Source organism: Plecotus auritus (assembly GCF_963455305.1).
Source record: "Plecotus auritus genome assembly, chromosome: 3".
Taxonomy (NCBI): Eukaryota; Metazoa; Chordata; class Mammalia; order Chiroptera; family Vespertilionidae; genus Plecotus; species Plecotus auritus.
Window position 1 is genome coordinate 163,261,784 of NC_137772.1, and position 60,948 is coordinate 163,322,731.

At 38.4% G+C, this 60,948-nt stretch overlaps 1 protein-coding gene across 1 annotated transcript; it reads right to left on the reverse strand.

The window, feature by feature from the left end:
• Nucleotides 1-13,079: 13,079 nt before the first annotated feature.
• TBK1 (TANK binding kinase 1) lies at nucleotides 13,080-60,256 on the reverse strand. Its single transcript, XM_080662479.1, has 21 exons — nucleotides 60,131-60,256; nucleotides 57,393-57,511; nucleotides 52,264-52,404; nucleotides 48,811-48,940; nucleotides 44,867-45,048; nucleotides 43,117-43,277; nucleotides 39,534-39,644; nucleotides 34,527-34,706; nucleotides 31,095-31,291; nucleotides 29,577-29,635; nucleotides 29,071-29,162; nucleotides 26,630-26,728; nucleotides 25,777-25,855; nucleotides 19,138-19,259; nucleotides 18,964-19,040; nucleotides 17,197-17,236; nucleotides 16,615-16,716; nucleotides 16,391-16,487; nucleotides 15,684-15,790; nucleotides 15,382-15,453; nucleotides 13,080-14,370 (listed from the first exon to the last, which is right to left on the reverse strand). Exons 2-21 carry the CDS (start codon nucleotides 57,477-57,479, stop codon nucleotides 14,319-14,321), a joined length of 2,187 nt encoding a protein of 728 aa, XP_080518605.1. The 5' UTR covers nucleotides 57,480-57,511; nucleotides 60,131-60,256; the 3' UTR covers nucleotides 13,080-14,318.
• Between the last annotated feature and the right edge of the window lie 692 nt (nucleotides 60,257-60,948).

Below are 60,948 nucleotides of genomic sequence, written 5' to 3' on the forward strand. Positions count from 1 at the left end.
AGGATATGGAGAAAAAGGAACCCTTTTGCACTGCTGATGGGAATGCAGACTGGTGCAGCCACTGTGAAGAACAGTATGGAGTTTCCTCAAAAAACTAAAATGGAACTCCCATTTGACCCAGTGATCCCACTTCTAGGAATATATCGCAAGAAACTAGAAACACCAATAAGAAAGGATATATGCACCCCCATGTTCATAGCGGCACAATTCACCATAGCTAAGATTTGGAAACAGCCTAAGTGCCCATCAGTAGATGAGTGGATTAAAAAACTGGTACATCTACACAATGGAATACTAGGCTGCTATAAAAAAGAAGGAATTCTTACCATTTGCAACAGCATGGATGGAACTGGAAAGCATTATGCTAAGCGAAATAAGCCAGTCAGAGAAAGATAAATATCACATGAATCTCACTCATTTGTGGAATATAATAAACAACATAAACTGATGAACAAAAACAGATCCAGAGACAGAGAAGCATTGATCAGACCATCAAACCTCAGAGGGAAGGTAGGGGAGGGTGGGGGTAAGGAGGAGAGATCAACCAAATGACTTGTGTGTATGCATATAAACCTAACCAATGGACACAGACAACAGGGGATGAGGGCATGAGGGGTCGGGGAGAAATGGGGGATAAGGACACATATGTAATACCTTAATCCAGGGGTCCTCAAACTTTTTAAACAGGGGGCCAGTTCACTGTCCCTCAGACCGTTGGAGGGCCGGACTATAGTTTAAAAAAAAAAACTATGAACAAATTCCTATGTGCACTGTGGACCCGGGACGAGTTGGCTGCTAAGCAGGACAGGCAGCAGCACCCGGCGGGCCGGATAAATGTCCTTGGCGGGCCGCATGTGGCCCACGGGCCGTAGTTTGAGGACCCCTGCATGAATAAAGAAAAAAAAAAAGAAAAGCTAAGTAACTTGTCCAAAGGCTGAGCTTTCGAGTGGTGAAGGGGATCAGAACGTGGCCCATGTGATGCTAAAGCTGTGCCCTTAGCTGCGTCACCGCAGGGACCTGTCTGCAGCATTACCCAGTCACCAGGAGTCACAGCAGCCAAGGGAGCTCCGGGCTCCGCCTCGCAGCCGCACCTGCCCTGTGTACTGTTATCCAGCGCCCACTCAAGGGCTTCGGGATGAAAGGAGGTGAACCTACACTTTCAATGTGCTCTCCTATTAATGCTAAAGGGGGGCTTCCTTTGTAGCCAATTTAATATATAAGGGTTATTTCAGTTTCCTAACATCAGGCTAACAAAGAAATGTTTCCTTTTCAGTACATTTCAATGTGCCTTTTTTAAAAATATTTTTTTTTATTGATTTCAGAGAGGAAGGGAGAGGAAGAGAGAGGTAGAAACATCAGAGAGGGAACCATCGATTGGCTGCCTCCTGCACATTGGACCAAGCCCGCAACCCAGGCATGTGCCCCTGCCCAGAATCAAACCTGGGACCCTTCGGCCCGCAGGCCGAAACTCTATCCACTGAGCCAAACCGGCCAGGGCTCAATGTGCCTTTTAAGAACACTGTAACCGGAGGTTGATGGGGAGGCAAACCTGAATTCTGCTTTTTCTGGCTTTTCCCACAATGCCCTGTGTGACCTCGGAAAATCCACTTAACCTCTCTGAGTCTGTTCCCTGAACTGATGTTGGATTAAATCAGTGTTTACCGATGGTGGTAAACATACTATGGTGGTCCTTAAAATGAATGTTTTAGTTTTTCAGGACTTAGACACTAATTTTAATGTGTAAAAAATATAATAGTACATCCAAGCAATTATTTCCAAGGTATCACTTCTTAGGATGACACTGAGTTAAAAGGGCAAGTTATTTAGGAAAAAATGCTAAGTAAATACTAGTAGGAGATTATGCAAGTATGGCAACAACAGTGGGGAGGGCTGTCAATGGCTGACACTTGGCAAATGAGAGCTCCCATTCACTGGACCCTCATATGTGCCAGGAACCTTGTGTTCATGTGGGTTAACTTATTTAATGCTGAATCCTAAGCAATAGGTCCTGTCATTATCATCTTTTTAAAAGAATTATTTATTCATTTTTGAGAGAGAGAGAGAGATTTTGTCCCACTATGTATATGCCCCGACTGGGGATCGAATGCACAACCTTGGTGTATCAGGATGATGCTCTAACCAACTGAGCTACCAGGCCAGGAACTGTCATTGTCATCTTTATTTTGTAGAAGAGAACACCAGGGCACAGAGAGGTTAAGTTCCTTTCTCACGGTTACCTACCGACATGTGGCGGATGGAGCCAGGATCTGACCTCACGCCATGTTCCTAGGCCTTGTGCTCGCTGGCAACCTTGGCGGAGTGAACTCCTGAGTCACCGAGACCCAAAGCCAGGATTCTGTAATTCAGCAGGTCTCAGACGGAGGACAGCATGAGCATCACCTGAGAGCTTGTTAAAACTGCAGACTCACAGCCCTCCTCCAGAAGTCCTGGTCCTTAGATTGGAGGGTGCAGGAATGCAGTTTTCACAATCTCCAGGTAGCTCCAAAGCAGGTGGCCCTACGGTCTCATGTGAGAAGTGGCTGTAATCCCAGGAGTGATTAGAATCATGAGCGGCTGCTGGGAGATGAACTCACTGCAGACTTCTTCCCTTGTTCGATGGCTTGTCACTCCCCTCTGAGGCCTTTGCAGCCTGTGGGACAGGAGTAAGGAGCTGACGTCACATCTCCTTCAACGGTTCCTCTTCCAGGCATCGCAGTGGCAGTGAGGCATCGAAGGATCTTTTCTCAAGTCTGTTCTGACAGCAGATCTCTATGTTCCTGATCTCCCCACAGTAATAAAAAAAACTCCAAAGCAGAGAATGGCAGGAAAGTAGAGGAAATGCAGGGTAGAGCCAAACCAATTCGTATGCACAATCTCACCCACGCTCACCACTGCCACCTGCCAGCTCATTCCCCCTTTCGCAGCCAGGGCTCATATGACACAAGGGGGCTGAGTATGTGGGGCCTGAAAAGGCTGAAGAAGTGAGAGAACTGGTATCATTCTTCAAAGAGGCAGTGAGGACAGGAGATGTGTTCTCCCCAGGCATGGTTTTGCTAGTCAGACCTGCTAAAAAGTGAGAGGGGGAAAGAGGGAAAAAAGGGTGAGGATGCTTTCAGAGGACCCTCACTTTCCGAGGATTCTTCCTTCTGGTTTTATTTCCCTCAAGCCCACAGTCTAGAAAGTAGATAAGAAATGTACACAAATAACTTCAATTTAAAGTACAGATGGCAACAAGCACCACAAGAAAAGTACAAATCTTTGCCAATAGGCATGGAGCAAATTGGATGAGCCCTGATGCCCACCAGTTGGTGAAAGAGGATGAGCTGGAACAAGAGCTCTTCTGCTTGCCACAGTCCCCACCATTTACTGTTTTCCTTGCCCTTGACCCCTTTTGTTCATTTAAGTCCTGCCTGGATTCTTACTGACATCTGAGGGTGCCTAGCAGCATAATGGGGGTGCTGATGTAGCTACGCAGAGGATGCGGTGCAGGAAGTGGGTGGAGATGAGATTGGCCATGCAGGCTGGATTGGCGTGGGCCTTGAACCACTGACTTTTAAGGTGAGTTTGCATTTTAAAAGTCAGTGGTTCTCACTGGAGTGTGGGCACTGTCTTGACAGCCTATACCTTGACATCACTGAGTGTGATAAGGGCTGTTCTGGGAGGGTGTTGTGTATGGGAATGGCGTGGAAGTGGAACAGCAGCTGAGAACCAAAGCTGTAAACAACAGGGAGCCACAAAACAGTGATGGCTTGGGAAGGGCATGAGCACACTTGTATTTAGAAACATCACTCTGGGGGAAGCTGGGAACATGAAGGAAGGAAGGATGATTGAATGTAAGAACAGCCAGCAAGTGACAAGTGTAGTCTGGGTGGGACTTGGGACCCGCCTCCCACCCCCAGCTTCCCCAGTTCTCCCTGAATTGGTCACCTGATCAGCTCAGCTGCTGGGTGAAGACCACTTGTTAAAAACATTTGTCCTTGTTGCCCTTTGTTTTTTCCTTCTTCAGCCACCTGAGTCCCCGCCTTTGGTCTTAGCCTATAGGTGGCCCTGGCTCATATGCAAACTTGGGAGCTGGTCTCAGCAGAGAGCTCTTGCTGGAGGCTGGCAGACGTGTGAGTCAGAGCAAGCTTTTTGTAACCTCGGGGCGGGGGGTGGGGGGGGGTGGGGTGGGGAGCAGCTTGCAATGTCTGTACAAGAAAGGCCATTATTTCAAACAAATGGACAGAAAAATTTTCAGAGAAAGAATAGGTCAGAGGTTTGAAAAATGTGGGCATCTTCCTTTGCCCTGGAATGAATCAGTACTCCCCCCACACCTGTCCACCCTCCACAGCCCACCCCCTTTCCTGACCCCCCGGATTTGGGAATGTAGCTGGTCTAGAAGCAATACTCTGTTTCTGGATTCCCAGAGGGGCTCAGCAGCCCAAAGCAGCGGGAGGGGAATGGAAGTGAGGCTAGCCTTTCCCATCTCCCTTCCCTCGGGAAGCAGGGTGCCAGGATTAGTTTCCTAAGTTTAGTTGCATCTAAAACCCCTTCTGTATCCCCAACCTCTTTAGCTGAAACCAAATAGGTGGATGGCTGTGGAAATCACAGCCAAGAGAATAATTGTGGAAATGGAAATTGAGGTGACTCATAGTCTCCTGATTTCTTGGGTCCCCATTCTTAGTATACAACTTTTACAGTCACTTTCTCTTGGTGAAAAATCTAAGAAAGCAGCCCAGCTGGTGTGGCTCAGTGATTGAGCGTCAACCTATGAACCAGGAGGTTGGGGTTTGATTCCCGGTCAGGGCACATGCCCAGGTTGCAGGCTTGCTCCCCAGTGGGGGGTATGCAGGAGGCAGCTGATCAATGATTCTCTCTAATCACTGATGTTTCTATCTCTCTCTCCCTCTCCCTTCCTCTCTCTGAAATCAATAAAAACTTCTTTCTTTTAAAAAGAAAACACCCTAAAAAAGCAGATCATCCAAACCATCTCATAGGGACCAGTGACAAGAGACTTGATTAAGTGCTGTGTGCATGAATGTTTTTACTCTTTGATATGCACACTGGGCTGGATGGGAGTAGGAAGAAGGGTAGAATGGAAGATTAAAAAATTCTAACCCTATATTTCAACAGTAGCACTTGGCACATCCTATCACAGGCCTACCATTGTGCTGGGCCTCGTTCCCTGGCAATTTCTTCCCATGTCCCCAGCAGGAGGAGCTGAGAACAATAGACTTGACATCTGGAGAACAGAACTTCTGTTTTTATTTTATACGCTCTGAAAAAAAGAGAAAAGAATCATGCTGAGCCTGGACAAGATCCATCCTGTAACACAGACTTTTTGGTATTTTCAAAGGTGTTCTACTTTGACAGAACTTTCCAGATCTGTCTGGAAAACCATGTCATGGGAAACATAATGCATTTGCAAAGGCATTTGCTTTCATGCCTCCTGGTGTTCCAAAAATGTTTGCCGTTTCTAAAGAATTTATAAGTGGCTATTTGTTGTTGTTAATCTTTACCCAAGGATATTTGTCCCACTGATTTTTAGAGAGAGGAAGAAAGAGAGGAAGTGGGGGAGGGGGGGAGAGAGAGAGAGAGAAACATTGATGTGAGAGAGACATCAATCGGTTGCCTCCCTCATGGGCCCCGATCTGGGTGGGGGATCGAACTTGCAACCCAGGCTTGTGCTCTTGATTGGGCATTGAACCTGAGACTCCCACTGAGCCATCCTGGCCAGGGCTATAAGTAGCTTTTTGCCTGACATTCTATTGAGGCTGCAGTGGTCGGAGCTGCTCTTGGCGTGTAGATGCGCTCCCCAGAACAAGAAGAATGATGCTGGAAAGTCGGCCAAGAAAGACAAAGACCTCATGAACAAAACTGGGGCAAGGCCAAAAAGAAGACATGGTCCAAAGACAACGTTCGGGACAAGCTCAATAACCTAATCCTGTTTGACAAAGCAACATACAACAAACTCTGTAAGGAAGTTCCCAACTATAAGCTTAGAGTCCAGCTGTTGTCTCTGAGACTGAAGCCTTGGGGGTCCTTGGCCAGCGCAGCCCTCAGGACCTCCTTAGAACAGGACTTACCCAACTAGTTTCAAAGCACAGAGCTCGAGTACTTTACGCCAGAAACACCGAGACTGGGGATGCCCAGCTGCTGGAGAACAGGTTCCAACAGCTGTACATTTTGAAAAATAAAACTTTATCAAGTAAAAAAAGAATGTGTAAGTGTGGAAGTAAAAATCGGAAGCTTCACAAGTTGATCTTTGTGGACTTGCACAGACTCCCCCTCTCTTCTAGGAACGTATCAACCAGCAAGTAGAAGGGCTATGCTCCCACTATTTGGGGGAAGAGACCTAAGAGAGTTCTGAAGGTCGGGGGCAGCTCAAACTCAGGCAGAGCAGAAACTCAAATTCACTTCCCCTGACTGAGCCCCCTTCAGCTGCAGGACCTGGGCAAGTTATTAAGCCTTTTTGATCCTCTGAGCCTGACTCTCTTGGATTCCTTCTTTGGTTAAAAGAAAGAGGGATGGGAATGATAACACTTGCAGTGTTGCGGTATAGGGTGCAGACAATGAATGGTAATGAGCATGATGAAACTTTGGAAAACAACAGCATAGACACATGGAGGGAGAAAAATATTACCTGCGATGCTCTCTCTTCCTTTGTGCATGTTTTATGATCCGCATGTAATTTTTCCGTATCAGATGATCAGGTTAGGGCTTTCAAAATTAACTTTGTTTAATTTTGGCCTAGGCAGATTTACCTATTTTCAGTATTTTTGTCTGATTAGTACACCTCCCTGACATGGAGGACATTCTCAAGGGGGGATGTGGGCCGGAGGGGAGGGGAAGAAAGAATGGAAATGCCACAATCTGTTGGGATCTAGTCTCAGCCTCTCAGGAGGAATGTCAGGCCTCTTCCTTTTTCCCCCATTGACCTCTTCCTGCCCACTCCTGCCTCCCAGCACATGCCCTCGCTCCCCTACTGTCTGTGTCCATTGGTTATGTTTATATGCATGCATACAAGTCCTTTGGTTGATCACTCCCCACCCCCCTCGCCCGCCCCCGCCCACCCCCGCCCTCGCTCCCAACCTCCTCTTCTTTCCCTCTGAGGTTTGATGGTCTGTTTGATGCTTCTATGTCTCTGGATCTACTTTTGTTCATCAATTTATGTTATTATATTCCACAAATGAGATCATGTGATATCTATCTTTCTCCAACTGGCTTATTTCGCTTTAACATAATGTTCTCCAGGTCCATCCATGCTGTTGCAAATGGTAAGAGTTCTTTCTGAGCTCATGAACTTTTAAAAAAGTATCGATTCTTACCACAATAGTGTGGTAAGAACATTTAACATGAGATCCTCTTAACAGATTTTAAGTGTACATACAGTACAGTTACCTATAGGGACAATGTTGTACAGTAGATAATCTAGAATTTATTCACCTTGCATAAATGAAGTTTCATACCCATTGATCCTGGCAACTACCACTCTCTTCTTTGCTTCTATGAGTTTGGCTATTTTAGATAGCCCACAGAAGTGGAGTCATACAGTATGTGTCCTTTTGTGACTATTATTTCACTTAGCATGATATCCTCAAGGCTCATCATATTGCAGGATTTCCTGCTTTTTGAAGGCTGAATAATATTCTACATTTTAAAAAATATCCACTCATCTGTTGATAGACACTTAGGTTGTTTCCACATCTTGATTATTGTGAATATGAAAGTGCTGATCTCTCTTTGAGATTCTGATTTCAATTCTTTTGGACAAATACCCAGAAGTAGAATTACTGGGTCCTATTGCTGGATCAGTTAATTTTTTTTGAGGTACCTTCATACTGTTTTCCATAGTGACTGCACCATTTTGAATTCTCACCAAAAGGGTACATGGGCTCCAATTTCTCCCCTCCCTCACCAACACTTGTCTTTTGTCTTTTTTTGTAACAGCCATCCTGACAGGTGTGATGTGATACCTCATTTTGGTTTTGATTTGCATTTCCCTGCTAATCAGGGATGTTGAGTATCTTTTCATGTACCTGTTAGCCATTTGTATGTCTTCTTTGGAGAAAAATCTGTTCAAGTCCTTTGCTCATTTTAAAAACAAGCTATTCAGGTTTTTTTGGGTTTTTTTTTTTGCTATTGAGTTATAAGAGTTCCTTATCTATTTTGAAAATTAGTCCCTTATCAGATATATGGTTTGTGAGCATTTTCTCCCACTCCATAGCCTTTTTACTCTACTGATGATTTTCTTTGCTGTGCAGAAGCTTTTTAGTTTGATGTAGTCCCACTTGTCTATTTTTGCTTTTGAGGCTGAACTCAGCCATTTAAAGTCCCTCTTCCTGAGATTTAATGTGGACTCTCCTGAGGCTATACCAACACCTCCATTTTCAATCAGTCATGTTGGTTTCCTTTTTTTTTTTTTTTTTCCAAGGTTCTCTTTTCAGTAATGACTTCAATATTTTTACCTCGCACAAACAGTAACAGAAATCCAGGGAACAGAAGCACTTCAATCACATTTAACATATAATATCCAGGCTCCCAGTCTGGGAACCTATAGCCTTTTTTTGCTTAAAAGGATAAAAAATTAGCAGCACCTTTTTCTTTTTTTCTTTTAAAAAAGCAGCTTTCTTGAACACACCATTATGACTAGAAATAGACACTAAAATATATTCAGTACTTATTGTGTCAGATTCTGATCTAAATGCATTATTTCTATCAGCTCATGTAATCCTTATGAATAATCCCACAGGGGAGGTACTATTACCCCCATTTCAGAGGGAGACTGAGGAACCTGACCAAGTCCCACACAGAAGGCAGTGGGGCTGGGATTGGGAACTAGGCCATTGGATCCAGCCTGTGCTTTGCGCCATAATGCTGCTCTCATCTTAAAGCTCTTCAGAGCATTATCTATATAAATATATACATATTTAGATTAACTTCCTTTCAGTGTAGTTTACATACAATAAAATGCATGTATTTTCAGTTGGATTAGTTATCACACACACACACACACACACACACACATACACACCCATGTAACCACCATCTCAATGAAAACAACACATTTCCATTAACCCTCATGGACTTCAGCCAGTCCTCCTCACCTCTTGCAGGGTAACCACTGGTATTCTAGCTCGTGTTTTCTGACCATTCTGAGAGTTTGGTTGTCTTATAAGCCATGATGAGAAGGAATAAGAGAAAATGTTTTTAAAAATAAACCGCCATGTGCAATTGGTGATTAGCAATGATTTGGAAAAAGGAGTGAAAAGCTGGGCTGTGAAAGCAATGGCCTTGCCATCGAAATTACATGACCAGGATGATTTCTGAGAACCCGTAAGTGCTTTGGAGTCAGTTACACATACAACAATGCTCATCCTGACATGTAGAAGCCTAAAATTCAGGGCTTATAGCTAAACATGGTCTCTCTCTCTCTCTCTCTCTCTCTCTCTCCCTTTATATATATATATATATACATACACACACATACATACATACACACACATATATATACATATGTATATGTGTATATATATATATGCACTTGGTATATATGCTCCTTAACTAGGATTAATATAAATTATCTGATATGACAATTAACGCCAGTCCTATTTCGGTAGATGAATAATACGGTGGCAAGCTATTTGACTTCAAGAAACGTTCCTCCTGCCCTGGCCGGTTTGGCTCAGTGGATAAAGCGTCTGCCTGCGGACTCAAGGGTCCTGGGTTCAATTCCGGTCAAGGGCATGTACCTTGGTTGTGGACTCTTTCTAACTCTCTCTCCCGCTCCCTTCCTCTCTGTAAAAAGTCAATAAAAGATATTTTAAAAAAACGTTCCTTTTTGTTCTCTTCAACAACCATACAGCTACTGTATGTTATTGTATCTTTGTGTCATGACGTTGACCAAGCTGGAGGGGTTCTTTAAGATCAAGTCCAATCCCCATGTCTTACAGATGAGAAAACTCGTCAGGGGGTTCAGTGACTTGCTCAGTCACACAACTCTTGACAGCAGAAACAAGGTCCCTTGCTGAAGTCCCGTGCTCTTTCCACTGGACCACAAGGCTCTCAAGCTCTGGATTTTTCATGGATAGCTGAGGCTAAAACCCTGACTCAATTAAAAGAGTCCAGAGATGAGGAAACGAAGGAGAAATGACGGTGAGCTAAAGTGTGTTAAGTCACATGGTGATAAAGCTCTTTGGGAGCCTTCACTTTAGTAAAACATCGATCATTGGTCTTGCCTTGAGATCATTTGTTTTCAAGTGGGTTGACTGGGATAGAGGTTCTTAGGGAAACCTTGGTTTATTTCTGTAGTGACCAACAGATGACTATAGGTTATTGATGAGTGACCGAGTTCAATGCTGAATAGATGACCTGTGTGAGCTGTCTTTTGTACTAGCAAGTAGCCACAATCCACCAATCAATGCAGAAGACTGGAGCAAGCATCCCCAGGAATAGGCAGACTTCTAAGAATCAACTCAATTTTCTAACTCATCTGGCTTTCTTCATAAATCAATTCCTAAGACAGATAGGTACTAACTTCCCACTATACAAAACACTGTTAAACATTGGAGAATAAAAGGGGGAATATGATTTTATAAGGTATATATTTCAATAATTTCATTAGATTGGGGTAATAGCTCAACAAAAGACTATTTCATCAGATTATAAGTAAAAAGATTGGTGGAAATAGGCTATTAATCTCTAAACTAATGAGAATACTAGCAAGCTTTGTTTTAGAAAAATAAATGACCAAACTTTATAGGTACAGATTATCCACTGACGAGGGCTACCTGTAAAGTATACAGGGAGTGTTTATATGTTCACCGTCTCTGATATCTACACACTATAGCACTATGATATGGTTAAAAAAAGAAAAGCACTGGACCAGTAATTAGATGATTTAAAGTAAAGTTCTGTTTTTTTCCCATGTAATTGTGTTAGAAGGTTAAAAGGTTTAACCTTTTACAGACAGTTTACTCATCTTTAAAGTGAAAGGATTGGCCCTGACCTGTTTGGCTCAGTGGATAGAGCGTTGGCCTGCAGACTGAAAGGTCCGAGGTTCGATTCTGGTCAAGGGCATGTACCTTGGTTGTGGGCACATCCCCAGTAGGGGGTGTGCAGGAGGCAGCTGATCGATGTTTCTCTCTCATCAATGTTTCTAACTCTCTATCCCTCTCCTTTCCTCTCTGTAAAAAATCAATAAAATTAAAAAAATTTTTTTTAAAGTGAAAGGATTGAAAATGATTTTTCTAAATTCTCTTGGAGCGCTAACATCCCAAATTATGCTATTCTATATCTGAGGGATGATGTATATAAAGAGGGACTCCCCATATTTTGGTAGTAAAAAAGAGTGAAAGAAAATATTAATTCCAGGAAAACTAGATAACTGAAATGTACTAGGTCTTACATTTAATACATTTGTTAGATACCTCCCTTGGTGATTAGAGATCAGTCATTTCAGTGTTAATTAAAGGAGAATCGGCTGCTGGATCACCTATCACATCATCAGATTATGATTGATAATCTCTAACAAGGGGTAAATGCTAAGCACTTACGTAAGATGCAGAGCTACATGGGTGTCAAAGAAACATAATTATAATTTTAATTCAGTTGCAAGATGAAACATTATGAAGTAAAAGAACTTGCTTACCTTAGTTTAGGTCATTTGTCCAACACTTCTCCCACCTGCAGAGAACAAAGGTGAAAGCTGGACTCTGTAGAAGGTGCTTTAGACACTGAGTTGGGAGAGTTCGTTACTCCCTATAATTCCTTCTCCACTTACCCTTTCACATTCCAGTAAGGCAAGACTGGATAGAAAATGCAGAGCTTTATGCAGCAGCATATTTAAGGTACTTTAAAATCTCACATCAATCCCTGACTAAAATATGCTACATAGTCTGGCCTGTGTGGCTCCGTGGTTGAGCATCGACCTATGAACCAGGAGGTCATGGTTAGATTTCTGATCAGGGCACATGCCCAGGTTGTAGGCTTGATCTCCAGTAGGGCACCTGCAGGAGGCAGCCGATCAATGATTCTCTGTCATCATTGATATTCTATCTCTCTGTCCCTCTCCCTTCCTCTGAAATCAATAAAAATATGTTTTAAAAATAAAATATGCTACATAAATTGACCTGAACAAAAGAAATATAAGGTCCATTGACCTTTCTAGTTTTCTAGGAAAAGGAAGGGGAACTCAATGTGATTAACTTACTCTTTTTTGTTTATTCTGAGGTATTTTAATTCCACAAGCAAATTAAGGTTCATTGAAAATAAGGGCTTTTTTTTTTTAAAGCTAAACATTTCCATCTCTCTGTAGAAAACTTCTCTGAAGCAAGAGTCCCCAGGAATAGGCAGAAAATTGGATTTTAGAAATAGCCATGGCTTTTAATATAACCTCACCTTCAAACTGCTTTATTTTCTCTCAATTTTCCCTCAGACAACTATTCATCAATTACCTCAAACAGGAAGGGTATTTACTGTTCTACCACAGCAGGAAGGTTTTCTTCTTGCCCAGTAATAAGCCCCGCCAATAGAAGCACCACAGCTCAGCCAATGAGAAGCTGTCATCACCATGACCTCATTACTATCCTCACATAACCTTCATTTTTCTTTTACTGATGACTCCTTGCCCCACCCCCTTTCTATAAAAACTTTTCATTTTGTGTAATTCCTCAGAGTATCTCTCTGTTTGCTAGATGAGATGCTGCCCAATTCGTGAATTAATAAGCAAGTAAGGTATTAGTTGAATTTTGATTTTTTAACCTGGGGAATAAGAAGTAAGTATTAATCAATACTAATGTGGAATAGAACTGTTCTTACCAATCAATTTATGAAAATATAATCCTTACCGCAAGGGTTTATTGATTTTTTTTTCTAGAGGCACTGAAATAAAAACTAAAACTGTGAATACATTAACTGATCACATAATCTAAGCAAAATTTTATCTAATTTTCAGTGATACGATCATTTAAATTATGCAATTAGAGGCATACATGTTAGATGGTCAAACTGAAAGTTAAAATCAAGAGGGATTAAACACCCCTTCACTCCACTCTCAGAAAGGGGTATATTTGACAGGGGATAATTGTGTTCATATAAGTAAAGTCACTCAACCCAGGCATTTATTTCTATAATGTTCTTATATGACATTTAAAATTCCTTACCACAATAATAATCAATTTGAAATTTCAAATAAAATCCTAATCCACTTTCAGTTGTCCAATGTTCATGGCAGTCAGATTTACTCTATAGGCTTAGGACATGACATCTTTATCACGAACATACAGATTGTATGTAATCACACTTCAATAATCTGATATATTGGAAACGAAAACCACATAAAGCTTCGTTGGACAAAATCATTTCTTGCTGAGCATAATCCTTTAGTTTAAAACTCTGGGTAGATTTTTCAGAGAATGTCACCTTAGGATTTGTGCAGCATAAATTTATGAAAGAACTACACTGGAGTCAGTGGGTTTAGAAGAGAAACAAAACCATCCCTACATCCAATAGTCTGAGACTAATTTACCATCACTACCCATAATATTTCTTTAAAAATACTATTTTTTGTTTCTCAAACTGTTATACACAAAAAATACAAATTCTTTACATTAAAACTGAGAAATTTATTGATTTTTTTCATGAAGTAGTAAGCAGAATTAAAGAAGAAATATACAGCTTAAAAGAGTTGAAATGATCCTAAAATATTTACGACAATTTTAAATTCATGGCCTAAATAAAAATGAATAGCTTTTAATAATTTAATTGCTTAAAAATTTTGCTCAATAATTTATCTGAAAGTAAAAAGATATGAGGATAACGAGGATCTGGGCACCTTGTAAAATAAAATAATGCCACTTTATCCTTCTCAAAAAAAATTGTGATCCTTGTGAAAACAGTGGTTCGGTTCTGCTCCCCACCATAGAAGCCACCTCTCCATTCTACCACTTATAAAAGTGTCATCAGTCTTCTGATTTGTAAGGATGCCAATTTTGGTTCCATTTAAAAATGTTCCAGTAGGCAGTCAGAGATATCTGATCCAGCCTTACACAGAAGAGTAGATGATCAATATCTCAACACAGCTGTCATGGCTTTCTTCTAGTGCTCATTGAGGTCAAATGCCCTCATATAATTATAAATGTTAAAAGATAAAATTACATCTTAACAGCAGCCAAAAATTTATATATATTTTTTTATGTATTTACAATATTATACATATTTACATGACCACATCAAATGCTGAATTGTAGAAACAAGAGACCACTTATAGAAGCATTCGTTTAATGCCTCAGCATTATTTTCTTGTGCAAACTGAAACTTTTCTCAAACTTCTTAGGAAGCTAAAGACAGTCAACATTGCGAAGGCCACCATCCATGGTTAAAGAGCCAAATCTAAAAACAGAAGAAAAAAGGCATCATCAAAAGATTCATTTATTTGGCCCCTAACATTTTAAAGCAGACTACAGAATACTTTTCAGGGGAATAAAGAGTTTGAGCAACTGTGAACTGCTCTATTTCTTACTGAAACACAGTGGTATTATTATAAATATGTGAAAAACACAATTCAGTGGCTTGGGAAGAACTTTTTAAGAGAAAACAGAGTGAGGTAATCCAGAAAGCATTAGGAAGAATTTCTTTTTGGTGTGGTGGGATTCATAAGCAAAGATGTGGAGTTGAGAGTAAGTGTGACATACTAAAGGGACAGTAAGGAATGGAACCAAAATAAAGATAAAAAGCATCTCTGCTAAATAAGCATCAGACTGCTGTTTTGGTATATGTGCTGCCAAAGCAAGCACAGATTGTCATTTTGGGGACTAGTGAAAAATATAGTTGGATGAGTAGGCTGGGAGTGGACTATTATATTCTTTGAACTCAAATATGAATTTAGATTTGACCTTTTAGATAACAGGAGTTTAGACATTTTCACCCAACTCCTCAAAAAACTGCATTTACAGGGAGATTTGCAGTTACCCAGTACCAATCATGGTGCTGGCATCTTATAAGCAACTCTGATTCCAAAATTGAAAATTATAATTCTAATGAGAAAATGTTATAAAAAGTAATATGCAAAAAATAATTTCTAATTCCAAAATTGAAAATAATTCTAATCAGAAAACAGTATGTAAAAATAATTACCACAAACTGATTCAAATAAGCAAATAAATAATTCTATTAACCAGTGCTTCTAGAAAATGGAATCAATCATAGTTGACATGGTTTTATCTAAACAATCCCAAACAAATTAAAAGGCATGAAGTCACCAAACATAAGGGTCCTGATTTTATATCGCTTTCCCACTGCCTAATCTATCAATATAGGAAGACAGAGAGATACAGGTATAGACACGTATGTACTTGACTGCATATAAAATCACAGGGCAGAATGATACCTATATTAGCTCACCTTTCTAAAATATGGTTATTTTCAGCAAGTTCTTTAACCACCCCTTCCATTTCTTCTTTTAATTTCTTCATACTATACATACAAAATAAAGATAAATAAGCATCTCTGCCCAAAAAAGTATGCAAATATTTTAGAATTGTATTTATATTATGTTTTAGTTCTATAGCTTAAACCAGTCACTAGATAATATTTACAAACATATTCACAACAAATATAAAAAATTTCAGTATAGAAGATCAAGATCACAAATGAAAACAAAAACAAATGGAAATATCATAGTTATCAAATAATAAATTTCTTACCCAAGAGTCATTTCTACTAATGTGTTAGAACATGGATAAATTGGAGCCATGGTATGTTTGATTCCACTGGAGGCTGCAAACATTTTCTGAGGCAAAGTTTCTTGTAACTAAAACATAAAAAAATCCCACATCAATCACAGAACAAAATACTTACTACAGATCTTAGATCAAATATTACAGGCTTTAATAAGCCATTTATAGTTTTACATTTTAATTACAAAAGCATCGGTGATATAATACTTAAATTAATACTCTTTTTAAAAATCTTTTGTTATGGATGATAAAATAATAGTCTACCAGATGTTTTCAACTGTAAAACATCTAAGTTCTTAAAACTTGGCTCAAAATATATACCACAGACCTAGCTCAGTGGGTTAGTTGGTTGGAGTGTCATCCCGTAAACCAAAAGGTGGCGGGTTCAATCCCTGATCAGGGTGCCTTATTGGAGGCAAACGATCAATGTTTCTCTCTCATGTTGAAGCTTCTCTCTCTCTCTCTCTAAAGATCAATAAAAACATATCCTCATGAGAGGATTAAAAAATATATATCTCTATATCCCACAAACAGGCAAGTAGAGCTGATCCATGCATATTATGTGCTATTTCTCCCTTCTCATTCATAATAAAATGTAAACAAAAAAGAATTTACTTCCATTTTGTCTAGTAGGAAAAATGTACTTTTCCCCCTAAATACTTTGATAGCTGTACCTCATTAGTATAGTCTTGATACTTTGATATTTCTTCTTCAATATCTAAACACTGATTAGTTAGGGATAACAACTGCTTCTTAAGATGAAGCATCTTTCTGAAAACCAAAAAGAATCAATTAATAAGCAATCTAATGAAATATTATTCCTACTTAAAATATACAATATACATTAAAATGTGTATTATACAATCAACCACTCATTGCCCCCAAATAGTTTACCTACCTCATCCATTCTTCTGACTTATCCAAAAATGTCTCGTACTTTTTAACACATTCATCTGTGAAGTGGGTCATTGCTTTTGTTGCATGGTAATACAGTTTTTGCCTAGAATTTAGAAATAATCAGAGGCTTAAGCCAATATCACTGTTTCTATTTCCAATATTTAAAAATTTTCCAATATGTAAAATTTGTTTCCTGAAAGTTTTGACTTTAGAATATTTACGAAGGCCAAATGTTTCTAACAGACATTATAGCAGCAAGAGGAGGAGAATGAGAAGGGAGAATGGTAAAAAAATATTTATTCAATTAAGGTTAAGAAGGTAGTTAAGTCTGTACTCGCCTATGTTCTCCATTATCTGCCCTTATGCAATAGAAGCACTTGAGGCAGGAGAAACCTGCCCCTTTCTCCCACCTCAGTATCCTCTCAATCTGGAGCTAGATAAATGAGCCTCAAATATGTGCACACAGTAATAATTGTGTAGAGCCAAGATTAAAACATATTTTAAATTGTAATTAATTTAAACTTTAAGAAGAATTACATTAATAACATAAAAAATAATTATTAAACATAATCTGGACACTTACTTATCAAATTTGTGGATCTGTTCTTCATTATAAGCTAATCCTAAAAGTAAAAAAATATATTACTTTTGTAAATGTACAATCATAAAATCACACACAGTATTTTTTTCTTTGAGATTACTTTAAAAAATCTAAGAGTTTAAAGCAGGTGTCACTAGCTTGTGACCCATGAGTTAGATACAGGCCACAAGTGCTTTCATTTGGTCTGTAAGGTGTTAACATTAAAAAGAAATATTAGCTGCCAACATTTAAAAACAGGATATTTCAAATAAAACCCGTTTTCCTAGCTCTTTTTGAGACATAGAGAGATTGGGCAATAAATCAGGTGAATTTAAATAGTGACTCTCCCCTTTGGATGGGCGTGTCTCCTCTCCAGTTCTCCTCAGTCTCCACTGGCCAATTTTATTCCTGCTATGTGCCAGCCTCTAGAGCAGGGGTGGGCAAACTTTTTGACTCAAGGGCCACAATGGGTTCTTTTTTTTCTTTTAAAATATATTTTATTGATTTTTTACAGAGAGGAAGGGAGAGGGATAGAGAGTTAGAAACATCGATGGGAGAGAAACATCGATCAGCTGCCTCCTGCACACCTCCCACTGGGGATGTGCCCGCAACCAAGGTACATGCCCTTGACCGGAATCGAACCCGGGACCCCTCAGTCTGCAGGTCGACGCTCTATCTACTGAGCCAAACCAGTTAGGGCCACAATGGGTTCTTAAACTGGACCGGAGGGCCGGAACAAAAGCATGGATAGAGTGTTTGTGTGAACTAATATAAATTCAAAGTAAACATCATTACATAAAAGGGTACGGTCTTTTTTTTTTTTATTTCAATAGTTTTATTCATTTCAAACATTTTAACAAGAAGAATGTAAACACTAATTATTATAATTTGAAACTTCAAAAAATGGAGGAATCATAGCACAATAACATACCTTATATTGAAGATGGCAAAAGCAAAATAAAATTGCCTAACAAAGGAAAGGTACAAAAGCCTTTCAAATTAAACTTAAATATAATAAAATAATTTAAAACTAAAACAAATAGAAAAGAACAAAATGTGTAAACAGTAAATGAAACATTTTCTTTAGTGCAACTTCCAAATTATGCCCGGGACATAGATGTAGATGGCAATGTAGACTGGGTTGAAAGGTTTTTGGTCTTTAAAACATCAACTTCAGTGGGAACAGTGTTGTTGGTCTCCTTTTTAGCTAATGCTCTGATACTGTGCTCTCCAGGGGCGTGTCTCCCTACATCACCACGATAAGGTGTCTACGCATTCCCAGGGTGATGTCGGGGGACGCGTCCGCGGGCATTATAAGGAGCCTCTGGAAGATTGAGAGGTTGTTCCTTCTACTGAATGGGCGGATATAAATCCGCCCACTCAGAAGAAGGAGCTGCGGCCGTGTTTCCCGACGTTGCCATGTTAACACTGCTGCTGGTGAAGGAGCGGAGGGGAGAGCAAGAGAAACCTCCGCTCTTTTGGCTCCGTGGGCCAGATAGAACAGCTGAATGGGCCGGATCTGGCCCGCGGGCCATAGTTTGCCCACGGCTGCTCTAGAGGTTGTGGAGTTCATGACCCCTGGTTTGAAATATCCAAAAGGTTGGTTTTAAAATTCATTTTAGTACATTTAATTTCTGACAAAATCAAATCTCTGAAAAATAACTTAAGCAGCCACCCTTATAAATATACTAAATTTGTTCTTCACTATAAGCTGAATTACAACTAGTAGGGCTGATTTTATTAGATTAACAAATGGCAAATTTTACTTACTACGTTCTGCTTTGTCTTTTTTGAATTGATAGTAAATCTCTGTGATCCAATTTAACAGGACTTGTAGCTTTTCTACACTATTTAAGGAAGAAAAACCCAAATAAATTAACTGATTCGATGTGAAAAAGTACATTATTAATAAGAGAGGAAACTACCAATAAAGTTATAACCTACTGTCTATCTTTTGGATGAGTGCCTTCTTGATGGGCCCATGTATCTGACAGCAATCCACCTGGAGATAACTTGCTTTCGATATCCTGAAGATTGGTTTCTATTGTTCCCCGAGAACTGGAAAGCTAAATAAAATCAATGGGTTCAGATCCAGAGTACCAAAAAAATCAGAAATGATAATCACAGTGCCAATGGAGTCTAAAGTCTTACTCATATTTCTTTATGGATTATTTAAACTCAAAGTCAGAATATACAAATACATTTAATCATTCAATTAAGCTTGTTTCTTTATCTGTAAAATATGGTTAATACTCTATCCCATAATTAAGCCCCAAGGATAAAATGTAGGTAGCCAAGACTGTGCCCTATATGTTCAGATGCCAAAAAATATATAATTCCTATTAAAACAGAAAATGAAAAGAAATCTCATTTAAGATCCTGTTCATTTTAAGCTTAGTATTTATCATTTACCTACCACAGAACTAAGCATTTGTAAAACTTTTAAAGAAAGGATAAAGGCCAGACTTAAAGAATAAACATATCTAACTACTAAGGATTCTGATACATACTACTACTTTTCAAATAAAGTTTTCATTGGTGGTTTACACTGCCACTAGCAACAATCATGCCCTTTCTACTGCACTCTTGTCAGCACTGGACCAGCAGCCTCAGCTCACATAGGAACATGCTACAAATGCACACTTTGGGGCCCCACCTGTTGAACCAAAAACTCCGATCAAGCCTGACTAATTTGAAAGACAAAAATAGTACCTTACTGTTATATATACATTTTGCTGTTATTATTGTAAACACCTTTTTCCAAGAGTTTCATTAGGTCTACTGATCTTTAAAATCATTTCTAAATGTTCTTTGTCTTTTAACTGCAGATTTAATGTTTTCCTAATCAATTTAAAAAACCTTTATCATATTTTCTCAATTTGCTTTTTAACATTTTTTTAACATATAGAAATCTTAAGTTTTATGGTCAAATATATGTCTTGCTTTCCATGCTTTATGTCTTCTTTAACATTAATGTTAAGAATATGTTAAGTATACTAGTATGCTTTAAGTACCTTATACTTCCAAAATATGGAAAGTAGTTTATGGATAAAGTTATTTCTTTTTACAGCATTACCCAGAAGTGTGAAAATGACAAGCAACCTAAAAAAACCAACACTAGGGAGATAATAATAACAATAATAAATCCATTGGCTATAATATTATGTCTAAAAATAATAAATTAATTGGCTACAATATTATGTTTATAAAAAGATAGTTTTACAAAAAAACACACAAAAACAAAACAACTGGAAAATGCTTTTTAATAGTATTATACAAAAAATAAAAATAACAATTATCTGCTCACAGGGTAATGATCATTTAATAATATATAAAAAGAGAGAGCTAAAATAGTGCTTGTCAAACTTTAGCAGCATCCAAATCTTCTGGAGGGCTTGTTAAAACATGGATTGCTGGCGCTTCCAGTTAAGATGGTGGCATAGGTAAATGTGGTACGATTTCTCTTACAACCACATAAAAATACAACTAAACTATAGAATGCCTCAAATATGGCTGAATGGAAGTCCTACAACTATGGAATTAAAGATGTCAAATGGAGACTGGTAGGAGGGGCGGAGACATGGAACAAGCTGGCTCCACACCCACGTGGGGACAGATAAAAATCAGGAGGGAAATCTCAGATGCAGAGGTCCGCCTTGATGAGCGAGGGGTCCCAGCCCCACACCAGGCCCCCAGTCCAGGATTCCAGTGCCAGGAAGAGAAGTCTCATAACTTCTGGCTGTAAAATCCAGGGGGGATTGTGGCTGAGTGAGATGGAGGGCTACTGGAGTCACAGATGTCCCTTTTAAAGGGCCCATGCATGGACTTACCTGGACTCACACCCTCTGAGCTCCAGCGCTGGGACAGTAGCTCCAAAGGCACCAGGGACATAGGAGGAGAAACTGAATTGTCTGGCATCAGGACAAGAACTGGAGAAGTAGATTTCTCCCAGACAAAAGTGTTGGCAGAGGCCATTGTTCCTTTCCTAAGCCTTCCCCCAACAGAGCCAGCAGGCAGACGCATCTGAGTCTCCATTAACCTGGCTAACACTGTTCACCCCACCCTGGAGATTCCCTGAGATGCCCGACCTAGCTTGCAGGTTCACCCAAGCCACCAGTGGCTTTTCCATACAAACAGCCTGTTTTGGCTCATGCTTCAGACTTTCCTAAAATCTCTCATACAAGCAGCATCTGGCCTTGTGTTCCCTGTACCTCGTGCTATGTGGCCTCAGGGCTGGCACTAGCAGTAGCCAGCCTTGGTCCACAGCTTGGCCTCTCCTGTGTACCTCCAAGCCCAGCACAAGTAGAAGCCATTTTCAGATTGCTTTGTAACTCATGCTGGGTGGCTCTGGGCAAAACACAAGCCATAGCTGACTTGGGCCTGAACCTCCTGGGAGGCCCCAGAGCCAGCAGACCATGTTGAAGAATCACCCAACCACCTCCAAAATCAACAGACTCAGTGGGCACAAGAACCCTGATGAAGTAAGCCCTCCTCCATGGGGTGGACGATCCTTCATAGTGGTTACAGCCAGTCCTTGTAGTTGATCGGCCTAGGAGTAAATCCCTCCCATTGATGTACCAACAGCAATCAAGGTTCAACTACAACAGGAGGGTGTACACAGAAAACAGTGGGGAAGAGGGGTACACTTAGAGTTCCCAGCTTGGGTGAACAGGGAGGCTGTGCCTCTGGATCCTACAGAATACCTACTACATAGGACACTCTACCAAGTCCATGAGACTTAGCAGCTCTATCTAATACAGTAGGTTCTCGGGTTACGTCGGAGATCCGTTCCTACAGCGCAACGTAACGCGATTTTCGCCGTAAGTCGGAACCCACCTACATAAGCACCTACATCATTCACATGGAGCACATACACAGCAGTAATGAAGTGAAACCATAAAACAAATTTAAAAGAAAGATAACAATTCCTGATCTTTACTTGTGGTAAATAAATAATAAAAACCCTAAAGCACATACAGTATGTACATTCGTTGAAATGATGGAACTTTTTTTTTTATTATAAATAAATGGGAGATGGCAACGTAACCACAAAATGACGTATGTCGAGTCCGACATAACCTGAGGACTGCCAGTACATAAAAACAAACACAGAGAGGCTGCCAAAATGAGGAGACAAAGAAATATGTCTAAATGAAGGAATACAACAAAACCCTGGAAAAGGAACTAAACTAAATGGAGATAAGCAATCTACTAGATGCAAAACTCAAAACACTGGTTGTAAGGATGCTCAATGAATTTAGGAAGAATTTCAACAAAAAGACACAGGAAACATAAAAATGTAACTGGAAAACATAAAAAAATAACTAGTCAGAAATAAAGAATACATTTTAGGGAATCAACAGTGGAGTAGATCCAACAAGAGATTTGGAAGATAAAAAAGTACAATCAGCCCTAACTGGTTTGGCTCAGTGGATAGAGCGTCGGCCTGCAGACTGAAGGGTCCTGGGTTCGATTCCGGTCAAGGGCATGTACCTTGGTTGCGGGCACATTCCCAGTAGGGGACGTGCAGGAGGCAGCTGATCAATGTTTCTCTCTCATCGATGTTTTTAACTCTCTCTCCCTCTCCCTTCCTCTCTGCAAAAAATCAATAAAATATTTTTTTTTTTTTAAAAAAAAAAGCACAATCAGCACAGCAAATAGAAAAAAGAATTGGAAAAAAAAAACAAGGATAGTATAAGGAGCCTCCAAGACAACTTCAAGTGTACTCGCATTCTCATCATGGGAGAACCAAAAGGAGAAGAAAGAGAGCAAGGAATTGAAAACCCATGTAGCCCAAGCTGGTTTGGCTCAGTGGATAGAGCGTTGACCTATAGACTGAAAGGTCCTGGGTTCAATTCTGGTCAGGGACATATATCTGGGTTGCAGGCTTGAACCCCTGTGCGGGGTGTGCAGGAGGCAGCCGATCAATGGTTCTCTCTCATCATTGATGTTTCTATTTCTCTCTCCCTCTATCTTCCTCTCTGAAATCAATAATAAAAAATATATTAAAAAAAGAAAAAAAGAAAACTTCCCTAACCTGGTGAAGGAAATAGACATATAGGTCCAGGAAGTACAGAGAGTCCCAAACAAGATGAACCCAGAGGCCCACACCAAGGCACATCATAATTAAAACGCAAAAAGTTAAAAACAAGGAGAGAATTTTAAAATAGTAAGAGAAAAGCAGTTAGTTACTTACAAGAGAGCTTCCATAAGACTGTCAGCTGATTTCTCAACAGAAACTTTGTAGGTCAGAAGGGACTGGTAAAGATTTTAAAATTGATGAAAAGCAAGGACCTACAACCAAGATTATTATACCCAGCAAAGCTTTCATTTAAAATTGAAGAACATATAAAGGACTTCCAAGATAAGAAAAAGGTAAAGGAGTTCATTGCTACCAAACCAGTATTACATGAAATGTTAAAGGATCTTCTTTAAGAAGCAGATGGGGGGAAATATATAAATATGAACAATAAAATAGCAATAAATACATATCTATCAACAAATGACTCTAAAAAAACAAAAAAGCAGAACAGAAACAGATTTATAGATATGGTGAGCATCGAAGGGGGTTGCCAGATCAAAGCAGGGGTTAGAGGTTGGATGAAAAAGGTGATGGGATTTAGAAGTACAAATTGGTAGTTACAGAACAGTTACAGGGATGTAAAGTACAGCATAGGGAGTAGAGTCAATAATATCGTAGTAACTATATATGGTATCAGTTGGGCACAAAATACATTGGAAAGATTACTTAGTAAGTTATATAATGTCTAATCACTGGGTTGTACACTTAAAACTAATATAATATTATATGTCAACTGTAATTAAAAAATAAAGAAGTATTTAAAGAAAAACTCCAACAACTCAAATACTGGATTTCTGGGCCCTACCATCAGTTTCTGATTCAATAGGTGGGGCCCCAAAATATACATTTCTAACAAGTTCCTATGTGAGGCTGGGGCTGTTGGTCCAGGACCTACTCTGAGAACCACTGCTGCAGGACACTAAACAGAACTTTTAATAATCATTTTTGGGTGGGGAACATATATGTTATCATTTCTACATATACATTTTATTTAAAAATTTTGTTTTCCAGTAGGAAAAAATTTTAAGATCTCCATTAGAAGATCTAAAACAAATAAGTTATGAGAAAAAACAATTCAACATAGTGACAAGTAACTGGCCTGAAGTTAAAGCCCTAATTTCATAAGACTCAGTGACCTTAAGCTATTAATCATCCATGCTCCAATTCTCATAGGAAATCTAAATCTTCACAAAAACGTCATACAAGTGAGAAACACTTGGGCTCCCTAAAAGAAAACATACAACTTCAATTCAAAGTGCTCAAATGATGCCTGCACTAGAAATAAGTATCCATTAGGACTATGAGCTAGTAAATAAAGTTCTAAGACAAAAGCAGAAAAAGAACAAAAAACACAATATAACTGCCTATATTAAAAAACAAGCAAATATTGGGGAAGACAATTTGTTTCTTGACTTTTATTTGCTTTATTCTATATCATTTAAAAAAACTTTTTTGACCATGACATTCACTTTATTTTAACTCTGTATCACTTAAATGTGTATATATATAACTGAACTGAGTTTCCTGGAACAGTAATTTCCTTATCATATGTGATGCATGCTAACACTTTCTATTCCATTCCATTTAAAAACATACTTAACTGACTGCAACACACTTAACGTTACAACCTACTAGTTGTTCATGACTCATATTTTCAAAATCACTGTCCTAGATATAAAACTGAAGGAAAAAAACAAACAAACTAAAAATCAGCCTAAGCTGGAAAAGAGAAAAGGGGTACTGTATCAAGTTCTTTTTCCTTTTTAACATCCATTTCATGAAAGAATACTTCAAATGCTAAAAGTCTGCAGGAGTATAGCATTTTTATTTATCTCATTTAACTGGCACAACAGGATAAGAAACTGCTTATTTTAAAGAAAAAGAAAATAAGGAAGCAAAGAATTAAAGGCCTTGCTTAAGTCAGCAGGCAGGAATAGCTAGGTAAATAGGGGCAATCCTGGGATTAGTAATCAGTTCTTTTACAACACATTGTAATAAGAGATCAAGAAACTACCTGAAATGCTACTGTATTTTTCAGTAGAAGAGAGACTTTTGTCCTAATTTCTTTAGGCATAGAAATGATTCCCTGCCTTTAGGAACTTAAATCTTTCTTTCCTTACTTTTTATTTTAGAAAAAAATCTGATATTTTCCTAACTTGCATGTAATTCTAAGCAAGTTTAAGCACTCTGTTTGTTAAATTACATTTATGAGCTTGCTTTAACTGCCATAGCAGCAACATAAGAACATTATCAATTTTAAAGAGAGACAGGAAGAAAGGGAGAGAGAAATGGGCTTAAAGCAAAGCAGGCATTTGGAAACACCGTAAAGAATTGCATGGCAGAAAGGGTATTTAAATATTATAAATAGTTCCTAAAAATAGGAAAAGAATACTTTAGGTATCCTTTAGGTACATCATCTCTCTGGCAAAGTTTAGATCTATTCTTACCAGCAAAGAAATTGATTATGAGCCTATGACTGTTTCCATTTTGTAAATACTTACTCTCAACAATTTGGTGTGTATGTCTGAAATTTCATCTAAGTCTGTTGCTTCTAGGTTGGTTTTCAACAACTTTTCATATCTGTGTGAAAACCAAGTATGGAAAAATTAAATGAGTATAATGAATATACAGATTTAATCTAAAAAGATTTTTTATAAATTACATTTGAGTTCTTATTATCATCATAATTTAAGAATAAAATTCTGAATACAAAGTCTACTAAGCAATAGATTTCAAGAAAACTTGATGTCTTGGTAAAGAAGAAATTTTATATACTTCTACTTATAAATTTGCAAGTTAAGAGATAAAATATAAGATAACTTAATTTCATATAGTCTTATGCCAAAATTAATAGTGGTCAGTAGTAAATTCTGATTTCACTAATTATATTTCCTATGCAGTACAAATAGTATAGCTTAGGAAGAGGACAATTTAAAATATTCTGTTTCAAAAGACATTCTCAGGGATAAGTTTAGCAAAGTAAACCCCAAATTCTAAAAATACTACAAACAGTTCTAGAATACCTCTTCCTATTTCCTTTGTTGATTACAGGTTTTTTATTTTCCTATTCAGAGCATCTGCTTTGCAAGGTATAACATGAGATGTTTCTGGCTCAGGTTACCTTTTCCCTAACAAAGGGAATGAGAAATGCTAACAGAGATGGTGTTCATTTCTTACTGAGACAACTGGATATTTTTCTGCCATTGTGAGGTAGAAACTTAAACTAAGGTTGTGCCTTAATACAAACATTTGCATAGCATGCAATATGTGTCAAGGATAATTAAACAAATTAAATAGAAATGTAACAATATTTAACATTTTAACAACTATTAGTTAAGGAAATAACCTACTCACACTTTCATACTTTGAATGCTTCTGAGGCAGAATTCCAATGTGATCACAACTTCTGTCTTTTTGTGGACAGTTTCATTATAATCATCTTTAACTAATTCTCTAAAAAAAATATTTTCATTAGTATATCTAAGGAATTATTTGTTTTCTCTTGCCTACCACTAATTACACTGCTGTTCTTCTGTTCAAATTTCTTAAGTCTTGATATATTATGAGAGCCAATTCACTTTTTAATATTAAAAGCATTTCTGTGACTCTTATACATATCTAGGGCATAAACCATTACTACATATTAGGTTAACAATTTAGAAATCCGAAGCATTAATAGATTAAAAATAAAAACTAATCTACAATAAAAAGAAATAAGCTGAAGCATTACATTTTATACTACCAGAATTTTTACTACTCATAGTAGACTGCTGTTCGATTTCTATTTTAAATCAAGATAACCTCTCAAGAAGCAACATGACATCCTATCTAATAAAAGGGTAATATGCAAATTAACCATCACTCCGTCACAAAGATGGCGGCGCCCATAGCCACAAGATGGCAGCACCCAGTCCCCTCAGCCTCACTGGAGTCCCCCAGTCCTGGGGGGTGGAGGGGCTGCCGCTGAGATGCCCCGGCCACGGAGGGTCTCTAGGGACAGGGGGGCTGGCCCACAGCCTCCGCGGCAGAGCGCAGGCACGGAAAGGAGACGGCGGGCCTGTCTCCCATGGAAACAGCGGGGCTCCCTCCCGGCGCCCACGCTCGCTTCCGCCTCCCATGGAAGCTGCCTGGCTCCTGGCTCCCATAGAAGCAGCGCGGCTCCCGGAGGTGCACTGCGGTTCCCAGCCTACTGCACGCGACATCGCGTGATGGGCTACTAGTAGTAAATAATATAATTGAAGGGCGTTTGGTTTACATCAAGGGTCAACAAACTAAGACCTGACGCTTGTTTTTGCTAAGAATAGTATTTACATGTTTAAAGGTTATAAAAACAAAATAAAAACAAAGAGACCTTACTAACTGGAAAAGAAGTTTACCAACAGTGGTCTACATTAAAAACTATTTTCTCATGATTTAATAAACTAAAATCTCAAAAGTGAAAGGAATAAAAGCTGCAGGGAGCAGTGATTAGGGTAGGTAACAACAGCAAGAGAAATGAGAGCTGTTAGGAACAATACTGTGAAGACAAATGGAGTCAACACTTAGATTTCTCCAGAAACTATTTAGTAAAATCAAAGAGGCTTCTTAATGAAAAGAGAAAAACACAGGCTTATGAACACATAAAAAAATATTATAAGCATACATTTTGGATTAAACATAAAGTAAAAGGGGAAAAAAGAGCCCTTTTTCTCCTTAGAAGCAGCAGCAGAACAAGAACAATGACATGCTTCATACATGTTTTTGCAAGAAGGGAAGGCTAGGTATGAGGTGGGCACACAGAAGCTGTTACAAGCATTTAAGCTGAAGAACACTAGGAGCCCAGAGAACATGAGGCCATTACTGTGGGTGTATAAAATTCAAAAACTTCAAATGATGTTGTATAGAACTAGTTATGATTCTTAAAAGACACCATTTATTCCCCATTTCTATCAGAAGCAAAGATGATATCTACAAATCATGAAAAGTTAAAAAAGGTCATTTTCAAAACATTTCCTAGCATCACTTTTAGGGACAACATACTGAACTAGATGATCAATATTCTGACCCAGAATAATTATATTAAGTGACTTAGTAAAAAACAAAAATTAGCTTTTAAATTGCTTGTCAAGGTGAGTGTGTGCTCATAGCGTATGCTTTCATTTATAAAATGTCTAGAACAGGTAAATCTACAACAACAGAAAGTATACTAGTGGTTGCCTAGGGCTAGGAGGTTATAACAAAAGTGGGGAGTGAATGGGTGCAGGTTTCTTTTTGGGGTGATAAAAATTAGGGGTGATGATTGCACAACTCTGAATGTGTAAAAACAATCACTGAATTGCACATTTTAAAAAATGGGTACATTTTATAGCATGTGAATTATATTTCAATAACGCTGGTGTTTTTTTTTAAAGCTGAGTGTATACTTTACTTAGGAAAAAGGCAGGAAATAGAGGGAGATTCTGAGGACAAAAACCCTGGAAAGTATAGGTTGTACTGGATTACGACGATGACTAAGCCTTCCAAGACAATAAAATGACAGCCAAGTTAAGGTCCTCAGAAAAGAAATTCATTTGCCATCACATCGTAAATGTGGTATAAGTTTTCAAACTCAGATATTAATGTCCTGTCTCACATGGTTATTATAAAAATCAAATGAATAAAATAGCTGCTAAGTGTTTCATAAACTAAATGTGAAACAAAATATTATAATAAAATCAAGCAGCTGACCCAACCTAGTCTGAAGAGATGGGGTGGTTACCAGTTATTTAGTGAGGTCTATGTGAAGATCAATTTTTAAATTTCCACTTGTTACTTACATCAACCATCGTATCCCCTTTCGCATCAATTCCTGATAAAGCAGCAAGGTACCGGCAATTCTACAGGCATAACACACAACTCCTGTAATTGCCTAAAGAAGAAATGCAAAATGTTATTATTTGGTGCTAACTATGGTACAGGGTAAGGAAACCTTTTACATAAAAATTTTCAAACATATATTTTTATCAGGTTAATTAAAAACACAATTGAATACCAATTTCTAAAAGCTAAGGATAGATATAACTGCAATGAACATTTCATCCTTAATGTTATGATAATATTAAACATGCACTGCCTCCATGGAGAAAGTTTTCTGTGAATTAAAAAAAAGACTATAAAGTCAAAAAGAAAGAACACAAAATAATTTGCAATGGATAACAATTTAAGTGAATGATTTCCTAAATCAAATAGGCATATATAAAGACACAATACATTTTATTGCTTCCACTATTGATAAGATAATTTGAACTCAGATGTTTATATAGTAATTTAATTAAATACTAACCTTAGCCATGCTAGCATCTCCATCTAAGTCATAACGTGGATGTACTTTAGGGAGGGAAACTGAAACATTAAGTAAAACAGTTAAAATCAGAAATAGGGAATTTTGAGTAAATTATTGTATCCTTTATATAGTAACCTCTAACTTCAACATTAAAATTAAATTAAATTAAATTAAATTAAACAAATTAAATTAAACATAGTGACAAACTATAATGTTCTTTCCCTGGTTAAAAAATAACAACAGCCTGGCTGGTGTGGCTCAATGGTTGAGTATCCTCCCATGAACCAAGTGGTGGCAGGTTCAATTCCAAGTCAGGGCACAAGTCCAGGTTTTGGGCTCGATCCCCAGTAGGGGGCATGCAAGAGGCAGCAGATCAATGTCTCCCTCTCTCTCTCCCTCCCTCTCTATCCCTAAAAAAAATAAAAATCATAAAAACATTTAAAAGAACAACAACAACACTTGAAACAATGCTGCTCATCCTGTAACAAATTACCTACAATATTTCTAAGGAATTTCATTTTTTTCTTAAATATATTCCAACACAACAAGCTCAATGCCTCTAAGTTGAAATAAAATCCCAAAATCCAAATAGAAATGTAAAAATCTGGATAGTTTATTTTTTTTTTCAACAGTTAATAATTTAAAAGACTCCAAAATGCAGATCTAATTTTTCTTAGACGCTAAAGCCTGGCAAAATGTCCCATTCACACTGGGCACAAGAAATATTTGCTGAAATTTATGGTACAAAAGGTTATTTTGAATATGAGTAAAATACTGAAAGCAGAAAGCTACAGTGAAACTATGACCAATTATTTTACCACTTTATGAAACAAAATATTTAATATCAAATTGTATTACCTACAAGGCTTTTAAATTTTACTAATTTTGTTCAACTAATTTACAAAATTTTAATGTTTATGAAAGGTCTACAATAATGTCATAATCAATCAACTTTATGAAGATAATCATTTTTACAGGTTTTTTTGTTTGTTTTGTTAATCCTAACCTGAGGATATTTTTCCATTGATTTTTCTTTTTTTTCAGAGAGAGTGGAAGGGAAGAGGGGGAGAAAGAGAGAGGGAGAAACATCTATGTGAGACACTTCAACTGGTTGCCTCCTACATAAGCTCTGACTGGGGTGGGGGATGAACCTGTTACCCAGGTAGGTGCCCTTGAACAGGAATCAAACCTGCGACCTTCTGGTGTGAAGGCTGATGCTCTAACCCAGTGGTCGGCAAACTGTGGCTCGCGAGCCACCTGCAGCTCTTTGGCCCCTTGAGTGTGGCTCTTCCACAAAATACCACAGCCTGGGCGAGTCCATTTTGAAGAAGTGGCGTTAGAAGAAGTTTAAGTTTTAAAAATTTGGCTCTCAAAAGAAATTTCAATTGTTGTACGGTTGATATTTGGCTCTGTTGACTAATGAGTTTGCCGACCACTGCTCTAACCACTGAGCAACCAGTCAGGGCCAGTGTTGGGTTTTTTTAATGGCTAGTAAGAACAAGAAAAATCCCAACTTACTTTTTTCATATATCAATCCTATGGTACTCAGAGGTTCCCGGCTTATTACAAAGATAGGATTTTCCTCAGTAGTTTTAGGGAAATGCTGTACTAGTCTTCCAGGTTCTAGAACTAAGCGGCGTCCTTCATATATAAGTTCTTGATTTGCAGAAATAATTTTGGTTTGTTTATACACCAGTTCATGAAATACAGTAGCACTGTGTGAGAAAAATCCAAAAAGACAACATAACTGAGATAAAAAGAGAGGTGAAGTCTTTTTTAAAAAGACTGAGTACATCCATTTCTAGTGGTACTTCAGATCAGGACCAGTCCACAGAAACCCTGATTTGTTGATGTGAACACTACAAAGTCTGTTAAACTAACCATTTCATCTAAACTGTCTACACAGCAATTCTAAAATATTTCTGTTTGCATAAATATACTGGGTATGCACAATACACAGGGTTCTTAATATTGAATAATAAGGAGCCAACATAGCAGAGTTTAAGAGCAATGGCTCTGAAATCAGACGGAGTTCGAATTCCAGTTATTCCATTTATTTGCTGAGTTACTTTCAGTTACTTCTCTGTGCTCGGTTTCCTCATGTGTAAAATGGGAATAATAGGACCCACTTCACAAATTTGTTGTGAGGACTAATATATAAAGAACTGAGAATAGTATTTACAACATCACTACATAATATTTAACTCAATTAATAAAACCAGGTATTTTCAAAATTTTTTGGGAAAAAGCTAGATTCTCCCAAAACAGATTCATGAAATCAAAGAAACGTTTCAGCAGCAATGTCATGATTTGTCTCCCCCACACGCCTTTGCTAAGATTTGGCTCAGGCTTGGGTGAGTGTGTGTGTGTGTGTATGAACATTTTTATTGATTTCAGAGAGGAAGGGAGAGGGAGAGAGAGATAGAAACATCAATGATGAGAGAGAATCATTGATCTGCTGCCTCCACACACCCCACATTGGGGATCAAGCCCACAACTCCAGGCAGGTGCCCTGATCAGAAATCGAACTATGATCTCCTGGTTCATAGGTCAACGCTCAACCACTGAGCCACGCTGACTGGGCTTGGTTGAGCTTTTTAGATGCTCAAATAGATTTTTAAAATGAAATAGTGGCCAACACCTAACTATAATACTTTATTCAGGCTATTAAGTACCAAAACAAAGGTGCATATTATACTTTAATCTAATGTTATATTAATATTATTTAATATGCTTATATTAGACATAGATATTAATATCTAAAATATTTTATCTAATTAATGTTATTTCTTAATAAATTACCAGTAAAAGTCTCTTTTTGAGTTTTATGAGACATTAAAACTGCTATTTGAGTCTCATCAAAACAAAAACCAAGGCATATAAAATGGGTGCAATTTTTTCCCCTTCACTTAAAAAATTATATGGAGATCACTGGTGATTTATATGTAGTTGTAGGAAATAATAGAGAGAGATGCTACATATATGCCCTTCACCCAGTTTCTACCAATGGTAACATCTTGCATAAAATATAGTACAATACAACCAGGATATCGATACTGTTGATGCTGATCCAACTATCTTACTCAGATTTCCCCAGTGTTACATGCAAGTGTGTGTGCATTTACTTATGTGCAGTTTTATCACACAGATTTTTTTATGACATGGTAAAACAAATTATTTCTCCAGCACCCAATAAAGGTTTTGTGCCACATATACAAACAATAACTACACTAACTATATTTAAGACATGTGTTTTAATATTTTTTATATGACAGGACAATACTTTAATGAAACCTGGCCTATTTATTGGTAGGTGCTATTTATGGTTATGGGATTATATAATTTGAGAGAAGACATAGAAACAAAAATATTCTTGTAAAACTTGCAGTTTAAGACCAAGTTAATTTACTATAAATCTTAGAAAATGAGTCCTTTTATTCCAAAAGGAATTTAATAAGCACTTAAATGTTATTCTCTAAGTGGGAAGTGGGTGCCTCTGGTGAAGCTGAGGTATCTTTTCTATTTTTTCTCCTAATTTATGAAGATCCTATATAATAAAAGAGTAATATGCAAATTAACCATCACTCCGCTACAGCCACCAGCCACGCCCACCAGCCAATCAGGAGCGAATATGCACATAAACCCAACCAAGATGGCAATGGCCACAGAGAGCAGGAGGGAGGCTTGGGTTTCCCCAGCAAAGGAGGAAGCCAAGCTTTCTGCCTGCCCTTGCCAGCCTAGGCCTCCACTCAAGGTTACAAAGTTTCAATGATAGAAGATACATAAACCCAAGCAGAAATGGCAGCGGCCACGGAGCTGGAAAGAGCAGGAGGCTAGGGTTGCCCACGGTGATGGAGGAAGCCAAGCTTCTGCAGCCCTGGCCGGCCCAGGCCTCTGCTTAAGACTACAAAGTTTCAATTATAGAAGATACATAAATCCCAACAGAAATGGCTGCCGCCTCAACTGGGAGCAAGCAGAAGGCTTGGCTCTGCTCCAGGCTACAAAGTTTCAATTGTAGAAGATACATAAATCCCAGATACCAGGGTCTCCGCTTAAGTTGCAAAGGGGGCATGGCCGGCCTGCAAACCACCACAGGCCCCTCGCCCAGGCTGCCCCACACCCCAAGGGAACCCCCACCCTGATCTGGGACACCCTTCAGGGCAAACCAGCTGGCCCCCACCCATGCACCAGGCTTCTATCCTATCTAATAAAAGAGTAATATGCAGATTGACCATCACTCCAACACACAAGATGGCTGCCCCCATGTGGTCAAAGATCCTGCCCCCAGGTGGACACAAGATGGCCACCACAAGATGGCCAGCAAGGGAGGGTAGTTGGGAGGGACCAGGTCTGCAAGGGAGGGCAGTTGTGGGCGATCAAGCCAGCAGGGGAGGGTAGTTAGGGGTGACCAAGCCGGCAGAGGAGGGAAGTTGGGGGCGACCAGGCCTGCAGGGAAAGGCAGTTGGGAGGGACCCAGGCCTGCAGGGGAGAACAGTTGGGGGTGACCAGGCCTGCAGGAGAGAGCAGTTGGGGGGGACCAGGCCTGCAGGGGAGGGCAGTTAGGGGTGACCAGGCCTGCAGGGGAAGGCAGTTAGGGGCAATAAGGCTGGCAGGGGAGCAGTTAGGCATCAATCAGGCTGGCAGGGGAGTGGTTAGGGGGTGATCAGGCTGGCAGGCAGAAGCGGTTAGGGCAATCAGGAAGGCAGGCAGGCGAGCAGTTGGGAGGCAGCATTCCTGGATTGTGATAGGGATGTCTGACTGCTCATTTAGGCCTGATCCTGGGATCGGGCCTAAACGGGCAGTAGGACATCCCTCGAGGGGTCCCAGATTGGAGAGGGTGCAGGCTGGGCTGAGGGAACCCCTCCCCCGTGCACGAATTTCATGCACTGGGCCTCTAGTTATTATATAACAACATTATCATCTAGGAAGAAAACATAAAGCGATACTTACGTATTATAGCTATGAATATAAATCTTATGAGCTGTCATTTGTTGTAGTGAGAAAACATGAATTATCATCCGGTGAAGTATATCACTAGTTTCTGCAAAAAACTGGTCAAAACCCCAACACTTTTCCTGATCAGCCTCAAGGATGTTTGCCAGGACAGGGGTAAGTAGAACTTGAAGACCCCTAAAATAGCATTAAAAAAAATTTGAAGAATGAATATGTATTTTATCTAGGTACAAAATCGTAATATTTACTATCAAATCAAAGGAATTGTTATTAGACTAGATCAAAGTTTTAAAAAATTTGCCAACTTTTCAAAAAGCTAGGTAACCTTAGTTTAATACTCATCAATGAATCAGGGATTATGGTATTTTTATGTTAATTTATCTTTTACTGGTTATTTTCTTTGATTCTCTCATTCCCAAGTTTCCTCACTTTTCCAAACACATTCTAACATTGTATATACAAAACCATCCAGGTGAAATCAATTGATTTGAATGAGGTGATCATGAGGATAATTGTTTAATTTCAGGGTTTTAAATGTCCTTTGTTTTTTATTGATTTTTTTTTTTTTTAAGAGAGGAAGGGAAAGGGATAGAAACATCCATGAGAAACATCAACATGGATTGGCTGCCTCCTGCACACCCCCTGGTGGGGATCAAGCCTGAAACCCGGGCATGTGCCCTGATGGGGAATCAAACTAGTGACCTCTTGGTCAACCACTGAGTCATACTGGCCTGGCTGGCATTCTTTATTTCTTAATGTCCTATTAATACGGCACTGCAATATATAATTTTTAAGGCTGAATTTATATGCCTTTTATAGTATACTTCTGTGAATGAAAAAGGGGCTATGCAATAAAGCTGACAGGCTCAGTGGGGGCACATGGCAGGCCTGGCAGGCTTAGGGACCAAGAGAAATAACCACACAGGATGGCCTGACCACAAATTTCTAACTGGGAAAATCATAGCGGGTAGTCACGTCCCAGGCCTATAGCTTCCATAGCAAAGGTTAACTTTACCTTAAGTGAACTTTGTTTATTGTTCTTATGCATCTAGGATAACATACCTTTGAAATGTCAGAGTAATTTTGTTTTCCTACTCTTGAAGCCACTAAGGCACCAGAGAACCAGACCCCCTCATTGTTATTTTGTTCCCTGCATACCATCTCCACATGCTGTAAATGTTAACTATTAAATATCCTGTACCCATAAGTGTAAAGGAAGTATGTTTCTCCATTTTGTCTTTTATCCAGTCCTAGAGATTTCTCTGCTATGCTTTCTCCCACTTCCTTAATCTCTCACCAATGGATTTCATGCACCTTCCTGAGGTCTTCCCCTTTGATTCCAGTGTATAAAATAAGCTGGAAAGCTGCCATTCTCCAGAGCATCTGAGATCCTGCTCCTCAGCATATGTGATCAGTTTGGCTCAAATTAGTTTCTTACATTGACACTTATTTAGGCAGTAAAATTACTATAATCATCTAGCAATCAATTAGTGCCAATTCAATTACAAATAACTTCTGACTAATAACTTAAAGTGTATTTTTTAAAATGAACAGAAGGACGTTACTCTTTCTCTGAATTATAAAATATGCTTAAACAGATTCTCAATTATGGAATTTCAAATAGTCTTAAAAATATATTCTTGACTATGTAACAGGCCTTGTCTGTGAACTATTTTCAAAATATGTAGTGAACATTTAAAATTTTTGCCTAACAGATATGTATATTCCCTCCTTTTGTAAGAGAATCTACACCTCTCTATTCTCTAACTCTATTCCCTGTGCATAGATGGGTATAAAAGCCAGGTTTGGCCTTAGCTGGTTAGGCTCAGTGGATAGAGTATCGGCCTGCGGACTGAAGGGTCCCAGGTTCCATTCCAGTCAAGGGCACATGCCCGGGTTGCAGGCTCGATCCCCAGTAGGGGGCGTGCAGGAGGCAGCCAATCAATGATTCTCTCTCATCATTGATGTTTCTATTTCTCCCTCTCCCCTCCTCTTTGGGAAAAAAAAAAAAAAAAAAAAAGCCAGGTTGGGTTATGATTAGTTGGAGGTGGTTAGGTGGTAGAATATAAGTTAGTTAAATGTGAATCAACGCCAAAAATCTTTGCTAAAACTACTGGTAAAGAAAATCTTTTTTCCCCACCGAGTTTTCAAAGCTGTGAGAATGTGAGTCTGGGAATGTGAGCAGTCTTCCTGTGGCTCTCAGGAAAGAGCCTACTGAAGGGAAGGAGAAAGCAGATAAAAGCAGATCTGAGCGATTTGAAGGGACCAAGTCTTTTTTTTAAAATATTTTTTTATTGATTTTTTACAGAGAGGGAGAGGGATAGAGAGAAACACTGATGAGAGAGAAACATCGATCAGCTGCCTTCTGCACACCCCCCACTGGGGAGGTACCCGCAACCAAGGTACATGCCCCTGACCGGAATCGAACCTGGGACCCTTCAGTCCACAGGCCGACACTCTATCCACTGAGCCAAACCGGTTAGGCAAAGGGACCAAGTCTTGATAGAGCCTGAGTCTGAGGATTTAGCTGAGCTTTGAGTCACATATACATGTGAACCTTTAATTACAAAGTCAATCTATTTTCTTTCCACTTAAACCAGTTGAATTAGGTTTTTCTCACTTGCTATTCAATCTTGACTAATAAATATAAGAAAGAGGATGGTTATCTTTTTTTTAAAAGGAATGCTTATTTTATTCTATTTTAGTTCATCCTCACCTGAGAATATTTTTTTCCATTGATTTTTATAGAGAGTGGAAGGGTAGTAGGGAGGGAGGGAGAAAAGAAACATTGATGTGAGACATATCCATTGGTTGTCTCCTGCATGTACCCCCAGGGGGTGGAGGGTGGGGGAGGCTGTGTATGGGGAATCGAGCCTGCAACCGAGGCATATCCCCTTGATTGGAATCGAACCCTAATTCTTCAGTCCACAGGCTGATGCTCTAATCACTGAGCAAATCAGCTAGGGCAGGATGGTTATCTATTTTTGCAGTCATTACATTTTTGGTAGTCATTTTCATTGCTAATTAGTAATACTTAATATCCTTACTATTAAAAGAAAAAAGATTATCTGACTGGTGTGGCTCAATGGTTGAGCCTTGACCCATGAACCAAGAGGTCACTGTTTCAATTACGTCAGGGCATATATCCAAGTGGTGGGGTTCAGTAGGGGGCATGCAGGAGGCAGCCGATCAATGTTTCTATCTATTCCTCTCTTTCTAAAAAAATCAATAAAAATATATTTAAAGAAAAAAAAAAGCCCTAGCCAGTTTGACTCAGTGAATAGAACGTCAGCCCGTGGACTGAAGGGTTGTGGGTTCGATTCCAGTCAAAGGCATGTACCTCAGTTGCAGGCTGGATACCCGGCCCAGTCTGGGTGCATGCGGGAGGCAACCAATCGATGTGTCCCCCTCTACATCTCCCCTTCCCTTTCACTTTCTCTAAAAAATCAATGGAAAATATCCTCAGGTGAGGATTAATCAAAAAAAAGATCATATGCTTTCCGGTACCTAAGCAATTTTTATTAAAGAATGTGTAACTTGGTGCTGAAGACTGATTTGATAGATAAGTCCTGTTATCCTCCTAAAATATGCAATCCATAGTGTAGATTGTCAAATTATTGATTCTGGGTTTCAGCAATACAATTATTACACAGAAAATATTCATTTCCTGACTACTTTAAATTTTATGTTTTGCCTGAGATTACCAAAATGAGTATTTTATAAATCAAAATTTAACACAAGTCATTATATAAATATTAAATTTCTTCTCTCCAATAAAATGAATTTCTCTTAGTAATTCTAGTTGCATGATATAATTTTATTTTAGAAACTTAAAAACAATGCAAAAATAAAACTGTCAAAACAGCGGTTTTCAGAAATGATTTTGGCAATGAAACCGTTGGTTTAAATGAGTTTTCACAGAAATCAAAGCTGTGAGAATGTGAGTCTGGGTATGTGAGCAGCCTTCCTGTGGCTCTCAGGAAAGAGCCTGCTGGAGGGAAGGAGAAAGCAGATAAAAGCAGATCTGAGCAAATTGAAGGGATCATAAATGAGAGGTAATATTTTATTAGCTTATGCTATATAAATATACATATACATATTTATATGTTAAAAGTAATACAAAAAGAACCCACAAATTATAATAGGTCAGTAAATCATGTGTGTGTTCACTTGTGGAATATACAATTAACACACTCAGGAAAAATGGCAGTTAATTCACTAATCACAAATTCTACATATTGATGAGTGTCTTGGCTTTATTTCCAGAGTAAAACCTAAAATTATTTACTCTCTACTTTTTTGTTGTTGTTAATTCTTACCTGAAGATATTTTTTCCATTCATTTTTAGAGAGAATGGAAGAGAGGAGGAGACACACAGAGAGAAACATTGATGCGAGAGAGACACATTGATTGACATGCTCTTACCACTGACCCAAACCGGCCAGGGCATCTACTTTTAATTTATTTTACTTTAAATCTTTCTTTGTGGTAAAAGAATTCATATCTGAGAATATCTATATTTTTAGTTCTGCTGCTAAATTAAACCCATATGAACATTTGAAATGATGGAAGTTGAAAACTATTACTTCTCACCTTTTGAGTAATACAAATACTCTTCAAAAATGGGGATATATTAAACTTCTTGAGTGCCTGTTTTTTTAGAATTCTAGTTATACTATCTATATACCACTATTTGTGATCTGCCAATATGGAAATCAGTACAAAAGACACCAAGGTCCTAACCTGGTTTCCCACATTGCACAGAATTCCAAGCAATCTAAAAAATGTATGTCCTATGTCCTCACATAGGTCTGGCAAAATTATTTATACATTATACTAGTAATTAATTTTTATATCACCACAAAGACAAAAATCACAAATCAAAGCATATGCTTTAATAACATCTAATAAAACAAACAACAACGATAAGCTACACTCAAGTATTTGTGATTTTAGTTAATTAATATTCCAAACACCAAATTGCAAAAGAGGAGATATACTCACCGAGAAAGACTACAAGAAATAGGCATGTCTCCACTCCAGTCAATTGGTCCATTTTCTGCTTTCTGTACTCCAGATATTGCACCAGAAGGCTTTCCAGTAATTATTTTATACCTAGGGAGGAATAAAAGCAGAATAAAATAAGCAGTTCATTATTGCATAGCCATAGCCTATAAATGGGCTTTGCAATAGTATTTCCCTCAGGTGCACCTATAATGAGCTACTAGATGAAATTTTGTGATTGAGTTCACAGGATCCATAAAACAATCAAAATACTTTAAATCTGACTGACTGAAGTAGAATAGTGGTTGTATGATTATTTTATATATGCCATAACTAATTTTCATTTGGGATCTCAGAATGCCATGTAACAATATCTTGATGTTCACAACAAAAATATTAATTTTTCTATCTGAAAAAATCGAGCAAACACAAAAGTTATGTTACAGAATGTTTCTAGATCACCCAAAACACAGTCAATTGGACTATGAAATTCCTGCAGAACAAAGAACAGCATTCTGTAAAAAAAAAGATATACATAGCACAGTACCCAAAAGATTCTTTGCACAGATAGGAATATGTATGTATACAAAATTACAAGTGAAATTTAATTTTTTTATGTCTTTTTAAAAAATATATTTTTATTGATTTTAGAGAGAGGAAGGGGAAAGGATAGAGAGATAGAAATACTGATGAGAGAGAATATTGATTGGTTGCCTCCTGCACATCCCTCACTAGAGATCAAGCCCCACTGGCCGGGCTAAAAGTCAAATTTAATTTGATTCTTGATGAAGGTGATAAAAATAAAGTTGAACTGAAGAAAGAGCTGGATGTCCCAGGTTGTAGGTTTGATCTCCGGTCAGGGTGCATACAGGAGGCAACAGATCCATGTTTCTCTCTCTCTCAAATCAATAAAAAACATTTTTATTTATTTATTTTTTTAAGTAGAGCCAGCACAACTAATTTGGACTGCTTGCTGCTTCCTTAGCAGATGCAGTCAGGATTTCTGCCGTAAGAGATTTTTCAGGAAAGAAGGAAATGAATGTGAAAAATAAGTTGCATTCACATAAGAATGATCTGACTGTGGACAAATAAGTAGAGATATGTGAGATTAATGCAAGAAAAGAGAAGGAAATACAATGAATGGTAGAATTCTTAAGGGAATGCTTACAAATTCTTGAAAAAGCTTAATGAATTTTGGTAAGCTCCATAAACACATTTATAACATGTAAATGAGATACAAAGGGACCAATACTACTATAATGTGACATAGATGCATCATTCACTAGCAGAGTCATTATTACTACTTCAAGTACCTCTGAACGCTTATTAGCATGAGTGTTGCTAAAAAGTTGAAATACTTTACAAATAAAGAAATAAATTCTTCTAACAGTGTATCTGTCCACATGGTAGTCAAACAAAATCATCAGGTATTCCCAATTACTTATGAGTTTTACTTTTTCTTTATTAGGGAGTGCCACACCACAGTTTTATTTAATCCATTTTGGGGGCAGCAAGAAATGTTGATATTTCTTTAAAACCTATCTCTGACAATAAAAGCATGATTAACTGTTAGGCACAATTTATGTTTAATGATAAAACACAAATGGACTCTTAGCCTTCATTAATGAAGAGATTTTTATTTAAAAAGGGCACTGCTATAATGCAGGCTCAAGATGATGCTATACCAAAGTCATCAGGATAGCAATAGATGTCTTCTTCCTACAAATATGCATGTTGTCTTTACTGGAAACATTCAGATACCCAGGTTTTAGCAAAAGTCATTGTATCAGCTGAATTGGTTTTACTTCCTAAGTCAACCAAAGGAAAAATGTTTTTCCCTCAAATTTTTCAGATGAGATTAAGTAAAAGACTATATTTTTACGTTGTAATTATGAAGTCATGTTTGCTTATAAAAGACAGCATCAGTCCTAGCTGGTTTGGCTCAGTGGATAGAGCGTCGGCCTGCAGACTAAAGGGTCCCAGGTTCGATTCCATTCAAGGGCACATGTCCTGATTGCAGGCTTTATCCCCAGTAGGGGGTGTGCAGGAGGCAGCGGCAGACAATCTATGATTCTCATCATTGATGTTTTATCACTCTCTCCCTCTTCCTTCCTCTCTGAAATCAATAAAAACATATATTTAAAAAGAAGAAAAAAAGAGACAGCACCAAATATTTAGTGGTCTGCCCAGCGGTGTGGCACAGTGGTTGAGCGACGACTTATGAACCAGGAGGTCACAATTCAATTTCAGGTTGGGGCACATGCCCGCCCGAGTTGTGGCTTGATTCCCCATGGGGGGCATGCAGAAGGCGGCCGATCAATGATTCTCTCTTATCACTGATGTTTCTATCTCTCTCTCCCTCTCTGAAATCAATAAAAAATATATACATTAAAAAAAAAATGTTAAGAGCTAAAGAATGGTTTGGCACATTAGGCTGTCAGTGAATTACTGTCCCAAATCATTTGCTAAATTAAACAGTGTTCATAACCTCAGTTTTATATGTGTGAATGGTTTGACTGTTTCTCATGAAGCAAGGTCATTTACTAATTTATTTTAAAATAAAAAGATGTGTAGCTAATGTATGAAAAAAATTTATAATAGGTAGATTTCACATCTAGAAATCTATCTTTCTTTCCCCCACTATTTGGTTTACAAGAATTATTTTATACACACTAATGATTTCCTAATAATTATGGCAGTACATAAATGTAAATCCTACATAATAAAGAGGTAATATGCACATTGACCATCACTTCAACACACAAGATGGCCACCCCCATGCGGACACAAGATGGTCAGCAGGGGAGGGCAGTTGGGAGGGACCAGGCCTGAAAGGGAGGGCAGTTGGGGGGAACCAGGGCTGCAGGGGAGGGCAGTTAGGGGCAATCGGGTCAGCAGGGGAGCAGTTAGGTGTTGATCAGGCTGGCAGGCAGGCGAGCGGTTGGGAGCCAGCAGTCCTGGATTGTGAGAGGGATGTCCGACTGCCCATTTAGGCCCGATTCCGGTGGGTCCCACATTGGAGAGGGTGCTGGCTGGGCTGAGGGAAACACACACACACCCCGTGCACGAATTTCGTGCACTGAGCCTCTTGTGTACTAATAAAATGTATGATATCTTTGGACTGAAACTGCAACACTAGAAAAAAAATTAATGTTACATTAATATTTTTGAAATGGAAAAAGAAATCAAATCAGTTCAGGGTAGGAATTATATTTCTTTTAGATCTGATAATGATTTGAGTACTCCACAGATTACTATTTTTTTCGGTTATATGAAGGAAAAACCCTAATAAGTGCATAAAAAGAAATACACAATGTACTGAAAGAAAATCCAAAAAGCAGTATATTTTTAATGATGGACTGGATATCATTTATAGTCTATTTTATATAATATATTTAAAGACAATATGAAAAATTATGCCTATAAACTTTGTTAAGGCTGCAAATAGCTTACTAGTAAAGTCCAGAAATGATGGCTAAATCAATTTTCATTAGCATACACACCTCTAATATTTGATTACATAAAATAATATAAAGATACATTTAAAAAATTATTTTTACATTTAGATGGAGAAATCACTTACATCACCTCCTTATTCCTACGTGGCCCTTCAAATGGCCTAAATGGCAGTGACCCAGTAGCTGCATGGTAAAAAGTTACCCCGATGCTCCAAAGATCAACTGTTGCTCCATATTTCTTCTGATGATCTTTCCTTAGCACTGCCCTCTCATACATATCAGGATGCTTAAAAAAAAGAAAAAAAGAAAAAACTAACTTGTGTTCTATGGTAATACATTACACAAAAAATAGGTATTCAATAATGCTTAGAAATTTTACTATATTTTCCTAATAATTTCTCTCTGAAAAGACTGTTTCAAGTCTTCCTCTCCTCAAACTTCCAACACCACCTCATTTGACCCTCAATTTTCATGACCTCATTGCATACGTCAACGAGGAAATGGAAGTAATCAGAGGACCAACTTTCCTTTATACCTTTTACCAAATACCAACCTACCTGAATCTGTGCCTATACTCTACATCTAATTTCCAGTTACAATGGAACTGCTCTTATCAAAAGCTAACTTTTTCATCTGCACTGTGGAGCCATCATGGTTAGACTTTATTCTTATTCTTTTTTTTTTAAAGGAATGTAAGCCCTAGCCAGGTTGGCTCGGTGGATAGAGCATCAGCCTGTGGACTGAAGGTCCTGGGTTCGATTCTGGTCAGTAGGGGGCATGCAGGAGGCAGGCGATCAATAGTTCTCTCTCATCATTGATGTTTCTATCTCTCTCTCCCTCTCCCTTCCTCTCTGAAATCAATAAAAATATATTTTTAAAAATAAAAAGCTAATAATGTCTACACTTAAAATATTAAATTCCTTTTTAAAAAATATATTTTTATTGATTTCAGAGAGCAAGGGAGAGGGAGAGATAGAAACATCAAAGATGAGAGAGAATCATTGATCGGCTGCTTCCTGCACACCCCACACTGGGGATAGAGCCTGCAACCCAGGCATGTACCCTTGACCGGAATAGAACCGGGGACTCTATCCACTGAGCCAAACTGGCTAGGGCCGCAGACTTTATTCTTGTTACAAAATTACAACAGCAGAATCCAACTGGAAAAAAGTCACAGATTCTAAGGCTTTTGAGAGAAAACTCAGAGCCATGAAAAATTAGTGATAGCTACATATTATAAATTTCTTGATTATGTGTTAAATGTACTTACTTTTAATATTTTCTTAAAAGAACAAAAAAGACTATTTTCTTAAGTGTTCAAATGGTTACCAACTCCACACAAACACACCTATATAAACAGAGCTTTTCTAGCTTTCTACACTTTCAAATTAGATATTTTCAAAGGCATTTCATTTTTTTGTGCATATGTTTCTAACAATGGTCCTCTCTGTCTTTCAATAACTAGTTTCCCCGAATAGATTATTCTGCTTCAGAATTATAATGAATTTTGCTCTACAGGGAATATGATTATAACAAGCTTGTACTATATTAGCTATTCTGATCCAAAAAAAGGGAGCCTTTATCACCTAGATGCCTCTGGAGTGAACAGATAGCTTTTACTAAAAATCCATAGCATTAGTAAAATTAAACAATTTAAGAGTGTTATAAAACTTGTAAGAATTTTTAACCGAAAAATGACAGCACCCTTAGAAATAAATCTCTAATTTCTTCATTACACACCATATTCATCAGATTAGAAAATTTTAATCTTTGTCCTAAAAGTTACAAAATACATTGTATATTAATTGGTTGACTACCCGTATTCACAATATATTCAGCTTCTTTAAATAACATTGTTAGTAATGTATGACTTACCAAATATTCTTCTGTGCCATACAAAGAAACAAACTGCTCATCATCTTCTAATTCTCTAGCTGCACCAAAATCGGTGAGTTTGTATACAGATTGCCCGTCTTCCCCTATAACACGCATGATATTTCCTGGCTTGATATCACGGTGGACTATGCCGTTTTCTCGAAGATGATTCATTCCACCCACTTCAACAATAAATATGAAACAAAGGTAATAATAATAATGTAGTTGTCTATGTGCATATCTGTGCATGTCAAATTCATCAATATAATTCATTCATATTCACTCAATGTAAGTTTTTCTGTAAGTCAGCTCCATGTCATTTTAGTCAAAGAATAGGTGGTAGTAGTATTTTGCATCTCATGTTTGAGTCATAAAAGGCTTCAGAATGATAAGGATCAGTTTCAGAAAGAGTCCAGTCTCCCTTTAGTACCATCAGAAAAATGGAAAAAAATGATCTTAAGCATATGACTTCCCGAATTACTTTTGGTTATATATCTGGGCAATCTGCCTAAACTTTAGAATAAAGATTCCCTGTACTGCAGAAGAAACCATCAACAAAACAAAAGCACAGCCAACAGAATGGGAGAAGATATTTGCAAACAATACCTCCAATAAGAGGCTAAAATCCAAAATATATAAAGAACTCACACAACTCAACAACCGAAAAACAATCTGATTAAAAAATGGGCAGAAGGCCCTGGCTGGGTTACTCACTTGGTTGGAGCATCAGCCCATACATCCAAAGGGTTGCAGGTTTGATTCCTGATCAGGGCACATACCTAGGTTTCGGGTTTGATCCCCAGTCTGGGAATATATAGGAGGCAACCGATGAATGTTTCTCTCTCCCTCCCTTCCTCTCTCTTTGAAATCAATAAAAACATATCCTCGGGTGAGGAACTGAAAAAAGGGCAGAGGCCTAAACAGATAGTTTTCCCAAAAAGACACATAGCTGGCCAACAGATATATGAAAAGATGCTCAACTTCACTACCTATAAGGGAAATGAAAATCAAAACCACGATGAGATGCCACCTCACACCTTTAGAATGGCTACCATCAATAAGGCAAGAAATAACAAGTATTGGAAAGGATGTGGAGAAAAGAGAATCCTCCCACACTGCTCATGGGAATGTAAAATAGTATAGCCACTATGAAAACAGTACAAAGCGTCCAAAAAAAATTAAGAGTAGAGCTACCATATGACCCAGCAATCCATCTAAGTATCTACCCCCAAATATTGAAAACACTTATTTCATAAATATATATGTATCTCTATGTTTATTACAGCATTATTGCACATAGTTAAGACATGGAAACAACCTATGTGTCCCTCTATGGATGATTAAATAAAGCAGTTATAAATATATGAAATGGATTATTACCCAGCCATAAAACAATGATGAAATACTGCCATTTATGACAACATGGGTGGATCTTGAGAGTACCATGATAAGTGAAATAAGTCAGGTGGAAAAGGACAAGAGCCATATGATTTTATGCATATGTGGGATATAAAACAGAAAGCAGTGAACAAATAAAACAAACTCATAGACACAGCTAATAGAAGGGTGGTTTCCAAAGGGAAAGGAAGGTAAGGGAGGATGAAGAGGGCAAAGAGGGTCAAATATATGGTGATGAAAGGAGACTAGACTGGGTGGTGAGCATATAGCAATATACAATGATGTACTACAGAATTGTATACCCAAAACTTACTTATTTTTAAAATTTTTTCTTATATTTTATTTCTACCTGAAACTTATTTAATGGTATTAGCCAGCTATTCCAATAAATTAAAACAAAAAGAATAAAGATTCCCAAAAAAGATCAATTTTCACTACAGTTTCACATATCTTTACCTTAGAGAAATAATTCCACAAAAAAGTAAATTGGACTCACTACATAAAATAGTAAAAAAGTATTAGAAAGAGACTCAAGATGTCATACTTGTAGCCATAAAAATATATTTCTCATACACTTTTCTAAGAAGGTCATATTCCTTTTTTTGGTAAGGATAAAGGTGGCTATATTGCTGAAATTAAGCTGTTTTGGCTGACAAGCAGTGTCACTGAGTGATAGTTTGAAATATTTGACAGCAGATAGATAATGTCCAAATATAACATGAACATAAATTTGGGGTATCATTTAATTATGAAAACTCAGGGCCACCAGTATACTTAGGAAGGCATCAATCATCTATAACTTCTACTTGATTAAACAGGCTGTAGTATATATTAATTGTTTCTCTCTTATTTTATCCTCATCTAAATGGTTGTCTCCACGCTGTGTTCAGTGTCAAGTTCAAGAATTCCCACTAGCCCTGGCCGGTGTGGCTCAGTTGGTTGGAGCATCGTTTTGTACACCAAAAGGTGGGGGGTCTGATTCCCGCTCAAGGAACATATCGAGGTTGTGGGTTCAATCCCTGGTCAGGGTTCGTGAGGGAGGCAACCGATCGATGTTTCTCTCTCTCCCTCTCTCCCTCCTTTTAAAATCAATTAAAAGAAAAAAAAATCCCCACTAACTTTATGCTTTTTTTTTTTTAATCACTGAGCTTTTCCCACTCAAATATTGATTCATTTCTTTCCAAGATATTACTCCTTATGGTTGTCATATTTTTTTAATAATAGCTTTATTGAGATGAAATTCACATATCATAAAATTCATCCTTTTTATACAATTCAGTGGCTTTTAATATAGCCACAGCCACAGAGTGTGTAACCATCACCATTAATTTCAGAACATTTTCATTATGCCAAAAAGAGACGCCAAAACCATTAGTCACTCCTCAACTATGCCCTCCCTTCGAAACCGCTGGCAACCACTAATCTGCTTTCTGTTTCTATGGATTTGCCTATTCTGGATAGTTCATAGAAATAAAATCATATAAATATTGTGGCCTGCTGTGTCTGGCTTCTTTCACTTAGCATAACTTTTCAAGGTGCATCTTATTAAAACATGTATCACTATTGCATTTCTTTCTTTTTTTAAATGATTTCAGAGAGAATAAGGGGGAAGGAGGAAGTGAGAGAGGGAGGGAGGGAGGAAGAGAGACAAACAGACAAATGGCTGCCTCCCGCACATGCCCTGACTGGGAATCAAACACACAACCTTTTGGTGTATGGGACGATGCTTCAAACAAATGAGCCACACTGGGCAGGGCTGCATTTCTTTTTATAAACAAATAATATTCCATTGTATGGATATACCACATTTTGTTTATCTATTTATCAAATGGCTGTTTCCATTTTTTGGGTATTATGAATACTGGTGAACAAGTTTTTGTGTGGATATGTTTTTAATTCTTTTAGGTAAATACCTAGCAATGGAATTGTAAAGTCATATAGTAATTCTATGTTCAACCTTTTGAGAAACTGCTGGACTGTTTTTCCAAGTGGCTGTGCCATTTTACAACCCCACCAGCAGTATATAAAGGTCCCAATTTCTGCACATCTTCACCACCACCTGTTTTGTGGTCTTTTTGATTTTAGCCATCTTAGTGGATATGAAGTGGTAATTTGGGGGGATTTTGATTTTCATTTCCCTAATGACAAAGATCCTGAGCATCTTTTTATGTGCTTGTTTGCTTTTTGTATATCATCTTTGGAAAAATGTCCATCAAATCCTTTGCCCATTTTTAAATTGGATTATTTGACTTTTTTATTGTTGAGTTGTCAGGATAAAAATTCCTTATCAGATAAAAGATTTGCAAATATTTGCTCTCATTCTATGGATTGGCTTTTCACTTACTTGATGTTGTCATTTGAAACACTAAAGTTTTTTATATTGATAAAGTCCTATTCATCTATTTTTTTTTCTTTTTGTATCGTACTTTTGGTGTCATATCTAAGACAGCATGGCATAAAAGTCCATGGTTTTTAATGCAAAAAAATTTATGTCATCAAATTATATATATAAATATACATAAAATCATATAAATAAAAAAACATACCCACATCTCGCAAAACAATTAAAAATTCAGACTCTGGCAGTCCATAGGCATTAGATGGCTCTTCTAAAACAGTGTATAAACTCCCGCATGGACAAAATTCCATAATAAGTACTTTATGTCTTGTTGTTGTCTGCAAAAAATAAATCACTGATTGAAACTCAATATAAAAACTGTTTTTACTATATGACAGTACTTAATCTGATTTTATGTAAGTGTGGGATTTGCTACAATGAAGGCACTTTGAATTGCTTTACCTAGAATTTGTTAAATATTTGTTGACTGTACACATATAAGAATTAACATAAATTCCTATTAAAATTGAATTTGTTTTTGAAGATAATCAAGCCACAGTGAAAGCTGGCTAAATCTGAATTAGAGAATCATTGCTCTGATGTTAGAATGGTTCTTTTAAAGTTATCTTTAATTTTATACATAATAGTACATGTAGGACATTAGCTCTTTTAACAAATCTCTTAAAACACTTGAAGTTTTTCTCATGAAGAAAACTTTTACTTCAAAGAATGAATTTCTAGCCTTAAAAACAAACAAGTGGCAGAATAGCTGATCAGTCCCTCTTGCAGCAAACCTCTAATCTGCTCATTTTCATCTGAGCTGCTGATTTGTTTTAAACCTTGATTCTAATGTATCATTGATTATAAGATACATCAATTTAATAACAGCTGTGTAGAGAAAAATACATATTATCTAATTACATATACACATTGATTATAAGATATATGCTATTTCAGAAACTTGAAAATGAGAGGCTTAAAATCCAGTATTTATTTTCAATTTTTAAGTTCTTTCTTTCTTTTATAATTTTTCTACATAGCTCCAAAATACTTTTATAAAACATTTTAAATTTCTCTACTATTGAGGTTATAAGAGAAAATTTTTTATTTTTGAATAATTTTTTATTTTTCAATTACTGTTTGCATACAGTATTATATTAGTTTCAGGTGTACAATTCAATTAGACATTTATATAAGTTACAAAGTGATCCCCCTGATAAATCTTGTACCCATCTGACACTATACATAATTATTACAATACTAGTAGCCCTGAGCATGAATCTGTGTGCCAGTAGGTCGCTGCTGTCCTCCTGTAGCTCTCAGCCCGATGCCCCGCTCTCCTGTAGCTCCCTCCCTTACCCCCCTTATAGCTTGCTGCCCTGCCCCCTCCTGTAGCTCTTGGCTGCCTGCTGGTAGTTCGCTGCCCTACCTCCTGCAGATCCGTGATCTGGTGGTTATGCAGTTGGTTGTTATGCCTCGGTGGCATAATGGATAATTAGCATATTCCTCTCTTATTATATAGGATTATTGACTATATTCCCTATCCTGTACTTTACATCCCTGTGACTACTGTGTAACTACCGATTTGTACTTCTTAATCCCTTCACCTTTTTCAGCCATTCCCCCAACCCCACTTCTTATCTGGCAACAATCAAAATGTTCTCTGTATCAAGAGAGAAATAAAATATTTTAAAAAATTTGTTTTTAAATAATAAACTATGTTGATTGTTGAAAAATTGAAAAATATCTGTAATTCTATAACCCAGAGATAATTATGTTAATATTTTATGCATTTTCTATGTCTTTTATCTATGCATCAAATCATATTACAGATACCTAACACTATTTATATATCATACTGTATATATCAAGATCATACTGTATATGTATTTTAGTCCTGATTTTCTAACATAACAATACACATAAGCAAGTTCCCAGGTGATTAAAGCTTTGGTAAATATCTTTTTTCTTCATTATTGCTTAATTGCTGTGTAGTAAAGAATTAACCAAAAGAGGTTTGGCCTTTGTCCTTGGCTACTCACTAGGCCTCTGGAATGTCCTGTCTGCTATTAGTTGTCTTTGTTTCTCTGGGCGCTTTGGCCATATGACAACCTAACAATGTGATTTACGGTGGGGGTTTTAGGTCATGCATATCCTTTCCAACTTCCAGAGGAAATAGAGACTGAAGTATTAGTATGAACCTTTGGGAAGGCCTGGAGAGTAAAGGTCAGCCATGCAGAGAGAATGTGATTGAGCTCCAACTAAAATTTTGAATACCAAAGGCTCAGGTGAGCTTCCAAGGTTGGCAATATTCTGTGCATCCTGTCAACCTAATGTGTTCCTGAGGACAAGGAAGAGTCACATTGAAGCCCTCCCATATTCCACCCTATGGATTCCTTGCTTTGGCTAGGTCTAATTTGTATTCTTTTGCTACAATAAAACTCTAATTGTAAGTATAGAGCTTTTCTGAGTTCTGTGTCATTCAACACTAACAAATTATCAAATCCGAGGACAGCCATGGGAAGCCCCGAATTTGTAGCCAGCTGGTCTGAAGTGAAGGTAGTCCTGGGGGCGCCTGAACATGAAGCTTGTGTCTGAATGAGCATAGTCCTGTGGGCACTGTTCTCACAGACTGTGCAGCTTGCCAAACTCTTGGTAGCTGGTGTCATAAGTCTTGAACAGATTTGGAAGTCTGGAAGGTTATGTTCTCAACCTTGAGTGTAGCTAACTCCAAGTAACTATCCATCACACATTCTAACCTATTGAACCTTTTTTTATTATAACTGGGGCAGCAAGGAACATCTTTGTGCATAAAACTATAATTTAATTTTTAATTACTTTTTAAGAATGACAAAAAATAAAATGATTATTATAAGAAGTGTAAACCTCTAAATTGTTTTTCAAAAGGTGTAATTTATTGACTACCCATGTTTACAGGGATTAAAATAGATTTCTATTTCTATTATTCCTAGATAATTATCCTAATAACATCCTTATTTTCACTGTTTCCCCCTAAAATCAATTCTATCTTTTATAAATGGACTTCACATATTAATCCCTGGATTCTTAAGATTTTTATTCCTTTACAAAGCCACCTTTCTACTGTTTGACTTTCTCTTTGCTCCCTTTATAATTATGTCAATTTAACTTAGTTTCTTTCTTTTTTTTCTTTTAGTAATATGGTAACAATATTCTATACTCTTTTACTTTTTATACTACTTTTTCTGATTCCATGATACTTCATTTCCATTGTTACAGCTAATCAAGACTCTTTCTTTTTCAATTTTTATATTTATTTTTTAAATTAATATTTTGAATCCTCACCTGAGGAAGGGTGAGAGAGAAACATGGGTGTGAGAGAGAAACATCAATTGGTTGCCTTCTGTACGTGCCCCAATGGGGATTGAACCCGCAACCAGGTATGTGCCCTGACCGGGAATCGAACCAGCAACCTTTCGGTACATGGGACGATGCTCAACCAACTGAGCCACTTCGGCCGGGCTATTCAAGAATCTTTGAGAATAGAATATTGAATTATATAAACTCTAATTTGCACATTTAAAAAACACAAACATGTCTATAAAACATTGCTAGGCTATTTCTTCTAAATTATAATAACTATAATAAACATGAGAAGATTAACTAAAACTTGAATACTTACCTCCTCTTCAATAGCAAATAATTTGACAATATTTTTGTGATTGAGTTTTTTTAACACTTCAAATTCTCTCATTTGAACATCTACTGGACGAAGGAAGCTTATGTTATTAAATACTTTGATAGCATATAAGTCACCAGTTTTCTAAAAAAAAGAGAGAGAAAGAAAGGTCTTACTTATAATATTATAAAGAAGATAAAAAGGTACCATTAGAACTAGCTATAGCAAACCTGAATATTTTTAAACATAGGTAATTTATACTAGGGCTCCTGACTTTTTTTAAAGCTACACTAAGTCAATCAACTAATGAATATTTCTTTCAAATTGTATGCTTTGGAAAGTAGAAAAGACTATTTTCTTTCATATTAAATGCTTCCCTTATGATACATGTGGCAAAGATAGGCATTTACATATCAGAAAATAAGAGCTCTAATAGTACCAAATGTGAAAGTACATTTTAGATAAGAAACAGAAAGTGAAACAAGAGTTTGATCAGGGCCTAATAAGTTTAACCTAATTAAACCAGGAAAGAAAAGATTGAAAACTATATTCCACATATGAAATTTTTAGTAAGAATCTCAAAGTAATGCAATTAACTTTTAAGAAATATTCCCTAGCTACAATAATGTGTGTGTGTGTGAGTGTGCAGAAGTAGAAGTTGGAGAGTAAGGTTAAAGTAGACTATCCTAGCCCTGATCGGTTTGGCTCAGTGGGTAGAGCATCGGCCTGCGGACTGAAGGGTCCCAGGTTCGATTCCGGTCAAGGGCATGTACCTTGGTTGTGGCACATCCTCAGTGGGGGGTGTGCAGGAGGCAGCTGGTTGATGTTTCTCTCTCATCAATGTTCCTAACTCTCTCTCCCTCTCCCTTCCTCTCTGTAAAAAATCAATAAAATATATTTTTAAAAAAATAAAAAATAAAGTAGACTGTCCTTGCTGGACTGTACCACTGCTGCCTCAGATAACTTTCTGCAACTTTACCTATGAGTAGGGAAGATTGTTGCTTCACACATCATCTCTAGAGGATCAAACACATTTCCTTTTCCTTCCTATGTAGTACCCTGTTCTCACTCTTATGGCTTGCTATATAGATCACACACAGAGTTACAATGCACAGCTATAGTTGAGAGGGAATCTTAGAAATACAAAACAAATGTTGAATTTCAGGTAAACATTACATTCTCAAGTTCTTCATATTAACCTTACTTAAAGGCTCTCTTCCAAACCCTCCCACCTCTTCCACTCACTCTAACCTGAAAGCCTCTCCTTGGTGATCAGTCCAGATTCTTTGAGTTTAATATTACTTTCCCCATAATCCAAGGTTGAACTTCCCTCTTTGACCTTGGGGTTCAAGCACCCTTGCCTAAAAGTATTTCATGGCTCTCTGTCTGTCAGGACCTCTGTGCTGTTCCTGCTTTGAAGCCCTCTCTACAGTTTCCACACTTCTTCACTTTCAGTCATAACACTCCGCCCCTCACCTCAGAATCTCATGATTTTTTTCTTAAAACCATTTAACTCCTTCACAATCTCACTTTCCAGGATCACTATTTGGAGACCATCTATGTGATGTGATATGATGAAGCTTCCCTCACTCCCCACTAAATACACATATTCTTTTCAGAGAAAAAAGGGCCAATGACATTTTCAGACAATATGAAAATTGAAAAACTGAACTACATGTTGGTCAATTACACTGTTTTTCTATTTGTTCAGCCAGAGTAAGGACATTGCCAAATCTATACCATTCAGCAGAGAGATTTTTCTTGAGGATACTTGTCTCAAACTTAGTCTAAGATTAGGTGAATCCTAACAGAGGCATGAGCAGGGAAAATAATACAATGTTGCAATGTACCCACTGTGATCAAGGCCAGTATTTTCTGTAGTCTACATTATACCTGTGAGATTACTGTGTTATGCATGGGAATGTACAATTTTCTCTTTATTCAATTGCACATTTATCATTCACTGTCTGTAAGTCAAAGCATATGTGAATATTTAGAGATCTATGTGCCTATATATATACAGTAATTTCTCATTTAACATCATCGATAGGTTCTGTGACTTAAAGGGAAATAATGTATAATTAAAACAATTTTACCATAGGGTAACTGATAAAAACAACAGTTAAGTTCCCACAGCATCTCGTAAATATTATAACAAAAACTGCATTATTCAAAGACTTGCTGTACACACATGTGCAAATCAACACATCCTTCCTACAGCTCTCTTCCCTTTAACTTCATCATGGTTATTATATGTTGTATACATACACACATACACACACCAATCCACACACAGTAGCTACAGGTAACTTGATGAAAAAGAGACAGATTAAGAAGGTAATTATAACGGAATAATAAATTTAGGAACCTGATCATTCTAAGCAATAACATAAAAGAGTTTAGCTAATATTGTTAAAATCCTTAAACGTTTATTAAGGGCAGACAGGATTTTTTTGGTTCTAGTCCTAAACCCTTGAAATTAATGTCACTGAGAACAAACATGGTTTCTTAAAACACATCCCTGGGAAGACCATTAGAGACGGAATACTAAACTGGATCTTAGCCATCTTTTAAGTCAATTCTTATTTCTCTCAAATCCTTACTTTTGGCTTTCAAACTATATTGGATAAAGTATATTTCTGTTTCCTTTGAAGAGCTTCGGGTTGTCCTAGTCTAATCTGTCCTCATTCATTCATCCGTCCGTTCGTTCTTTCGTTCAACATTTACAGAGTGCCTACTATGTATAGGCACTTACATAAAGGACACTGAATATGTAATCTAAGTAAAGAAAGAGGACTGGAATATAAGAAATACTATTAGTGCCAAGTACTTTATTTTTATTATTTTTAACATGTTTTTATTGATTTTAGAAAGTAAGAGACAGGGAGAGAGAAACATCGATGCGAGAGAATAGTGTGTCAGCTGCCTCCTGTAAGCCCTCTCCTGGGGATCAAGGATGTGCCCCTGACTGGGAATCGAAAGGTGACCTCCTGGTTCATGAGTCAATGCTCAACCACTGAGCCACACCGCCCACGCTAGAGCCAAGCACTTTAATATGCATCACCCAATCTCCATCATTTTCTATCACTTCATCAGTTTCAATTTTGCATCCCTTCCAATGCCATCTTGCTACTGACCCCAAAATTCTTTGGGGGCAGGAAATGCACATTATTTGTACTTATATTCACTTGGTCCACTGCAGTGCCTGACACATATCAAGTGATGATTCAAGTCTGGTTAATTGGGGTTACAGGAAGACAGACAGTCAGATGTGTTCTCAACACTAAATCCTGTGCCGTCACTTGTTTTTGCTTTCTGGCACAGGACACAAAACAAAAACAATTTCTAGGACAGAAATATCCACAGTTGAGCACAATGGATTTGATCAAGGAACCAGAGACCACAATGAACTTGATCGAGAACCCAGAACCTGTGGACAAGTCTGGAATCAGAAGGAAAAAAGCTAAAAGTGTCCAAATGGTGCTTCTGATTCATTCTCTATGAGCCATAAAAGCTCTTTGTAGTCATATTCTCTCTCCAGGAGAGGAAACAGCCCCTCCGATATGAATGCTTATCTCATTGTCACTGATGGAACTAAATGATTGGTAATCTCAAGGGTACAGGAAAATATGGAAAAAACTCTTCCTTACTAAAATATTTAAGGCTCCTGTTTCTAAAAATAAGACTAAAGGAGGCTCTAAATATCATTTACTCAAAAAAAAAAGCACAGTACTGAAAAATTAGTTGATGATTTATTTGAATTATAAAAGGATTTTTAACTCCATTATTTTTCTAGCTCCTTTCCCAGAATAGAAACTTTAATTATTGTAAATGTCTTCATTTTAAGTTATTTTAATTATCTTTAATTTTACCCTCCAATATAGAATCTGACACATTTTTTTTTTTAGTTATTGAAGTGCCTTTGGTGTTATTTCATTCTCACTTCCACTAACAAGTTCTAATTACCTCATACAAAGATAGAGCCTTTTAATCCTGGGCTCCTTTTTTATAATTGCATTCTACTCTAGTCTACTTTGTAGGATGCTGTTTTACTGGGGGCATGAAGCCTTAGTACAGCATATAGGAACCATCCATGGTTGCCCTCCAAACTACAGATCTGCCTTCCCTACTACCCCCACCCCATATCACTGCCGCATTGAACTTCTATTAGTGAGATCATGCACAACCATAGGAGGGCTAGGTGGGGAAAGACTCAAAAGGCACAACATATCTCCCTAGTCACTTTTTTCAGCCACCTTCCTGTTTTTCTCTGCTACCCAACATATAACTTCTATCACCACTGAGTAGAAACCACTGCCTCTAATGTAAGCTATACCTAAAAAACCACAAAAACAGGTACTCTTTAGAGTATAACAAAAACACCAAGTCTCACATTTTAGTGCAAGTGTGCTTCTCAGAAGAGTACATATCTATACTAATAAAAGGGTAATATGCTAATTAGACTGGACATCTTCTGGATGTCCTTCTGGACAAAGCCATGGTGGCAGGGGCCGAGGCAGAGGCGGTTAGGGACGATCAGGCTGGCAGTGGAGGGCAGTTAGGGGAGATCAGGCCGGCAGGGAAGGGAAGTTAGGGGCGATCAGGCTGGCAGGGGAGGGCAGTTAGGGGTGATCAGGCCAGCAGGGGAGGGCAGTTAGGAGTGATCAGGCTGGCAGGGGAGGGCAGTTAGGGGTGATCAGGCCAGCAGGCAGAGGCGGGTTAGGGGCGATCAGGCCGGCAGGGGAGCAGTTAGAGGCGATCAGGCATGCAAGCAGAGGCGGTTGGGGTGATCAGGCAGGCAGGGGAGCAGTTAGGGGCATCAGGCAGGCAGGCAGAGTGGTTGGGGGTGATCAGGCAGGCAGGCAGGCAGGCAGAGGGGTTAGGGGTGATCAGGCAGGCAAGCAGGTGAGTGATTAGGAGCCAGCAGTCCCGGATTGCGAGAGGGATGTCTGACTGCCGGTTTAGGCCCTGGGGCCTAAACTGGCTGGCAGTCAGACATCCCCCGAGGGGTCCCAGATTGGAGAGGGTGCAGGCCGGGCTGAAGGACCCCCCTTCCTGCCCCTGTGCATGAATTTCATGCACCGGGCCTCTAGTAAAATGATAAAAACCTTCACAGTTTTCTCTGTACCAACCTTATGTCTTCCACGAAAGACATTTGCAGTAGCTCCTTGGCCTAAAATATCAGATAAAAGCCACAGATGATTAGAAGTGCTCTGCATCTCGGCTTGGTCAGGCGATCCGCTTTGTTATACTAAAAGAAAGAAAAAATGTGCATGTTTGTTTTAAGGGACTAATACATTTATGAAACCAATGTTAGCTACTTTTAGTCTCAAGTAAGATCACCCCTTATTTATAGCTAAATTGAGGTGTATAAACAGTCCAAAGTAAAAATCTAAGTTTCCAGCAATAGTAAAGGCTAAAGTGTTGTGTGGGCTCTGAATAACACTAGCCAATGACACCTTATATATTCAATTTCATTTACTTATCAAAAGGCTGAAAAAAACATCTATTTCCCTTCTAATTTTGTCTTTGTCAATGAGAGTGATACTGGCCACTTCTTCAAATGTTTTGAAAGATCAATGAAGAATTATATTTAAAGTGTTTCAAAATAACGCAATAGTGTAAAATATAACAATATAGTAAAAATTACTTTGTTTCCTTCAAGGGCAGGGCAACACTAATGAAAACAACTGCTGACACTGCATAACATTTACATAACTTAAAATTTCATCTACACAGAGCCTGACACTCACAATGGAAAGGTGCAAAAATGATTGTTGCTGAAAGATGACTAACTCTTCTGAAATTAAAGGATAGTTTCCCCAACCTGCAAGTATATAAATATAGATATGCCAAGTGTATATTACTAAATATTAAAAAATAAGCAAGAGGAAACTATGCATGTGTGGGAACTGGAAGTATATGGAAAATCTCTGTTCTTTCTGCTCAATTTTGCTGTGAGCCTAAAATTGCTCTAAAAAGTAAAGTCTATTTTTAAAAAAGCATCATCCCTATCCAATACTGGAAAAAAGCATCATCCCTTTTTAACACTGTCCTTTAATACTAAAAAGCATGTAAGAATACTAAAACTATTTGACCTCCATGTTAGAATAAAAAGGTATGCTAAAAAGCATAAACACTAGTCTCCCCAAACCACCTTAAACTTAAACCTGCTGTAATGTCAGATTAAAAGATCTTAATATTCCTTTGTAGAACTCTGGCTGGGTAGCTCAGTTGGTTAGAGCATCACCCCAACATGTCAAGGTTGCATGTTCCCCATCATACAAAAATCAACCAATGAATGCATAAATAAGTGAAACAACAAATCAATGTTTCTCTCCCTCTCTCCTTCCCGCCTCCCTGTCAAATTAAAATATAATATATATCCATTGTAGTAAGTTAGAACAGACTAGGCAGTCAGTGATGAATTAATGACTGCCAATATTCCAAGTAGAATTAGCAACTTAAAGAATGGCCAGGGGTCTAAATTTCAGCAATCTTTGATATACTAAGATATATTTATGTAATTTTACCAGCCATCTAATTCAGATAAGGAATGTTATATTCAGCAGTTTACTGGAAATAAGCAATAAAAATAAGATTTCCTTTTAACAAATAAGAAATATTTGTGATCTACCGGGGTAATAATGATAAACTTTTCAAATTCTTTTCAATAATATTTTTAAATAACGAAAAACCTTCCCTAATTAACTTTGCTGTTCGAGATAACTGTAAACGGCCAACAGTATCATTAGGTACCTATCTGTACCTAGTGGATAATATAAAACACGTTTATCAGCTAAGATATCTGCTCTCTGTACACAGATATAAACCCATGGTTTTACAGTCATCTGGGGAAATGTCTTCTGAAAGTAGCTTCCAAAAACCCCACCATAACAGCATGCTAATACGTGACTCAGCACACCCACAAGGTGCTTGCTGTATAAATGTTCCCAAAATTTTGACACAGGCAGGCACTCAACAAGTACGTTACTGCTGACCCTGCCTTACGTGTACTTCCTGATATACTAACTATCCGAAGCGAAAGTTAGCCTTTGTCCATCAATAAAACCAGGAAATGGGCAGTTCCAGGATTTCCAAACTCTCCTACCACGTGAAGCATGTTAAACAGGTACTTATTCAGCGTTCTCAAGTGGAAGAGGTCGTTCTTTGGTTACGCCTTTGACAATTCCTGGGTAGAACTTGGTTTGAGGCCACTTACTGAACAAATACCTGGGAAGCGGACAGGAAAACAAACCTACAGCCACTTCCCCATAGGAAACGTGTAGGATCTTGCATTATCCATTAATTACGTGCATGTATATTAAAAACGTCTTCCGCTTCTAGCTTCCCGTGAGTCAACCCCCTCGTTATCATCACTAAAACCTAAATGAAACATCTTTTTCATCATCTGACAAAAATAAATCAATCCATTTAAAAACGGCCGATCTCGCCAGTGCTGGGAAATAGGGCACAGAGCGGCCAGTCGAAGTGCAAGGGAAGGGGGCGTCGTCTCTGCGGGGCGCCAGGGCCCAGACTCGGCCACCAACACATCCTCTTTTTCGGTGCCCGACGTCGCCAGGGCCCGGAGGGCCCGGGTCGGAGGGCCGGGAGTCTAGATGGAGGGAGTCGACCATTCCGCCCGGCTTCAGATGCCCCAGACCCCCGGGGGCGGTGTCCGCTCGGCCGGGGTGCGGGGAGGGTCAGCCTCGGGCCGCGCGGGGCTACTGGGGTCGCCCGCCCCACCCCCGCTCTGACTCAGCACCCCAGTTCCCCACGGAGGGCGGGGACACTCCGCGAGGCCCGCGCCGGGCTCCGTGGCTCCTTCCCCACGCGCTGCGGCCCCTCCGCCCACAGCCACCCCACTCACCGCGCCCGGTAGCCTCCGCGCCACCGCCAGCGGGCTCCCGCGGCCTCCTAGCACCTCAGGACACTTCCGGCTTCGCCAACCCTGTCCGGGGGCCACGTGACCGAGGGCCGGCGCGCGCGTGTGCGCGTGCGCACGCCATAGGGTCCGGCCTCAGCCTCGGAAGCTGCAGCGTCGGTGGGTTCTCCTGTCGTCTCTAGCGAGGGGCGGAGAAGCTGGGGGTGTCTGCAGCGCGACACCCCTTACTCTGAGGGTGAAACCAGGGAGCCCTGCACAATGATTCAGATTCCCATAATCGCGAATCCCGCCCCGTCCTGGAGAGCAGGGTGCGGCGTGGGTTGATAGTGGGGAAGACAGAACGGAAGTCCTCTTTGTAACAATCCAATCACAGGTGTGCAGAATGCTGGACACCTGAGGGGCTCTCACTGGGGAACATCGGAGTCCGAAGGGGTAGATTGTATCTGTTTTCACGACCACGTTGGCTGCAGTGGAGCTAGATGATCGCTTCTTAATAATTCACTCGTGAAAGTCTTAATGTAAATAAGCTCTTATAAGTCCCTCTTTTAAGCGGAATTTTGGAAAATGACAATATTGGAGCACTTTTTATGGACTAAAATCAGGCCCAGCAATATTCGTGCTGCCAAGATCTCAGGCAGCTAGCCATCCCTTCTGCCAAATGACAGCACTGCTGACCCAGAGCTTCCCAAAAGAGAACCAGCAAGAAACGAGAAACAGCGACAGTGTGGTTTAGACCAGAGGCTTTTGAATGGAACAGACCTGGGGCTGCTGTTCAGCCCTTCCTGCCAAATACTGAACTTTAA

Bases quoted from the DNA above. Each gene is read 5' to 3' on its own strand.
- TBK1 (XM_080662479.1), bottom strand. From the start codon at position 57,479: ATGCAGAGCACTTCTAATCATCTGTGGCTTTTATCTGATATTTTAGGC. The intron at 29,636-31,094 runs GTAAGTTGGGAT...TTAATGTTTCAG, and splicing joins AGGATTGATATATGAAAAAA to TTTCCCTCCCTAAAGTACAT. The intron at 17,237-18,963 runs GTAAGTAAAATT...TTTTACTTTTAG, and splicing joins AAAAGACAAAGCAGAACGTA to GATTAGCTTATAATGAAGAA.